Source organism: Medicago sativa, chromosome 1, assembly GCF_051527215.1.
Source record: "Medicago sativa cultivar Bolivia chromosome 1, Bolivia_mono, whole genome shotgun sequence".
Classification (NCBI taxonomy): Eukaryota; Viridiplantae; Streptophyta; class Magnoliopsida; order Fabales; family Fabaceae; genus Medicago; species Medicago sativa.
In genome coordinates, this window is record NC_140749.1 from 70,020,759 (window position 1) to 70,081,706 (window position 60,948).

Sequence of the window (60,948 nt, forward strand, 5' to 3'; positions counted from 1 at the left end):
TATAAAACAACCACACAGGTTTTAACCTAAATAACAACATTTTTTTTTTGAAAGAACCTGTATAACAACATTGATATGCATATAGTTGATACCAATTACTTCAATAACCAACAATCATTTATTCATATCAAATAATTACTATTAAGTATTCATAAGTATCACCCCATAACCGATAATCAATGAGAGTATAAAGATAAATAGATAAATGGAAAATAAAAACTGATTTTAAGTGTGAAAAACCACAATGGACTATAAAAAAGTAACAAAAAAAAAAAACTAAAAGAACCACAAATGACAAAGAAAGATGTTGAGAAAGTGAATAGGAAGGAATGTGGAAGAATAAGAGTTAATACAAATTTCTGATAAGAATGTACATGGTGAAGGAGAAGAGTCGGGATTCCTCACCTGAATGGTGAAATGATTGCCTATCTATTTGTCCCGTTTCACCTAATTCGTGCTTGTTCTTAGTGAAGAATCGTACAAACAGTTTTTAAGGCACAACATATAAGTTTTCTCGGTATTGAAAAAGGAAAATGTTATTTCTCTAGAAAAATAAATGAGTTTGAATGGCAGAGTTAATAAACATTGGGGAAATGAAATCTTTGTTAGGATATTTTAAAAATGATATATTGGCAAATATGTAACCCATCAATATCCAGGTTGACATAATCTGATGTGAATAGAAGGATTACGGTTGCATTGAAACAGTTTTTAAGGCACAGCATATAAGTTTTCGACATTAAATGATACATGCAGCATGAATCATTTACTAACTGGTGTAAATAAAAAACAAAAGTATTTACTGATTCAACATAAATCATGAATCAATCTAAAGAGTGTACTAACCATAAATTAATTTCCATAATCATTATCACCAACATATTGACGTCGAGAATATGCAAAAGAGTATTTGATAAACTTCCGGTCATTTACAAAACTACAATGTTGAATTATTGGAAAACTTGACATTTGCAAGCTCCTAATATTCTATTGTAATTTTATTTAAAATTCACTCAATATTGCATGACATGACATTCTGTCAACATCGCTTTTGGCTGCAAAACTAAGGACACAGATCCTCTTCTATGAAAAATTCATTGGAGAGTGCATAAACTCATACTTGTCAATGCCTAGTGCAAGACTTTACAAATTTGATTATTACTACTTATCAATTAAAGCTTCAAGTAAGTTGGTTAAATTTGATTATTTCCTCTACCTCATCGTCTTCATTGCTACTTTTAAATTGATGATTGGATTCAAATGGTTTCACCCTGTGTTGGTTTGATGAACAATTGATTGATTCACTTGTTAATGTAGTCTTGCACTTTTTGAGACAACATTGCAAATTCACCTCCACACCGCACGTAACAACGGTTAATGAATCAATGTTTTGCGGCCTAGAGTAGCAAATATTGGAAGCTTTCAATCCAATGGTATTATCAATTTTAATTACATTGCTGATTTATATGAAACCCATTTTGTATAGTGTTGCTTGTTTAAATTTGAAATGTGCTATGATTCCTTGTTTGCATTTTGATTACAAACTTAATATTTGAAGAAAATCAAATTGTTCAGAAGACAATTATTCCTTTCACAAGAACCACTATGAATCAACAACTCCTTAAAATATTGTTCTTCTATAATAACACTTATTGAACATGAATTGAAATACATACTACACTTGACAAAATACCTTAGTAATATACCAAATGCAAGAAGTTTTTAGACATATTATAATTGAAATAAACTCATTCTTCCGTCACCTGCAGAATTTCAAACAACAAATATATTAATAATAAGGTATGATTTTATCAATAATATATAGCCTACTTTGAATGAAACTGCGCAATATGGGAAATATTTTCAGATTAGCAAATTAAACGCATTCATAAAATCAATTATACCTCAACCTAGCTTCAGTGGTTCATTAAATAATGCTATAGTATGCCAATTTAAATAACAAGTTATAGATTCACAACCTCTCACGAAGCGAAAAAAAAAAAAAACGGAAGCTAAGGTATCTATATGAAACAATGATACAAAAATTGAAAGTGTAAAAGACCAAATACAATGAAAATTTGTGGAGGGACCATAAACCTAAAGAATATTTTAGAGGACTAAAATCAAATATTGGTATATTTAGGGGGACTATTTACTTATTTAATCCAAAACAAAATAAAGGAATTTATTTCCAATTCTTCAAAAAAAAAAAAAAAGGAATTTATTTCCAAGAATACACATGCAGATCACCTTCAATAGTTAATGGTAGCTACACTCTAAAATAAATAAGAAGTCCAATACTCCATGAAAGGCAAGTGTACTAAAATGAGTTGATACTTCCTTAGCAATTGAATTTTTTTTATTTAAAAAAAGTAAGATATTATCATGCATGTTACCTGAAGTGATCTGAAGAATTATATTGATTTCACATCAGTGAGGGAAAGGTCAACCTTGACCTTCACCCATGGAAAATCTGAAGAAGCCTGAAAAGAGGAATCATTCATGGTGAAAGAAATTAATTTCGGTGTGGATATCACATAATTGTAAGTTGGGTAAGAAATATCCATAATGGTTTTGTGAGTGTAGCATTTGTTAAATGGTTTTGTGAGTGCTGGGATATGAAAATAAAAATCTTCAATGAAAAGATTGTTTAATTTTTTACAGGCTGAAATGGGTTCAACATGACCATTATCATCGGTTTGAATTCCAGAGACTTAGGTAGTCTATTTCTTCTTCGAGGATCAACAGTTGAACCATAAATATGAAGAGAGGTCAGTGAATGAGAAATAAAGACACAATCAAGCAAACCAAGATTGGGTAGTACTGTTACTTTCAATTTGTTGAGACCCTGAGAAACTGCATGTGTTATTAGATCAATGAATATCTTGTGTTAAAACTTAAAAGAAACAACGATGGTCGAATTCAAGAGTATGTAAGGGATACTTCCCCTTACTACGAGATGACACAATCCCAGATACACATGCAGCAGAAAACCTTGTCTTCTTCAATTCAAATGAAATTAGTTTAAGATTAGGGAGGTGTTTCCGAAGATTTTTCCATCGTTTTGTTAAGAAGCTAGTCTTAACAACGTCTTTTATCATCATAAATGACATTATATAAAGTATAATTGTGTTTCGCAATTCACTAAGTTCGCCTCTCTTCATCTTTAGTCTCTCGCTCCTTAATGTTTGCGACACTTTATCAGATTCTCTTCTAGTAAGACCAAATTAAGCGCAAAAAAAATAGAAAATATATGATGCAAGATACTTGTGTTGCTCACTACATATCATTAAGGTTTGTTTTCACCATTAAGGTTTGTTTTCACAATGAGGTGTCTCACAACAAACGATCAAGTAAAGCTCCAAGAGGCATCTTTGCAAACACTATGTGTCCAATCCCTACTATACAGTGAAAACAATCAAGCCTTACGTGAGTTAAAAAATAAATTTGAGCATAAGCATCATATATTAAGTCAAAAACTATAAAGTTTAGCATCAAATTTTCATGAGATCTTAAGGCAAATACAATTTTCCAGAACCGTGTTTATCTCCCATTGTCTAACCAAACACAAACCAACATATTTCATAGTTAAAAAAGTCATCTCATTTCACATAAAATAAGTGTGAATTACATGGTCAATTCATAATCTATAAATCATATAATAACTAAGGTAACACAAAAAGATTATTATTGAACAAAACAAGCTGAGAAACAAGAGAAAATACATTGTGAAATGTTGAACAAAATAGTGAATCAAATTCTTCTAAGATGTTTGGTTTGTTTAGAAGATTGATTATCTGCCTAATTTCAGGCCAGATTCAGGATGAGTTCCTTATTAGAAAGCAAATTTGAGAGATGAAAGTGATACCCTTAAACGAAATAGAAGATTGGTTATCTGCCTAATTTCAGGCCAGATTCCGACTGGTTCTTTGTCAACAAGCAAATTTGATGATGTAAGATAAAGCATTGGAATGCGGAAAACTGAACAAGTGAAAAAGTAAGGATATTTAAAATTTGATTTAAATAAGTTTTTCGTCCCTAAAAAATTGTCAAATTTCATGTTCGTCCTCATCAAAATTAACATTGTTCCATCCCAAGAAAATAATGCATATTTTTTAGAATAGTATTCATATTTAATATTTTTATAACAAAAAAATATTCAAAAGAAAATAAAAAGTAAAAGAAAAATTATTATTACTTTATCTTTAAGGAATTAATAATAATTTTTAGTCTTTGACGCTGCCATTTACATATATTAATAATTGGAAGAAGTGTTCAGGTAATGATATTATTCAATAATTTTGTTTAAGGAGATGTTATTAGTACTTATTCGTCTAAAAGTTTGTCTATAAATATATGCTCTTTTTCAAATTATTAGATATATTTATTGTTTATTTATGGGATGGAAACAAACACTCTTATTCAATAATTTTACTAGATATATTTAGGTACTGGTGGTGTTGTTTGCAACCACGATGGAGATTGGATAGCTGGTTTTTCTCACTATGAAGCTAGAGATGATGCGTTATTAGCTGAGTTACGTGTTATCTAGATAGGTCTTGATTTTTGTAGTCTAAAAGGTTATGTCAACATTATTTGTGAGAGTGATTGTTTGGAAGCAGTTAACCTGATTATTGATGTCGTGATCATACCTTGCACACTTATGCTACCGACATCCTTCATATTAGAGATGCTTTACATGGAAATGGTAATATGGTGCATGTTCTTAGGGAACAAAATATAGTTTGTATGATTAGTGAATCAAAATACATTGTGAAATGTTGAACAAAATAGTGAATCAAATTCTTCTAAGATGTTTGGTTTGTTTATCTGCCTAAACAAAATAGAAGATTGATTATCTGCCTAATTTCAGGCCAGATTCAGGATGAGTTCCTTATTAGAAAGCAAATTTGAGAGATGAAAGTGATACCCTTAAACGAAATAGAAGATTGGTTATCTGTCTAATTTCAGGCCAGATTCTGACTGGTTCTTTGTCAACAAGCAAATTTGATGATGTAAGATAAAGCATTGGAATGCGGAAAACTGAACAAGTGAAAAAGTAAGGATATTTAAAATTTGATTTAAATAAGTTTTTCGTCCCTAAAAAATTGTCAAATTTCATGTTCGTCCTCATCAAAATTAACATTGTTCCATCCCAAGAAAATAATGCATATTTTTTAGAATAGTATTCATATCTATCTTATATTTAATATTTTTATAACAAAAAAATATTCAAAAGAAAATAAAAAGTAAAAGAAAAATTATTATTACTTTTCTTTTAAGGAATTAATAATAATTTTTAGTCTTTGACGCTGCCATTTACATATATTAATAATTGGAAGAAGTGTTCAGGTAATGATATTATTCAATAATTTTGTTTAAGGAGATGTTATTAGTACTTATTTGTCTAAAAGTTTGTCTATAAATATATGCTCTTTTTCAAATTATTAGATATATTTATTGTTTATTTATGGGATGGAAACAACGCTCTTATTCAATAATTTTACTAGATATATTTAGGTACCTGTGGTGTTGTTCGCAACCACGATGGAGATTGGATAGCTGGTTTTTCTCACTATGAAGCAGCTAGAGATGATGTGTTGTTAGTTGAGTTATGTGTTATCCAGATAGGTCTTGATTTTTGTAGTCTAAAAGGTTATGTCAACATTATTTGTGAGAGTGATTGTTTGGAAGCAGTTAACCTGATTATTGATGTCGTGATCATACCTTGCACACTTATGCTACCGACATCCTTCATATTAGAGATGTTTTACATGGAAATGGTAATACAACATTGGTGCATGTTCTTAGCGAACAAAATATATGTGCAGATTTAATGGCTAGCAAGGTGCTCTGCTCGCAGGAACTGCCCTCCGCCTGGCATGGAATCTCTCATTCTGAGAGATAAGCTTGGATCTTAGTTTTGCCTCTCCATCTTTTTTCTTTTTCTTTTTGCCTCGTTACTTTGTAACACTACCAAAAAAAAAAAATTATTGTTATTCTCAATTCCATATCCATTTATTGATTCACGGGTGTTCAATTTCTTTTGCCTTCAATTGATTATTGTCCATTACATCCATTCCTTTAATTGTCAATTGGGTGATTGTTGGCTTGTTATTTTTGTTCGGTGCTGAGCATCCTTGAATCCTAGTGATTAATTTTCGTGGTTGTTCATACGACGATTGCCTTTGGTTGGAATTGATTGCGTGGCTTAACTACTCAGTGAGATTGTTTTGAAGCCATTGGTTCTTTCTTCTGGTTCGATTGCTCAAATCAGTCTGGTTAGCCTCGCCATGTTTGATTAGAAGGCTGAACTTGTGACTCCGGTTCCCCTCTACCAACCATGCAGGCATTGATTTCATCTTCTACGGTGACTGTTTCTTCAAAATTATTCGCGCAGGCAACGCTTTCTCCTTATGCAGTGGCTGCTACCTTTGCAGCGTGTAAGGTTAACCTTCGGGGCAGACTAGTATTGAACGAAGGGGATAAATCATACTCTTCAAGGATATCGTTGTAAAGCTGCAGAATTTATGGAAGACTAATGGGCAGTGGCGTATGCTATCCCTAGGACAGGGGTATAAGTTCTCATTTGCTTCTTATGATGACTTGCGTATAGTAAGGGCAACAGGTACGCTAAATTTGAAGCCGGTGTGCTGCATTTATTTGAATGGACTAAGGATTTTAACACTCATACACGACGGCCGACACATACGCAGGTTTGGATTCGATTGTGGGAGTTTCCGTAGGAATATTGGATGTAGAGAACTTTGTTTAAATTCGCAAGGGCTGTCGGGACACCGTTATTAATTGATAATGTTACTAAAAACAGGTTGTTTGGACACTATGCCAGGGTATTGGTGGATTTAGATCTTTCCAAAAACATTTTTTATGAAGTTATGGTGGAACATGAAGGTTTCCCATTCCCGGTGGAGATTGAATATGAGGGGCTGCCGTATTTTTGCACTTGGTCATAATGTAACATCTTGTCGTTGGTTACATCCTAAACAAGAAGACAAACACGAGCATCCAGTTGACAAAGGGAAGAAGCCGGTAAATTTGCAGAAATGGTACATGCAAGGGTGGAAGTCACGGGTTAATCCAGAAGGCATTGGATCATCTAAGGCGTTTGAAGTTGTGGCTCCCCAGAATCAACATGAGTCACACGTAGAAAAGGCTCTCAAGATTGCCGCCATTCAGCAAGAGAGTGTCGAGGTACATAGCACTTAGCTTGAGCAGCCAGTAGTGAAGGTGCAGGTTGTTCATGCCGATAATTTAGATGCACGGATAGAGAGTCAGCTTGTTCAAACAGTCCCACATCATATGGACAAGTCTGGGACTACCTTTCATATGTCGTTGCATAATGTTTCCGATGAAATAGTGAAGCCACAATCTCCAGTACATGATGTTCAACTGATACTCACGTTGGCTTCTGATTTTATGCCCGATATTCAGAAGATAATGGCTGGTCTTGACATCCTGGTGGATCTGGTAGTGAGGTCTCATTCTCAATTGGCCTTAGTTCGCCCTAGTGGTATTGAGAGTCACACTGTTTTAGAACCGGTTGTCTCTACAGTTGTTGTCCATGAGCAGCTCACGGTGCATACTCAGATTTTAGATGGTCAGGTTGTTCATCTGGTTGACGGTAACACTGATACAACCATGATACCTGAGGACAACAACATGGTCACGCAAAGGGAAAGCTTAGAACAACACAACAATGTTAATATTCATCATGATATGGAATTGTGGAAGAGAATACGGGAGTACGATCAAAGATCAGTTTAAGAGCCATTCACAGCGGTCTTAACCAAAAAGCAGAAACAAAAGTTGAAGCAACAACAGGTTTTGGGAAACCCGCCGTATCGAACCCGCTCAAGGGGTAACTCCTCTCCAAATACTCAATGAATGAATATTTTCTATTGAAATGTTCGAGGTCATTTCTTTCGCTGATATATAGGTGGTTCAGGTCTCAGTTTGGTTGACTAAGTTACCGCCAGATCTTCACTTTGATTTCTTTCGTGATCGGTGTGGTCTGCCTGATTACATATTCCCTTAGTTGTTGTTCTTTTTTATTCCTTTTATTTACGTCTTCTGAGGGTTTTGGTCTAGTCTCCCCTCTTTTTGTATATACTTTTATCTCTTTTTTTAATTAATTTTTTAGAGTTTGGCGGCATAGGATGGATGTTTCTCAGGGTGTCAACTTTGTTGGGATGTCAATGTTTCCTCTTGATGCTTGTTCTTTCTCCTTGCTTATCGAAAAAAATAAACTCATAATTTATTCCACTTAGTGTAACAAGTAAAATTTACTACATGTGTCAAAAAAAAAGTAAAATTTATTCCACTTAGTGTAACAAGTAAAATTTACTACATGTGTCAAAAAAAAAAGTAAAATTTACTACATGCATATAAAAAATGTATTTTAAGTACATTTATACATAAAATGGACACATTACTACTCGACTAATTTTTCATAATAAAAGTGAAAAAGCAAAGGGTACTTATATATAGGAACAGATGGAGTATATTTTAAACATGTAATTTTTTTTGTTCTCATATGCTACCTCCATTGAAGAAATTTCAATTCTGGCATTATCAGACATAAACATGGGCATAACTCTTGACTGAGATTGAGAAATTAGTATATTATTCCAATATACCCAAACCTCTGATGACATGTACATAAACTTTTATTTCTACTTTTTATTTTCTGATAGAAGAAATCGCATGAGTCGTTGGAAACTCATGCATTTAAGTGGAGGAGTCAGGGTTCAAACCTTGATTACGGCACTTGCCCTAATAATTTCGATATTTTACCAGTTGAACTAGGACTTGTGTACTTATTTCTATTTTTATTAGACTTAAAAAATGATTCAATATTATCATAAAATTTATTAAAAATGTGACTATTAATTTTAATGTTGATAGATATAATTTTTAAACAAATAATATAGATGTAATATTTTTTGTAAAAAAAAAGATATAATACTTTTGGTTTGAATTGGGTAAAACCATAATGAATAACAAAACTCTCATTCAAGAGATTTAATATTGCTAATTTATTCTCAGAACTAGATTCAAACATAAGATCTTTGATTAAGCTGGAATAAATCTTTTATAATACTTTAAAATATAATATTTATCAATAAAAATCAATCTAGGGATATAATTATTCAAGAGATTTTTTTTTTAGGTAAGATTGTAAGCCCAAAAACAAAAGAAAACTAAAAACTAAAAGCTTTGGAAAAAAATTCACCAAAAATAAGCCCATGTAAGGAAAACAACAACAAACCAAAAGAGTCGAAATCATGAATTATATAAAAAGTTCTTTTTAGAGATACATTAAGAAATTCATAAAATAAAGGTAAAGGCAAAAAAGTAAAGAGATAAAAAAAGTGAAATAAGCTTTTACTTTGGAGTGTGTAATAGTGAACAAGCGGAAAACTGAATAACCGAGTGAAATAAGCTTTTATTTTGACAATTTTATTTTTTATTAGAATTTTTTATTGAAATAACATCAATCAAAATCACAACATTAAGTTTAAGACAACAACAATTTCATAAACTGAGTGCAACAATCTTGTCCTCAATTTCCTTCATCTTTTTCTCAATTAGCTTATCATAATCTCTTAAATCTGTAACAGTCAAATCATCAGGCAACTCTTGGTTTTGCAAGTGCCTAACCATATGAATGTCCAGCTCATTCTCATTATTCTGTTGTCTTTGCTTTTCTAGTTGTTCCCTGGTTTTAGTAATCTGCTGCAAAAGAAAACTTTCTTGGTTCACATTATTTTTCTTGTGTTTGATATATGCATTTTGATACCTCTCAATCACCTGTATGGCTCCCTCTAGATTTGGCCACACCTCTGTTATAGAATCAAACGGATTGGAAATTATAGCACAGGCTGGAATACCACAAAGAATAGAGAGCTCTCTCACCTTCTTAATGATACCCTTCTTTCTCTTGTTGTAGCTAGCCTTTCTTGCCGAATCATTGGAGATAAAAGCAAGTTTCACCTTCTTCCTAGTCATGGAAAAACTATAAGGAATCAGTTTTTTTTTCTTGCTTTGTTATGCAAATGCCTTCTGGCTTTTATAATGGTCAAATTTATAAAAAAAAATCAATATTTTTTTCTATAATATTTAATAATTATTATTAAAGATATAAATAAATTGTGAATAAAAAATAGATTATGGTCAAATTTATTAATTGTGAATGAAAAATAATAAAAAATAGATTCTGGTCAAAGTTATCAATAAATACAATAAGAAATAAAATTTTATATAATATTTAATAATTATTATTAAAGATATCAATAAACTGTGAATAAAAAAATAGATTATGGTCAAATTTATTAATTGTGAATAAAAAAATAGAGTCTGGTCAAATTTATCAATAAATACAATAACAAATAAAAAAAATCATGATTAATTAAGGTCAAGATTGATTATTATGGTCAATAGTTTATAAAAACATTATTAGTCAAATATATTATTTCCATATAATCTTTTCACACTTTTAAAATATATTATTTCCATATAAAGTTTTTAGATTAATATACATATTTATCTTTTATATAATAATTTATAATATATTTTAATCTTCGAAGCTTCCATTTATTATATTATTTTTTTGTGGTGGCCGAGGTAGCTTCCATTTATTATATTATTTTTTTGTGGTGGCCGAGGTTTGAACCCCGAACCTTACATATATTATGCATTGTCCATACCAACTGAGCTAATTAAGCTCGCGAGGACATATTATATGTTGTTTATAAATTACTTGTGCATATCAATATTTAATATTTAATAATAATTATTTTTGTAGGGAAAATTTTAAAATTTAATAATTTAAGTAGGTTGACATAGATAATATTTGTCGAGCGATGCGTGATATTATCGAGTAATAACTACAATATGTATAACTAATCATAAGAATGCATCTGAAATAGGTTGACGAAGTTTAATCCAACATACTCATATCTCTATTAACTCTTGTATCATTTACATTTTTTTAGTTTTATACTCCCTCCGTCCCTTAATGTAACCACCCATTTGATTTTATTTTTGTCCCTAAATGTAACCCCCTTTTCAAACTAGATGCATTTATTACTTTTTTCCTAAACATGCCCCTAATTAATACTACTAACTTGTCTTGAAATATGAATAGTCAAATTTAATACACATATAAACAAAGGACAATTTGGTAATATTAATACACAAAACAGACACATTAATTACACTGACAACTTTTCTTAAGAAATGTGAAAAATACAAAGGGGGGTTACATTAAGGGACGGAGGGAGTAGCTTATGAAACCAAACACCTTACAATTTTATCACTTAGAACAATATTAATTGTTGAACGGCAATTTCGCACTAGTACTTGTGGAGACGATACAAAAGTACTTACTTTTTATAAAACATCACTATGCTTCATACTTTTTCAACTGAGAATTCGTATCAGTAATCTTGAAAATTGATCCGTATAGAAATAGTGGGATTGACAACCGGAATTTATTCTTTTGTTCCATGCAGTTCTAATTGCTTGTTTCTTAATTATAGTTAATGAAATTAAGTATGAAACTTGATACTTTATAAATCTTCGTTTAGGTAACACTATAATTTTAACTAGGTTAACTTACCGCACATGTTGTCACTAGGATTAATAAGGATTTCTAAATTTAGTTTCTTAAATCATAAGTAGACACCACATAACTAATGATTTACTATGTTAATTCCAACGAAGACGTGGGGGTGGGGGGTGGGGGGGTGTTCAAGGATTCCCATATGGTCTCGCATTGGACAGGGCAAATAAACTTTGCAACCCTTTCTTAATCCCTTTTAATTTGACTCTCTAAAATAATTTTTGCTAATTGCTAATTTGAACAACAATCCTTGTGGAGAACGATAAACTTACTATTTTATTACTTGTTACACTTTGGTGCACTTGCCAATTTCGACCATCAATATCTAAAAAAATTAAAGACATCTAAATATCTATGAATTATAATTCTCTGTGTATATTTTAAAAGTTTATATATGATTTTTTTTATTTTATTTTCAACACTATCAAATATATTTTCTCAATGTATGTGATCAAATTTTATCTTGACATAGTGAATCAAAATCTCGAGAAGAAAGGCAATGTTTATAAGATCAACTTATCTGATTTGGCAGATCAGAAGGTAGTTTGTCTTTTATTAGTAAGTGATGAAAAATGGCTATGGCACAAGCATTTAGGACATATTAGTTAAAACGTGTCAAAGGCCTACCATAAGTGAAATATCACTCAAATGCTCTTAATGGAGGTAGCTTTTCTTTTATTAGTAAGTGATGAAAAATGGCTATGGCACAAGCGTTTAAGACATACTAGTTAAAACGTGTCAAAGGACTACTAGAAGTGAAATATCACTCAAATGCTCTTAATGGAGCATGTCAAAAAGGGAAGATTGCTTCAACTTATTTTAAAACAAAGAACAATGTCTTTAACTCCAGACCCTTAGAACTTCTTCACATTGATCTATTTGGACCAGTGACTACTGCATCCATCAGTGAGATGAAATATGGATTAGTCATAGTTGATGACTATAGAAGATGGACTTGGGTCAAGTTACTTAGAAATAAAGATAAAGCATATGATGTGTTTAGCAATTTTTGCACTTAAGTACAAAATCAAAAGGAATTGAAAATTCTTAAAGTAAGAAGTGATCATGGTGGAGAATTTGAAAATGAGTTGTTTTATCTTGGTTTTCGGGTGTCAAACATTGATTACGTTTAAACCTTTTTAACCGTTGATATCTCATTTTTTCTTGGGAAGGGAAAAATAAGCAAAACCCTTGAGAATCGAGGTCCGGGAGTTGTTTTCGCTACGGGAAGGTGTTAGGCACCCATAACGACTATAGTATCCTATAGGAACCGTCTTTACTTTCTACGCGCGCGCTTTATTTTTAAATGCTATTTTGAAAATGATATTTACACCTAAGAGTTTACTAAGTGAAGCATTGGAGGGGGAAGAATGTGTTTGAATTTTTATTTTATTTGAATTGAAGGAATTTTGTTCCTTGCCTGCGTACCCGTTTAAGGGATCAAATCCACCGTAGTTCTCTTCCAAAAAGATTTTTGTTTTTGTTGGTTGATTTTTGAAGAATGAGAGAGAGAGGCCTCAAGGGCATAAGATTGTGAAATTGTGAGGTTTGATTAGTGATTTTGGAAAGAAGTCAAGTATGATTCATTTTCATTGAAATTTGATTAAGAAAATAAAAGGGAAAATACAATGGGATTTTGATCCCAAGGTTTATTTAGAAAATGATTTGAGTGGTATTATTCAAGTTTATTTGGAAAATGATTTTTTCTAAGTATAAACCCTAGGCATTTATCTAAACATTCAACCCTAAACATACATCTAAACATGCATATCCTAGCCATACATCTAAAGTGAGGTGTGTGCATGTGTCGGTGCTTGTGTCGGTGTACATCATTAGAGTCCATTGTCCTTTACATCATTGGCCTAGATACATTCTATGGTCTTGCAAGAATTTAAAAGCATAGGAAAGATATTACAAAATTCCTAAGTTTTACATTCTAATTTTTTGGTAAAATTTAAAGTGCAAGAAATAGGATGAAGGAGGGGATGAAGTATGGAATGCTTATGATGCTCATGGAACAAGAAGTAGAAATGTTAGTAGAAAAAGGCATGAAAATAATGAGATTATAAGCAAAGAAAATGGTATAGAAAGGAAGTGAAAATTAGAAGTAAAAATAGCACAAGAAGGACCTAAAATGCTAGTAATACTAGAACCAAGATCATGACCTATGATTGTTCAAGTCATGCTTGTTTTCAAATAGCCTTAGGTACTGTAGCAACATGAACAATTATAGGTCAAGATCACACTAAAAATGGTATGAAAACACATAGATATCATCCACACATTTATTCATATATTTACAAAATGAAATGTAACTTGTAATGCAAGAAAACAAAGGATATTAACACAAACAGTGACCTAAGCATGTCACCATGTAAAAAATGCATCACAAAATCATATGTCAACAATCAACTTCATGTATCAAATTGCTAAGATTCAAACATACCAAAGAGAATACAAATTGCACAAAAGTAACAAAATATTCACAAGAAATTCACATGTATTTTCATCTATTTTTTAACACATGGAAATATCATGAAAACAACAAGGAAAATATCAAAATTACGTAGAAAAAATAACTAGAGATTTAATGAAAAATTTTAATATGCAAGAGGCGCAGGAAGCAACATTTGCGTGGAAAATAGCAAGAAAAAAGGACAGAAATTAGGCCCAGTAACAAGAGACAGCCCAGGCCTAAACACGCATGGGTCTGGATCATCCAAATGCCTCAGAGGCGTTGGATCGATCCAGACCTAGATCTGAAGGTCAAGAACGAAAGGAAACGAACCAGAAATAAACCGGACCGGTTCAACGCCTTTATATAAGGTGTGAGACCGGTCCAGTCTCATTTCTAACACACCTCTCTCTCTCCTCTCTCGTTCTCTCTTCTCTCTAGCTTCGCTGGTTGTCTTCTCCGGCGGGTTTGACCACCGCCGATGAAGTTTCCGGCGACGGAACCCTAATTCTACCCAGAAATTCGAATCAAACACATCCAGATGTTCGTAATTCTATCCTAAGCATGAATCTGCAACTTGATTTCATAAAAGAAGCCTAGAACGACGTAGATCGGGTCTGTAACCTTTCGGTTTTGAAAAATATTTTGAGTTTTCATAATCTTTTGAAAGAACATGTTCGATCTACTCCGATCTACACCGTTTGAGGACTTAGAACACACATGCAAGGTATAAGCAACATGAATTTGAAACGGCAAGGCGAAGTATTCGAAGAGTTTGATATTTTACCTCGTTGAAGCTTTGAACAAAGGATGAGGAATTTCGTCAGAAGATCCTTGCGAAGTGCTTCGTCTCTTGCTTTCCTAGAAATCTTCGATCTGGAAACCCTAACCGTTACGCTTTGTTTTGCAGGTTCAGAGACTTCTTCATTTTCGAGCTTCTGGTTCAATGTACGATCTGAAACCCTAGGGTTTTGGATTGATGTGAACTGGATCTTGATTTCAGAGGCTCATGTGGTTTTCTGGATTCGGTTTTGATTTCTGTTTGATTCTTCTTCTTCTCTTCTTCAAACTCCCTTGTGATCGTGTTGAATTCGTCGTAATTTGACGAATTCACACTTGAATTGCAAGGAAATACGTTCGATGATGATGATTACCGAAGTAATCTCTGAGAACTCTTGCTAAATTTGAACTGATTTTGTTAATTTGAACACATTTTGGTTTCGATTTTCTGGAATCTTGTATTGATTTTGTGTATTTGATGATGGATTTATTGATTTGTGTTGGTTTTTACGAATCTGGAAGTGGTTAGGGTTTGTTAGATGATGAAGTTCTTCGTGAACTTCATCATGTTCTTGATGAAAAGTGGTTTTTGATTCGTTTTTTCTGGAAAATGGAAATGGGAATGTGTTTGTGATGAGCTGGCGTTGAATGAATGGTGATCCTTCTGCATTGAATGATGTGGCCTCTATTTATAGGCCAGGTATGATACTCTGGACCAATGTGGGAATGCCACGTGTTCTGGACTAATGACTTGGACAATGACTTGGACAAAAGGACCAATCTGCAATTTCTAAAACTAAAAGGACCAACCTGTAAATTTTAAAAAACTATTCTACAATTATTTAAAAAAACTTAAAAAATAAAATTTCGAAATAAACAACAAAAAAAAAGGACTTAAAAATAAAATTTGAAACTAGAAAAAGGACTTGAATGCAATTTTTGGAAGTTTTGAGGACTTTTAAGAAAAAGAGAAAATTAAAAATAAAATTGGACTAAAAATTGGTAAATTTGACTAAACGTAAAGTGAAACGATTAAAAATGACAAAACGGACTAAAACGAACCAACTACTTAAATGAGGTACTTTAAAGTAACCTCTCTCTGTCGAAATATCGTGTGAAAAGACCAAAATGCCCCTAGGGACTAAAACGACTCAAAATGACTCAGATGCAATTTTAAAATGGATCTTTAACAGGAAATTAAAGCAAGATCTTATACAAGCAAAATTAAAAGACTCAGAGACAATTTTTTGGAAATTAAACAGAGTTTTAACACATGAAAAGACTAAAATGCCCCTAGGGGCTAAACTGACTCAAAATGACTTCAAATGCAATTTTTAAAATGGATTTTGACATGGAATTGAAATAAAAACTTATTCAAACAATTGAAAAGACTCAAGCAATTTTTTAAAGGACTAAAATGAGCTTGGACACAGGAAATGACTAAAACACCCTTTTATATGAATTTTGCAAGTAATATTGAAATAAAATGCAGAGAAAGATGTAATTGATCAGAGACAGTTCAAATGACTTGAAATGCAAGAAAAGAGGAATGGAGCTAGTGTTTTTAGGTCCAAAATTAGGGTATAACATGAGTCATTTGAATTTTTTTGCAAAAAACATTGAATTCTCCATGAATTCTCGTCTCCTTGAAATCCACGGTAAAATGAAGTTAGAGAAAGGATATTATCAATAAGAAATGTCTAGAACCATGATTCATGAAACTGGTATGGCTAAGTACTTCTGGACAGAAGTTGTAAACACAACATGTTATGTTTAGAAAAGAACCTATATTGAACAAAACACCATATGAACTCTTCAAAGGAAGAAGACCAAGCATATCTTACTTTCACCAGTTTGGATGTACATGTTACATCTTGAACAACAGAGTCTATCTAAAGAAATTTGATGCCAAATATCATAAGGGTATCATCTTAGAATACTTTGAACACTCAAAGGTATACAGGGTGTATAATTCTGAAATTAACGTAGTTGAAGAATCAATACACATCAAATTGGATGACAAAGAGTCTAACATTTAAATGTCAAAGCTAGTTAAACGGTTCACAGAAATTCAGATCACTTAAGATGCTTCAGCACCTGAACAAGCTTTTGAAGCTTGAAAACGTGTGAGTTCCTCTGATGGTCCAAAAGTTGGTGTACCCTATGAAGCACATTCAGATGAAGAAGATTTTGAAGTTCATGATGGTTCAAAAGAAGCAACACAATCCAAAAGAACATTCAAGTACAAGTTTTCACATCTAGAAGAGATAATCATTGGAAATAAAGACAGTCATCTGAAGACAATATAAGCATTCAAAAATGAACACTCCGTGTTGGGACTACTCTCACTGATTGAGCCAACTTTTGTTGATGAAGCATTATTAGATGATGGATGGATTGTGGCAATGCAAGAAGAACAAAATTAGTTTTAGAGAAATGATGCCTTAGAGTTAGTTGCTAAGCCACCTCAGAAGAACATCATTGGAACCAAATGAGTTTTCAAAAACAAGTTAATTCAATGAGAAAGGTGAAGTGGTAAGAAATAAATCTAGACATATAGCTCAAGGCTACAGTCAGCAGGAAGCTATAGATTACACTAAAACTTTTGTACCTGTTGCAAGATTAAATGGTATGAAAAGAACAATTATATATACTAATATGTGTTCAAGTTTGCAGGACCATGGACTTAAATTCGAATTATAAAATCAATTTTTGGTTCTAAGAGATCAAGATTCTGAACATATAAGAGCATCTAAAGAAATTGAGAAGTTGGAGACTTGGAACAAGATCTGAAGAAAGGTCAGCCAGAAGTCAACTTTTGGATCAGAAGAGGAAGCTTTTAGAAGCATTTGAAGAAGTGTAATCTTTGAGGACTTCAAGCATCTAAAGACACGACAACATCAAAAGTCTTTGACAAGTTTGTCGTCTTTTGATAATTGTCATGTTATAAATACTTCCATTCATATTTAAAGGAGAAATCAAATCAGTCGGTCAATGAAATGTTAAAGTGAGCATATTATTCGATAATGCATTACAACACTAACCTCAAAGATGGAAAAAACTTATTATTATTTTTACTAAAACAAATTATTTTGTAAAGGAATGGGGAGGGGATACCCGAAACCTATGAGATTCAATTTATCATCCGATTGAATATGACTAGGCTAATGTGCAAGTATATGAGAGTCAATGATGGTAATAGGGAAGGTCAAACCCGTCCCCACCACTCCCCATTGCCATGTCTATATAGAATGAATAATAATTGATTTGAAATACCAAAACAAAGCCCCTTAAAAACACAAATTTACAAACCTAAAAGTAAGATCGAAATCATTGAAGAAACATTGAAGAAAAAAAAAAGTATCACTCCATAACTGATAATCAATGAGAGTATAAAGATAAATACTTAATTGAAAAAAGGTTTCCAATCAAAATATTCAGGCTTAAATGGAATTTTGATCCCCCTATTTTATAAAACTTTAACTTTTAATCTCCTATTTTTAAAACCGAATTTTTTATCCTCCTATTTTAATCCCTGAGATTTTTTTGGTTCCCCGCCATTTTTTATGACGTGGCATGACAATAATAAAATTGACTCCATGTCATTAACCAACATCCATATCATTTATTTTCATTTAAAAATAGGATTAAATATTATTAAAATTAAATAAGAATCTAAAATTAGATAAAAACAAAAAAGCAATGGTTGTACAAATGGTTTCGTCTGCATCTTTATCTTCTCGAGCAATGGTTGCATCTTTCGACAACCAACATAAATTTTTTTTAAAAAAATAAGAAAAGATAGTATTAAACAGAAGCAATTCATTCAAAAGAACATACGATGAACTATCAAAAAAAAAACCTAAGAGAACCACAAAGAACAAAGAAAACTTCTGATATGAATGTACATGGGAAGGAGAAGAGTCGAGATATACACATTTCTATCCTTATTCTCAGTGAAGAACCGTACAAACAGCTTAATAAGATATATAAGGTTTTAAATGCGGTCAGGGTCGCGGTGTGAATTAATCACAACATTACATATGTTTGTATGGGAGAAGAAGATAGAATAAAAGGTATCAAAGCAGTTGAAGATGCAACCGATAACACATGTATGACCATGCTAAAAAAAGGCTTCATTCATACAGTAAACGGTCTTTATCATCGATTTAGATATAAAAAAAAAAATCATGATTGGTAATTGTGCGACGTAGTTACTTCAACAAATTCATTTTCGGCTGAAATTGAATTTACTATATGGCAATAGCCCGAGACTAATCATTCAAAAGAAAAATGTATAAAGCGACAAGTTGAATCACGAAAGGTTCACGACTGTTTAAAATATTGTTGCATTTATTGTTGCTGACATCATGTTTGGTAAGTGGGAGAACTTTTATTTTTTTGTTATCAAAGAAATTTGCAATTCACGAGGCCTTCGCTGGATATTTCTTGGGATATATAGCAATCCCCCATTCAAAATAGTGAGATCCACTCAAGAAACTAGCTTATTTCAACAAGTGTTCTTCCAATCTTACAGTGGTCAAGGGTCGAGCTCATAACCACATGTTTAAGGAAGTCAATTGTTTATCAATTTCGTGGCACTGTGTTGGCATGTCCTATATATCTCACTTTATTAATCAGTACAAAACCACATGAAATCCTGGGTGAAGTGCTTTTCTCCAAGTATTCTATTGTCATTTTATTTAAAATTCACTCAACAACACATGAAATGATTCCTAACAAAACACATGACATTCGGGTGAGACTAGGACACAAGTGCAAGACTTGATATTCAGGAGGTGCAAAGTGCATAGTTTATAATAACTGTAATTTTTTAAGTGCACATCAGGGGTGTGCAAGTGCACACATTAAGCTCAATGTGGGTTTGCCCCTGACTCTACACTTCGCACACAACGGTTAAGGAAGCAATGTTTCACGGCCTAGAGTAGCAAACGTTGGAAACTTTCAATCCAATGGTGTTAAACCATCAATCAAGATATTTCTTAAAATTTCTGTGCCACGCATACATGTTTTATGAATCTTACACTTATGCTATTGATTTATATTAAAACCATTTTGTATGGTATTGCTTGTTTAAATTTGAAATGTGCCTTGTGTGCATTTTGGTTATAGACTTAATATTTGAAGAAAATCAAATTTGTTCTCTTGCAGAAAATTATTCCTTTCACAAGAAACCACTATGAAACAACAACAGCACCTTAAAATATTGTTCTGATGTAATCACTGGCGGAGCTACATACAAACTAGGGGATTCAAGTGAACCCCTCAGATTTTAAATTTACACCCACTATTCCATCAATTCTGTATCTTGAATCCCCTCAAAGTCTTGCTTTGCACCCTATATTGAACCAATCATGTAAAGTTTCTCTCTCTCTCACACCATATTGTATCAGCCACACGCGTATCAGCTTTTAAAATGTTAAGACTGACTAGCTTTGTTATTTTTCGTTGTTAGTTTTATTTTGTTGTTTAATTTTAATTTTCTCCCAAACGCAAAAGCATGAAGTCCCATGTCTAGATCAACCCATGTTCAGAATTGTTTTGAGAATGTTATGCCACTGAAACAAACTTTTATTTATTTATTTATATATTAATCATGATTATTTTTACAACTATCATTTCATTTCATTTTATCTTTTATGAACAAACAACTATTTTGATTTCTGAGTATGTGAGACATTATCACTATTTTTTAAATATATTGAAATTGCAAACACACTCTAATACTTCTTTTATTAATAATTTTATAGACTAAGTTAACCAATAAAAAACACTTTCGAGCACAACATTAATTATTTAAAAATGTATTCGAGAACCAAAATGATTAATAATAAAATACTTGTGGAATTTATTTAAAATTAGTTAGTATTTTGATTAAAATTATATGTATAGATGTTTATGACGTTTACACTCTTATTTTTTCAATGACACTAGCAATATATCATTATTACAAGAGAATTTATTTAGGGGTATAATTGGAATAAAAAATCTCGCCCAAAATCTCTCATTCCCCTTATATATTATTGTTATCGATAATATTGTTCTATTATAGTGAGGTTGTTTCTATATTTTAATGGTATATTAACTAATTTTTTAATTAATAATTTAAGTAGTATTATAAAAAGGATAAAATAGTAAATAAAATAATTTAAATGGAAGGTAAAATTAAGAAGGAAAAAGGCAGTCACAAATGTATTTTCTTTATATATAGTATAGATTAATTAAAGTTCAAAAGTTTGAACCTCCTAACTCAGGGGTCCTGGCAACGCCATTGGATCTAATAACATTTATTGAACATGAATTGAAATATACACACTACACTTGACAGAATACATCAATATAATATTATATCAAATGCAGGAAGTTTTTAGACATATTATCATTGAAATAAACCATTCTTCCGTCACCTACAAAATTTCAAACAACAAATGTATTAATAATAAGGTAAAATCATTAATAATGCATAATATATAACCAAACTGCAATATGGAAGATGTTTTCAAATTAGCAAATTAAACACATTCATATAATCAATTATACCACAACTAGCTCGATATATGGTTCATAAAATAATGCTATAGTATGCCAATTTAAATCACAAATCATAGATTCACTATAAGAAATAATGATACAAAAATTGAAAGTGAAAAAGACCAAATACAATATCCATCAAGATTGTGCGCTAAATAATGCATGTATCTAAAGGGGGGAAAATTTAGGATCTCGAGGAGTTAATGTTAAAACATCTACTCCCTCCGTTTCAAAATGAGTGTCGCTTTAGCCAAAAAAATTTGTTTCAAAATGAATGTCACTTTCAGTTCTCAATGCAATAATAACTTTTTCTTTTCAATTGTACCCTCCAATTAATACTCAGCACACTACTTCCAAAGTATTACTTTTAAAACTAACCACTAGTTAATAAGGATAATTTGGTAAAATAACCATTCTCTTTCTTTTAATCATTGTATTTCTTAATATGTGTGTAAACACCTAAAACAACACTCATTTTGAAACGGAGGGAATAGTAACAAAATGATGCATTAAAATGCTAGCAGGGCGAATATTTTACTTACTAGGTGATATCTTATCTCTTGAAGCAAAAACGGAGAAAAGAAAAACAATCTAAAGGAATTTATATCCAAGAATTCAGCATGCAGGTCACCTTCATTAGTAATAGTAATAATATTTTTTGTACTAAAATGAGTTGATACTTCCTAGTTATGCTCAAAAGTATTCTAGCACTTGAATTTTTTTTAGTTTAACAAAAAAGAAAGAAATATATTATCATGCATATTACCTGAAGGGTGGGATGAACAACCTTCACCCATGGATTATCCGAAGCCTTAAAAGGGGAATCATTCATAGTGAAAGAAATTAACTTCGGCGTGGATATAACATAATTGTAAGTCGGGTAAGAAATATCCACGATGGTTAAATTGGTGAATGTAGCATTGGTTATATGAAGGATTCCTTCCACCTTAGAAGTTAGAGAGATGTGATAATAAGAATAAAAATCTTCAATGAAAAGATTGTTTAATTTTTTTATAGCTTGAAAAGGGTTCAGCATGACCATTAAGGTCAGATTGTTTAATTTGCATCACTGAATCATACATGGTTCTAAATAATACGAGAGAAATTACAGTCACGGACATAATGAAGAAAAGTTTCATCTTCAAGACCACAGCCAGAGCAAAGGGCCGGTGAAGCCATATTCCGATTGTTGAGCAATAAGAGTGGGGACAGAATTTTGGCTAGGGACAAATTTTTAGTCAAATGAGTGCTAATATATATATAAGGGCAGAGGGAGTAAATGATGTCTTTTTAGCTCAGTTGGTAGGGACAATGTACAGTATAATATATGCAAGATTGGGGGTTCGAACCTCAGACACCACAAAAAAAAAAGAGTAAATGATATAAAATTTCATCAAAAAAGATAATTGATGGTCATCATTATTAAACATTATTTATTGATATGCATATATAATAATAAAATAATCCCCGTGAACTTAGCTCAGTTGGTAGGGGTATTGCATATTTTATGCAGGAGCCGGGTTCAAACCCCGAACAATCCACTTCTCCACATTAAAATGTGTGAGTTATAGCCACTAGACTACTTGACAAAAAAAATTATTAAATATAATACTAAGCAGTGTTTTCACATTTAGTGTTCGACCGTACCTTGACCAATAATGCTACCTCTCTCGACGTAGAAAACCCGTGTGAAACTAAATAAATTACTGTGTATATTAAAGAAAAATTTAATTTTATTAAAGTAAATTTTGAAATTTGAAAATCATTTGAAAAATAAATGTTATGGTAATCTCTATAATTGTGAGAATATTTGTCATTTCAAATTTCAATGGTAAATATTTAATTAAAAAAATATAATTAAAATTTGAATTTATATGAAAAGTTACAAACTAAACATAGTTTCTTAATTAGTGAGAGAAACTCCAACTTCTTTCTTAGTTTTCTTTCTCTTTCACTCATCGAAGAGGGGTGGTTCTAGGTCATTTTTTGACCTAGAATCACCCATCTGCATCTTTTTTCCCCTTTCTTTCGATTTAAATAAGTGATTTCCACACACACACACACACACACACACACACACACACACACACACATATATATATATATATATATATATATATATATATATATATATATATCAAGTGTTTTCTTTTATATTTTTTTTTCGTCGTCTAAGTGCGGCATTGTGTTGTTCATCGTCTTGTCCGGCGTTGTTTGATTTCGCATCTTGTTGTGGTGTTCCTTTGGTTTATATTGAAAGATCAACTTCAGTCAATCACATATTCACCTTGAACTTGAAAAAGGTGAATTCTAGCCACTAGGCTACTTGACCAAAAATACTATTAACTTAGGTGATGTGAGTTTGTTCGCAGATTCACCCTTTACATTTTCTTGAAAGATCAACTTCAGTCAATCACATATTCACCTTGAAAAAGGTGAATTCTAGCCACTAGGCTACTTGTTGATTCTGATGTATTCTATCAATTTGAAATCGTTTTGTTTTTGTCCAAAAAAAAATATAGAAGTTAAAATTATATAATATTTTCTTTCATACTCATTTCACCATAATATGATAAATCGATTTTAATCCTATTTAAAAATCTGCATTTAACTTAAATAGAATTACATCTAAAAACAATGACCATAATAATTTGAAGTTGAAATATGCTATTTTTCTATTGTTTAGTTTTTTTTTTATCAAGCTAGAATAACATTAAAAAGTCGGGAGCTGCCTGAACCACATTCACAATTAATCCATGGGAAATTCTAGTATAAGATAAACCTAAACTATCTCTATCTCCATACAACTAGTAAAAAGAAAATAATATCTTTGAATATTTCTATCGTATAGTATTTATTTAAATGTGACCATATCCTACTTTTTATTATAATATTTTTTTTCAAAAAAAATTATTATATATTCAATATATAGTAAAATAATTCTGAATATTATTTTTTCCTATTTAAAAATCCAAATTTAACTTATAGAGAATTTCATTTTAAAAATGTTGACCATAATAATCTAAAGTTGAAATTTTTATTTTTTTTTCTTATTCTATCTTGTATTATATAATAATCAATTTGACCAAATTTTTTAATTAAATTCAATTTGACTACAATATACTTTCACAATTAACCTCCTAAAAGTTATTTGTGCATTCCAATGTTTTATCTTACATCATCAAATTTGCTTGCTTACAAAGAACCCATCCTGAATCTAGCCTGAAATTGGGCAGAAAATCAATCTTCTATTTCGTTTACGGGCATCACTTTCATCTCAAACAAACCAGACATCTTAGAAGAATTTGATTCACTTTTTTGTTCAATGTCTCACAAGGTATTTTCTCTTGTTTCTCTGCTGGTTTTGTTCAATAATAATCCTTTTTGTGTTGCCTTAGTTGTTCTATGATTTCTGGTTTATGAATTGAACATGTAATACACACTTATTTTAAATTTTTCACCCAAATGTTGAACTCATCCAAAAAATGAAGTTGAAATTGCATGTGAAATGAGATGACTTTTTTTTTTAATGTTAAATATAATAGTTTGTGTTTGGTTAAACAAGGGGAGATAAACATGGTTCTAGAAAAATAAAATTGACTTTGATATATTTGAGTAAAATTATATTTGCGTTTAGATTTGATGAAAATTTAATTGATGCTCAACTTTATAGTTTTTGACTTAAAATATTATGTTTATGCTCAAATTTACTTTTCAACTCACTTTTAACACTTTTGTAAAGGCTTGTTTGTTTTCACTGTATAATAGCGATTGGACATATAGTCTTTGCCAAGATGCCTCTTGAAGCTTTGCTTGATTGTTTCGTGTGAGACACGCCATTTGAAGACAAACCATGCATACTCATGACCCCCAAAAATTGTCTACTAACAATGTTTGGAAAATATCAATACTGGTTGTTTCCACTTATATGTGTCATTTGTTACTATACTACTTTTAACAATTATTCATATTCATTGTATTTGTTATTGATCTTGTTGTTTTTCAATTCAAATTTCTTTGTTATGTTTGGATAATAAGCAAAGTTAAGGGCATATCTTCTATTGTGATTATCCTTTTCATCATTATAAGTGGAATATACATTCAATTTACTGTTAATCCAAAAGTGAAATTTATTCAGTTATGCTTTTACACCTTTTTCTTTAGATTTTTTTGTCGCAATTTGTTAAATACTAGCCGACAATGTTGTTTGGTTGAACAAAATATTAGAGCACAAGAGTGAAGAGAAGAATGAAGAGAGTGCAGTTACTTGAGCTGCAAGTAACTTGTGATACAAGTTACTTGAGCTGCAAGTAACTTCCTTAGCTTGGCTTGATAAGCTGATAGTTTAGCTGATATGCAGTTAGTTTTAGCTGATAAGCCTTGAATCTTATCACATTGTGTATAAATACTACTTGTATTCTCTTTTCACAATCAATGAGAATGAACCATTTTATCATTTGTTGCATTTCATAACATGGTATCTAGAGCCTTTTCTCTCATTTCCATGGAGAAAGTTAGTTACAAAGTTTGTTACGGTTCTGATTCTCATCTTCTTCATTGAGATTCGCCATTGTTGTTGCAGAAATTTCTTGCGATTGTTGATTGATTCTTCGCAGAATTTCTTGCTTGTTTGCGAATCATCTTCGTTTTTCTTGCATCATATCTGCATTTTCGTTCTTCTTCTTTGTTTTCCACAATGGTTCGTAACAATCAACCTGATACAGAGTCTGTGTTCTACGTTCATCCGAGTGAAGGACCAAACTCTGTTCTTGTTACTCCTCCATTAGATGGCTCCAATTACCTCGCATGGAGTCGTTCTATGATTCGTGCTTTTGGCGCGAAGAATAAATTGAAGTTTATTGATGGTTCTATGGAGATTCCAGATGATGATGATTTGAATCGTGCTGCATGGGAACGATGCAATCATCTTATTCAATCTTGGATCATAAATTCAGTTTCACCGCAAATTGCGCAAACTCTTGTGTTTCATGAAAACGCCATTGATGCATGGCAAGATCTCAAGGAAAGGTTTGCTAAAGCTGATAGAATTCGTATTGCAACTTTGAGATCTAAAATCAACAATTTGAAACAAGGTTCCAAAACTGTTTTGGATTATTTCACTGAAATGAAAACTCTATGGGAAGAGTTGAATTCACACAGGCCTATGCCTCATTGCACATGCCCTCATCCCTGTAGATGTGCAGCAATGAGAGAAGCAAGAAATTTTAGACTTGAGGATCAAGTCATTCAGTTTTTGACTGGGTTAAATGATCAATTTAATGTGGTAAAAACTCAAGTTCTTATGCTGGATCCACTCCCTTCCATTAACAAAGTGTATTCACTAGTGATTCAAGAGGAAAGTAATAATCATTCACTCTCTGTTCCTCCTGATGAATCTCTTTCCCTTGTGAATGCTACTGAATCCTCACATGGTAGAGGCAGAGGAAGGGGAAGGGGATATTCTTCTGGATTCAGGCCACCCAGACAATGTAGTTTCTGTGGCAAACATAATCATACTGTTGATTATTGTTATCAAAAGCATGGCCATCCCAATTTTCAGAAGCAAGGATCTTCTGTCAATGTCTCTAGTAGTAATGATGAAATTGAGACACAACCAGGAAGTAGTAGTGAGGCTCCTTCAAACCCTGGTAACAATATTTCTCAGGAGAAGTATGATCAGCTTCTCAGTTTGTTACAACAAGTGAATTTGCTCCCTGCAGTTTCCACATCCAGTACCAATCATATTCATACTCCTTCAAGCTCACAACCTTTTACTGGTTCAGGTATATCTTCCATTTTCACTTGTTCCCTTCAATCTAAATCAGATTTATGGCTTTTAGATTCTGGTGCCAATGAACATATTGTTTCTTCAATTCACTGGTTTACTTCCTATCACAAAATTACCCCTAAACCTGTTAATTTACCCAATGGATCTTCTGTTTTAGTTGACATTGCTGGCACCATTCATTTCACTCCTACATTTTACATTGACAATGTCTTGTTTTCACCATTATTCACTCTTAATTTGATCTCTATCTTCAAACTTTGTGATTCTCTGAAGTGTTATATCACTTTTCATGATAATAAGTGTTTCTTACAGGACCTTCAATCCCAGAGGATGATTGGTTTGGGTGAGCAGTTTGAAGGTCTCTATAGATTGAACTTAGATTTTTTTAGTTCTTCTTTGAATAAATCTTTGTCTGTTAATAATGTTTCTACCAATAATCATACCTCTATTCCTTTGTCTGCTATTTGGCATTTCAAACTTGGCCATGTCTCTTACAAAAGATTAGCTCACATGTCCCAGCTTTATCCTTCTTTGCATTTTGATTCCAAAGCCACCTGTCATATATGTCATTTTGCTAGGCAAAAGAAGTTGCCATTTTCTCTTAGTTCATCTGTTGCATCTCAGAAGTTTGAACTCTTGCACTTTGATATTTGGGGTCCTCTAGCTGTGCCCTCTATTCATAATCACAAGTACTTTCTTACTATACTTGATGATTACAGTAGGTTTGTTTGGATTGTCCTCCTTAAATCTAAATCTGATGTGTCCCAACATGTCAAAAACTTCATTACTCTTGTTGAAAACCAGTTTCACATAACACCTAAAACTGTCAGGACTGATAATGGGCCTGAGTTTCTTAACCCTTCATTTTATGCTTCTAAGGGTATTGTTCATCATAGATCATGTGTTGAAACTCCCCAACAAAATGGGAGAGTAGAGAGGAAACATCAACATTTGTTGAATGTAGGCAGGGCCCTTTTATACCAATCTAAACTGCCTGCATCATATTGGTCATATGCCCTTTTACATGCTACCTTCATCATTAATAGAGTCACCTCTCCCCACCTTCACAATAAATCACCTTATCAATTGCTTCACAACAAAATCCCTGACATTGATAGCTTCAAAGTCTTTGGATGTTTGTGTTATTCCACATCCCTTCAAGCACATAGAACAAAATTGTCTGCTAGAGCCAGAAAATCAGTTTTTCTTGGCTACACTATTGGTTTTAAAGGCTTTGTTTTACTTGATGTTCACAGTAGAGAAATTCATATTTCAAGACATGTAAGTTTCCATGATCACATCCTTCCTTATCCAGCCAATCCCTCTTCTATCACTACTAATTGGGATTATTTCCCTTCAATTCCTTGTTCTGCAAGTCAACCACCTTCTGCTCCTTCTATCACACCACCAGCTTCCTTCATAGACCCTGAACCTATAGTTACTAATAACACACCATCTCCATCACCATCTCCCCAACCTGTTCTGAGAAAATCATCCAGACATGTCAATCCTCCTTCCCATTTACAAGACTATGTCTGCAATCAGTCACATGTATCTTCAACTGTTTCTTATCCTATTTCTGATTATGTTTCTTATAATAATCTCTCACCTTCTCATTGTGCTTTTGCTTTGTCCATTGCTTCCCACACTGAGCCAACCACATATGCTGAAGCTAGTAAATTCACTTGTTGGAAGCAAGCTATGCAAGCTGAGATTTCTGCTCTTGAAAATACTGGTACCTGGAAACTGGTTGACTTACCACCCAATGTGAAGCCTATAGGGTGCAAATGGATCTATAAAATTAAACATCATGCTGATGGATCCATTGAGAGATATAAGGCAAGACTTGTTGCCAAAGGTTATACTCAGGTTGAGGGTTTGGACTATTTTGATACATACTCACCTGCTGCCAAGCTTACTACTGTAAGAACTGTGATTGCTTTGTCCTCTATCAATCATTGGCACATTCATCAACTGGATGTTAACAATGCTTTCTTACATGGAGATTTGCAGGAGGATGTTTACATGCTTGTTCCTCCAGGTATCACCACCTCCAAACCTAATCAAGTATGTAAACTGCTGAAATCATTGTATGGTCTCAAACAGGCAAGCAGGAAGTGGTATGAGAAATTGACATCTTTACTCATTCAACATCAATACATTCAATCCAATGATGACCATTCTTTGTTCATTAAGAAGACTGACACTTCTTTCACTGCTTTATTGGTCTATGTGGATGATGTTATTATCACTGGTGATTCACTTGATGAATTCACATTCATCAAAAACATCCTCAACACTTCCTTCAAGATTAAAGATCTTGGCCAATTGAAATACTTTCTTGGCTTAGAAGTTGCTCATTCTTCACAAGGCATCTTTCTTTGTCAAAGAAAATATTGTTTGGACCTCCTCACTGATACAGGTCACCTTGCCTCTAAACCTGTTTCCACACCCTCTGATCCTTCATGTAAGCTTCATACAGATAATAGTGCACCTTACACTGATGTGCCCTCATACAGAAGGTTGATAGGCAGATTGATTTACTTAACCAATACAAGACCAGATATTACATTTGCGACTCAACAACTTAGTCAATTTCTGACTTCTCCTACTGAGAAACACTACTCTGCAGCTACTAGAGTTTTAAAATACTTGAAGAAATGTCCTGGTCAGGGGTTGTTCTTTCCCAGACAATCTTCATTGTTCATTTCTGGCTTCTCAGATGCAGACTGGGCAGGTTGCCTGGACTCTAGAAGATCTATTTCAGGCCAGTGTTTCTTTCTTGGTCACTCTCTCATATCTTGGAGAACCAAGAAACAATTGACTGTATCTAGATCCTCCTCAGAGGCTGAATATAGGGCACTTGGTGCAGCAACTTGTGAGCTTCAGTGGTTACTTTATCTGCTCCATGATCTTCATGTTTCAACAGTCAAGTTGCCTGTCCTCTATTGTGATAACCAGAGTGCTTTGCACATTGCAGCCAACCCTGTGTTCCATGAGAGGACTAAACATCTAGAGATTGACTGTCATTTGGTTAGAGACAAAGTTCAAGCAGGAATCATGAAACTACTTCCTGTTTCCTCCAAAGATCAATTAGCAGATTTCTTTACAAAACCATTGCTTCCTCAGCCTTTCAACATTCTTTTATCCAAGATGGGCATGCTCAACATCTACCATCCTCCAGCTTGTGGGGGGATATTAGAGCACAAGAATGAAGAGAAGAATGAAGAGAGTGCAGTTACTTGAGCTGCAAGTAACTTGTGATACAAGTAACTTGTGATACAAGTTACTTGAGCTGCAAGTAACTTCCTTAGCTTGGCCTGATAAGCTGATAGTTTAGCTGATATGCAGTTAGTTTTAGCTGATAAGCCTTGAATCTTATCACATTGTGTATAAATACTACTTGTATTCTCTTTTCACAATCAATGAGAATGAACCATTTTATCATTTGTTGCATTTCATAACACAAAATGTTTGCAGCAGGAACTGGATTGTTAGCAAGGTACTTGTTTTAGGTTAATATGACATGGTTTCTTGTGTTGCCTTGATATCTCATTTGATGTAACTTGATTTTGATTTGTCTTGGTCATTGTAGCATGTAGCATTGCAAGAGAAGTTTACTAGAATGTCCAAAGAGGACTCTGTGGATTATACAGCGTCTACGTTGTGGTCACATTGGAAATGAGACGATGATCATGTCCATATCTCTCTAGAGGTACCATTTTGTATCGCTTACTTTTTAAATGATAAGCGACTGGGCGTCATAGTATTGTATTTTTACCAGAATTCTTTTTAGCATTTCATAGAAGATTTTGTTTGGGGAAAAACAATTGTTATATATATATATATATATATATATATATATATATATATATATATATGGGTTATGCTAGAAGACACCTTTTGTGAAGGTGTCTTTTATCAAGTTACTCTATGAGCATTTGCGAAAAGACACCAACTTACTTTTATGAAGGTTTCTTTTAGCAAAGTTATAACTAAAAAGTGAAAATCACACCTTAAGGTGTGACTTGATAAAAGACACCACCAAAGGGTGGCTTGTATCATAACCCTATATATATATATATATATATAATCACAACATCTGATTTCTTTGACTATTACCTTCTTCATTATTGGATAACGATCGGAGGTGAAATCATCGTGACTTTCTTTTTAGTTAATGGATAAGGATCTGAGGTGAAATCATTGTGATGTTGTGTCCATTTGTCTATGCTTGAAATTTAAGATTTTTCCCACTCTTTTTCAGTGTTGTACTCCTACAACTTTTTTCGATTTGCATTTGTATTAGTGGTTTTAAGAGACGATGCCCCTTAATTTTGCTTTTTTGGTGGAACTGTTAGCATTTTGCTTACAGAAATGGCAATTTGGCCTAATTTGTAATGCATTGTCCTAATTGGTATCTGTTCATACACTTCCCGGCTAATGATTAATATTTGGTTTAGTACAATTAATTTATTCCATAATCCAGAAATATTAAGAAAAATGTAATGTACGACCATGATTCGATTGTTGACTATTGCACGTGAGAAAATGGGAACACGTGACTTTAAAGAAGCGGGAGGCGCCTTTTTATTTGTAGTCTTTCCCCTTTCCCTTTCGTCTCCTTGTCACAAACCTAGGTTGAAAAATATTTCAAACAAAATCGAAAGCGTAAGAGACTGTTCACTGTTTTATTTCGAAGGAAAATCTGTTGATTATATGGCACCTAAGAGAAAAGAAATCCCACCTAATGCATACGAAATTTCATCTAAGAGAGAAGAAAGTCCACCTGAGGGAAAAGAAATTCCGACAGGATGCGATGTTAAGCCAGACATTCAGATGGACAGATCTATAAAAACGATACTCAAAATCTACTTTAGATATTATGTTTATGTTTTGGTGACATTATCAATTTCTAGTAATGTCATTCAAGATTTTGAAATTATTGATATTGATCATGTCTCGAATTATCTTTTACATGTTTCCTGAATGACATTACTAGAAATTGATAATGTCACCAAAACATAAACAGAAAATCTAAAGTAGATTTTGAGTACCGTTTTTATAGATCCGTCCATCTGAATGTATGGCTTAACAACCCATCCTGTCGGAATTTCTTTTCCCTCAGGTGGACTTTCTTCTCCCTAAGATGAACTTTCGTCTCCATTAGGTGGAATTTCTTTTCTCATAGGTGCCATATAATCAACAAATTTTCTTTTGTTTGAAATATTTTTCAACCTAGGTTTGTGATAAGGAGATGAAAGGGAAAGGGGAAAAACTGCAAATAAAAAGGCGCATCCCGCTCCTCCAAAGTCATGTGTTCCCATTTTCTCACGTGCAATAGTCAACAATCCAATCATGGTCGTATGTTACATTTTCCTTAACATTTCTAGATTACGGAATTAATTCATTTTACTAAACCAAATATTAATCATTAAAGTTTATGAACGGATACCAAAAAGGATAATGCATTACAAAAATAGGCCATATTGCCATTTCTGTAAGCAAAATGCTAACAGTAGATTATGGTCAAATTTATTAATAAATACAATAATATAAGTAAAATTATTGTCAATAGTTTTAAAATTTAATTTTATATAAGTAAATTTATACTTGTTATCATTTTTATTATTTAGTATCATCAATAGATATTTTATGATCTTATGGTGGAACTTCTATGGAGTAAAAGATTGTGTAATTTCAACTACTATAATATTTAATTAATTTGTAAAGTATCCAATAAATTTAAGTCAATATTCCCCTAAAAAAAGTCAATCCTAATTATATTTATAGAATTTAGTTTTTACATTGAAATTAAAATCTTTTCACAATATAAAAATTATAAAAACATTATTAGTCTAATAATTTTAAAATTTAAAATATCAATTTTTTTTTTTTTGTGTTGGTCGGGGTTTGAACCCCGGACCTTGCATATATTATGCTGCCAAGGACATTTAAAATATCAATCTAATAAAAATATCGTTTTTTATTATACATTATAATTTCATTAATTATTTACTTATTTCCCTTTTTTTACAAGTATTTACATATTTCATTTCTCATGGTTTCTCTACCGTTCCTTGAAAGCCAACATTATTCAAAGTACAATTGAACAATAATCGTCGGCACCTCTTTCTACATGGACTCGCAGCTTAATATTTCATGTTGTGGGAGACTAGTCTATTCCGCTACCCAAAATCCGAATTGGTATGGTATTTCAGATTTGATTATATATAATCCCAACGTTAAATATGAAAACAAATATCCCCTAAAAAAATGAAAACAAACCTTTTTTGTTAATGTAAATGAATCACATTTTAGTCATGGAAAAACGATAAGAAATTTTTTTTTAAAATATATTATTGCCATATAACTTTTTTTAGAATAATATACATATTTATCTTTTATTTAATAATTTATAAAATATTTTAGTCTTCGAAGCTTCCATTTATTATATGTTATTTATAAATTACTTGTGCATATCAATATTTAATATTTAATAATGATGACCCTTTATTATTTTTGTAGGGAAAATTTTTATAATTTAATAATTTAAGTATATACATATTTTTTTTTCGCCCTTCATTTAGGCAACCATATTCGAGCATTGACAAACATTAATTGTAGACCCAACTCTCAACCAAAATTCAAACATTAGTATATCACATTGTAGTAGAATAACTAATTCCAATATATCCAGCCCACGTTGGCAAGTACATAAATTTTTATTCATAATATGTTTTAGGTTTCAATATAATAAATCAATATTATAAATAAAAAAAAGTGTTGATTATTATTTTCGATGTTGAGTTAACTTTATTTCATTGATACAATAATTTTTTGGGAGTTAAAAGGTTCACTTGGTTGTTGGGTGGGAGAGTAAAGGTGTTCGTGGGGTTTGATTCAGGAGGAGTCGTACTCCCTCCGCCAACGACAACCAACTACAAGACTATCAGAAATCGGAAGCAAAACATCTACCGGTGGAATCCACTGCAGGAGGATTTTCCCTCTCTATAACACCTATGAGGGAACATCAATATGAAACATTGCAGGGGTACTCACAATTGGTCCAAAGTGGAAGCCAATAAAGACAAGACATGTTTTAGGATTTGATGATGATAAAATGGTATAGGCATGTGCAATGACGGATCTACAAATTTTCGTCCATGGGGAAAGATTTTATATGGTAGTTTTTTTTAATATAAAAACACAAATGTATGAATGATACAAATAATAACATAATTATTACAATGCAATAATTTAGACTAAGAAATTTATGTTATTTTATATTGGATGACGAAGCATAATATGATACTTTTGCTATGTTTTTAGTGCTTTTCTTTGCATTTGAAGACAAATAAGATGAGAGTTAGAGGAGTTGTCAATGGTTTGAGGAACATATTATATTGTTTTCACTCGAATCGTTGTAATTCACTTTTATCCTAAATCATGCAACTTCACAGATGTTTTGAGTGTTTTGTAGTGAGAAATCATGTAAATCAAGACATCACATGAAGGATCAAGGATATGAAGATTGAAGACCAATGGTTCTTAGAAGGTTTTTGAAGACAATACAAAGTGAAGAAAATTCACTTTAAGTTCTTAGGAGTTTCTAGACGGAAGAACAATCGAAAACGGGACAAAAATGCAAGAATCTGTACACAAGAGCTGCCTCCTGTGCACAGGTCATGCACCTCTGCGCATGAGGCAGTGTTGCGCCTCCTATGCCCCTGTCATGTGTTTTATGCGGGCAAAAACTGCGTGTTGCTTGTTTTTCAAGCTAGATCGGTGGAAAAGCCAAGTTTTCTTCTCTTAGGGCATGTTTGGATTGAGATAATTTGAGCTTATGAAAAAGAGCTTATGCAAATAATTAAGCTTTTATGTTAATTCATAAAATCTTACTAACGAAAATTGTATATTCATAAGTTGTTTTTTCATAAACTACATTAACAAACTTATAAATAATACATTAATGCTTCTTTATTTGCATAAGCTGCTTTGCATAAGCTCTAAAATATGCCAATCCAAACAGACCCTTAAACCATAAGTAATCATATGTTATAAATAGAGACTCTCGCACACATTCTTATTCATTCAGAAAACTAACAGTTCAAGGCAAGGGTCAAGCATCAGAGTTTCAAGGAAGAGGATCTTCATCCTCCTCTTGTTCTCTCTAGGGTATGTTTTCCTATTCTTTTGGTATGATGTCTATTGTCATGTGCAACTAAACCTCTTTAATTAGGGTTCTAAGATGGACCCCTTCTTATTTGTTGGATTCAATTAATAAAGCTTATATTCAGTTATGCTTTTCTTGTGTCCGATTTAATTCGTTCTTGCTTGTGTGATAAGTGCCAGAAATTTGTTAAATTACATGTATAATTAAGGAACTTATTTACTTGTTTTGCAAGTTATCTCATGTAAAAGCTCCAAATTAATAGATAAATAGCATTTTCTGATTTTTATACCTAATGCATACCAATTATGTAGGTAAATTCACTTGCCATGAAATTTAAGAGCAATAAGGAAATAGTAATGTTTCAAGCTTCTCGTTAAGCGAGTTCAAAGCGAGGTCAAATCGAGGCAAGTCAGAGAGCAGAGGAAATCAGAATTCGAAGGTGTGGTTAAGCGATCTAAGGCGTGTATAATTCTGAAACTAACACAGTTGAAGATTCAATACACATCAAATTTGATAACAAAGAGCCCGACAATAAAATGTCAAAGCTAGTTGAAAAGTTTGGAGAAATTCAAATCACTGAAGATGCATCAACACCTGAACATGCTTTTGAAGCTTCAAAACGTGTGAGTGCCTCGGATGGTCCTAAAGTTGGTGTACCCTATGAAACACATTCAGATGAAGTAGATTCTGAAGAAGTTCGTGATGGTTCAAAAGAAGCAACCCAGTTCAAAACAACATTCAAGTACAAGTTTTCACATCCAAAAGAGCTAATCATTGGAAATAAAGACAGTCCTCTAAAGATAAGATAAGCCTTTAGAAATGAACACTCCATGTTGGGATTGCTCTCACTGATTGAGCCAACTTCTATTGATGAAGCATTATTAGATGATGGATGGATTGTGGCAATGCATGAAGAACTAAATCAATTTTACAAAAATGATGTCTCAAACTTAGTTGCTAAGCCACCTCAGAAGAACATCATTGGAACCAGACGGGTTTTCAAAAACAAGTTCAATGAGCAAGGTGAAGTGCTAAGGAATAAAACTAGACATGTATATCAAGGCTACAATCAACATGAAGGTATATATTGCACTAAAACTTTTGCACATGTTGCAAGATTAAAAGGTATGAAAAGAACAATTGGATATACTAATATTTGTTCAACTGTGAAGGACCATGGAATTAAATTCGAATTATATAATCAAGTTTTGGTTCTAAAAGATCAAGACTCTGAATATATAAGAGCATTTGAAGAAATTGAGAAGCTGAAGACTTGGAAAAAAATCTGAAGAAAGGTCAACTATAAGTCAACTTTTGGATCAGAATAGGAAGTTCTTTCAGAAGCATCTGAAGAAGTGTAGCATCTGAGGACTTCAACCATCTAAAGACACGACAACATCAAAAGTCTCTGACTAGTTTGTCGTATTTTGAGGAAGGGTCGCTTTCAACCTCTAATAGTACAATTTATCTTCTTCTACATCACGTGCAGAGACAAATTCAAGGAAAAAGAGAATGAAACAGATAATTTCAATTGAAGCAAAATAATTTTGACTGTCGTTTCAATGACATTAACCATATCAAGAAACATTCCAACGTCTCTGAATTCAAGCTTCTCAAGGACTTGACCTAGTGAATCCAAACACTTGACCTTGAGCATTTCTTTTTATGGACACAAACACATGTGACAAGATTTCGCAAACCTCCAAACCCTTCCTTAACTCAACGTGCTGCAATTTCTTAGGAAAATTGGTAATATAAAAGAAGCCACTAAAGTATGTAGTGGCTGATTGTGAATGTTTCCTGACCGAGGGTAACTTCTCTGACGTTGATCACCACATGACAATCAAAATTGTTGTTGACGCCCACCAGGTGATCGCGACCTCCCCCTTCTCACCCGTGAACGACCATGTTCCTCTCAACCAAAACTTGCACCATCACAACGCTTGTCCCCATACCTAAACCTGAAACCTCATCAAAAACCTCTGAACCTTGAAACCATCGTTGACCATTATTTGAAGCTAAACCTAACCCTAATCCTCCATGTTGACTGAAACCCCTTGACCTGACAAGTCCTTGATCAACCAGCTGGCTCACTTTCCAATGTCTTGAGCTCCCTAGAGTCCAATCTCCTTGTTCCCCGTGTATGTGCTACACCCCCCCCCCCCCCGACCCACTTCCCATTTAACCTCTCAATTGGTGAAAAAAATACCGACGTAGTTGCCTTAGATGGAGTATAGGGCTGCCACCTCTCTCTCTCGACCCTTTATTTGCATGTATTATGTTACATATATGTATATAATTAAAATATATTATTCTCTAATAAAAGGTATTTGTAGAAGGTTTGATTAAAATAGTAGAAAGGTAATTTAGTTTTAAAAAATTCTCCTATATTTTATAAATTTAACATATATTTAACTAAAATATTTCTCATCTTCGTGTCTCCCCTTCCCTTTTCTCCATTAACATTTCTTTTATCCCTCCTTGTTGAACCAAATAAACCCTAAGATTTGTAGTTTGTTCAAAAAAGAAAAGATTAATAAAGTAAATGATTCTTATAAATATCTAGAATTTCATTTTTAATCCTTACAAAATAAAAAATAATCCGTTTTAGTGTTCGCAACATTTTTCTTTAGTATTTTTAGAGACAAAAAATACGGAAGAATTTTTTTATAAAGACTAAAAATACTTATAGAAAATTTTACAAAGATTAAATATAGCGACAAAAAATTTACAAGAGACTAAAAAATATTGTCTTTTGGTTCTATTAAGTTGGTTTTTTCACCTTCCAAAAGTAAATTCAAACTAGATCAAATATATGTCACCATAAATATAATCAATAAGAAAATGATCGTTATTTTATTTTTATTTTATATACAGACAAACCAAAATACATCGAGTTAATAAATAATTTTTTAAATGTTTTGACACAGATATCGATGTACGAATAATTTTTATTAATATTTAAAAATTGTAATCAAAATTATACATAAAAAACATAATAAAATATACACAGATTAGCGTGGTAAAAAAGCATATGTGTGCGTCTATCCGCTAGTATTTATATTAACAACTAGGTCGCCGACCCGTGCTATCGCACGGGTCAATATGAACTCAATAAATTAGAAATTTAGGAGCTCAACATCATATGAAAGACGATAAATTAAAACAATGTGAAATACTATAGCTATATTATCTAGGATAAGTATGGTTTATAATTAATGTTTTGCAATGATCATGCTTGTAGATAATGATAAACTAAACATATTTAAGAGTCACTTGGTGTTAAAAGAATTAGTATTAAATCCAATGATGCCTTAAAGCATTGACTTGTTGGCATTCATTATTCTTCGGGTTCTTTCTTTCACAATATAACTTTGGAACAAAATCATGTATAAATCAAGGATCAATACATTACATGTTGAGTACGTATAATAACCTCATAAAATAAGCGTAAAACTGCAAAAATAATTATAATGATTGTAGATCTCACCCACCTTAATGAAAGCCATCTAAGAACATAACCGGCCCATGTGTGCTCTTTCATTTCTACAGGGTATAAATGTTGTGAAGTCAACAATATAGACATATATATTTAATTAGAATGTAGCCCCAATTGAAGAAATATTGACAGATGGGATGATAGCTGAGCACCAGGGGCGGAGCTAGGTAGCTTTGAGGGTGTGCACCTGCACACCCTGAATTTCTCAAACTTGCATCAGTTTTTCTACTATCATTGCTACTTGCACACCCTGGTATTTTTGTTTTGCACCTGCTGTCTGAGTGATGCACGCAGCTCTGTATTAATTGGTGTGGTGCATACTGAATACTGACGCGCACATCTAATACAAATATTTTGACTTTCAAAGTGTTACTATTATTTTATTTATTTAATTGTTTGGAAGATAAAGTGTTACTATTATTTTATTTATTTAATTATTTGGAAGATTTTTATCAATTAAAAGCCAAAAAAAATAACACGAGTATAGAATTCATGTTATAGGGCTTCGGCCTGCATCTACAATTATCATCCATTCATGTTATAGGGCTGCATTTATAATTAATTATCCACTGCACCAATCAAATATATTTGTTATATCTTCGCAAATAAGTTTTTTTTTTTCGAGAAAATCATTGCAAATAAGTTAGATTGTGTATATTTTTTTTTTTTAAAAAAGTTAGATAATGTATATTATTCAAAACAAAAATTTTTGTGCAATGTCTCATCGATGCATACTAATTAAATACCGAGAGAAATAAGTAGGTCAATACATATAGGGGTTTGCTAGGATACACCCACTAGTTTTTATTAAGGTGTGTTTTAGCAAAGATATAACTAAAAAGTTGTTAAATACACCTTAAGGTGAATGTTGCTAAAACACACCTTCTAAAAAATAAGTGGGTGTATGTTAGCAACTCCTATAGGCATTTGCTAGGATACACCCACTTATTTTTTAGAAGGTGTGTTTTAGCAAGTTATAACTAAAAAGTAGTTAAATACACCTTAAGGTGTAGCTTGCTAAAACACTCCCACATAAAAACTAGTGGGTGTGTTCTAGCAAATCCCATATATATATATATATATATATATATATATATATATATATATATATATATATATTAAAATTTATAACATTAATAAGTTAAAAAATTTGCACCCCCTACTTCAGGGTCCTGGATACGCCACTGCTGAGCACATGTTCTAATGACCACCAAGATTAGAACAAATTGCTTGCTACAAACCTGAGTATGACCATTTTAGTCCAAAAATATCATATTACCTGCAGTCATAGCTCTCCTAAAATCAATACATTAATATGCACATCGGATTCTCTTATATGCCACATACAGAATTCAAAGAATTGGGTTCAGCTACTATGACAATCATATGCTGTAAATGGAAATTTATAGAATGATAATATAATCATCACATGTTCTAATGACCACCAAGATTAGAACAAATTGCTTGCTACAAACCTGAGTATGACCATTTTAGTCCAAAAATATCATATTACCTGCAGTCATAGCTCTCCTAAAATCAATACATTAATATGCACATCGGATTCTCTTATATGCCACATACAGAATTCAAAGAATTGGGTTCAGCTACTATGACAATCATATGCTGTAAATGGAAATTTATAGAATGATAATATAATCATCACAGGCCTATCTTATGTGAGAACTGAAAACAAATGTATAGATCTTGTTTTATGAGGTCTAAGGTGTTCTCAGGTTTAAATGTGCCATCCCTAAATCAATGAAATTTGGGTTGTGCAACTAAAGAATATCTTTCAGTCGATTTATTTATGTATTTGTCAAGTAATCTTTAGCAACAATCTTCCAGTCAACTAAATGTTTGTGAGTGGCAATTATTTTCCACACATGGAAGACTGAAATCACATGTTCGAAGTGCGCCAGATACACAAACTATGTGCATTGATAGATGCAGAAAATTTATACCAGATGATATAGAGAATCACAATTAAAACCAAATACATATATTAATAAGATGAAACATACAGACACGGACACAACGCAGCTGGGTGCGTATACAAAATCAGCCAAACAATGCACTTCCAATGCATATCCCACATAGAAGACTGAAAGATATAATTATGTAAAATGACGACAATATAAAAAAGGGTACATGAAAGCAGGGCATGGCTCAAACAATACATAAAAGAGCACATGCAAATAAAAGCAGTAAATACACCACATAGTTCACATTCACACTACAAACAAAGGACACAGACAGAAAGGCATTAAAAACCCAAACAAAAAAAACATTCCATGATTTTTCAGCACTTAATTCAGAACACCAACGCAGACTGGTTAATTGATCTTTGAAGCTGAACTTTAGAGGCAGGTCATTTTTGGCTCTTTTGTTGCGGACGCTTAGCCTGTCTCAACTTGAGTAGAATCAAGACCTTCAACGTTCCCTACTGCCCGTTTTCCTAGTGATTTGCTTGTCGGGCTTTCACCCAACTCGAAACTCTCGTCTTTGCTGTTTGAATCTCTGCCCTCAATGACCTCCGTCGTGACTGCACCCACGCACATCGCCTGGTCTCCCTCATTCACTTCCTGGAAAATATACACCAGAAAATGCAATTCAAATAAAATACGAAGATACTTTTACAAACGTGATTTCGCAAAGAAAGGATAACTCTTACATTAAGACCGTGTAATGTTAGGAAACGATTGATGGTATCATCATCAAGAGTTAATTTCTTCACAGTAAAACTCTGCCAGTTGCGGAACAAATTTGTGTCACTAACTTCCACCTTAAATAGAGCACGTTTGTCGACGAAGAACAAAAGGAAAGGGAAGAACAAAAGGCTATCTTTTTGAAGAAAAAATATAGAAAAGAGTAATCTAAAAGTTCATGGAAAATGGGCAAACAAACATGGTATAAGAAAACAATCTCCAATCATGATAATTTTCCAATATGATAATGAAAAGACAAAATTTTTTTGAGAGAATGAGTCATGAAGTAGAACTTGAAAAATGAAGAGAAACTTTGAAAGCGGTCACCGATTAATAATTGTGACAATTTTCCAATATGATAATGAAAAGACAAAAAATTTGAAAGAGTAGAAAACAACTCTCGGAAGTTGGAATGAATTAAATGCCACCGATTTTTTAATTATTTTTTTAAAGGAAAAATTCGAAATTCAAATTGGCATGAATTTAGGAGGGAAATATTTTTAGGGTTAACCTGATTAACATTTAATGCAGCAAAATTAGAGGCAAATTTGTAGGGTTTAGTTGTTGCAACCCGTAACAACTTTTAAGAATAAGGGATTTTTATTTTTATTTTTGAAGGAATATAATAACAATTATTTAATTAACCCAAAAAGAAAATATGTAAAGATATCTAAAATACTTCACTTGAAACGAAACACTCATTCTGTAACCAAAAAAAAAAAAAAACACTCATATTCGCTTTTATTATCGATTCAACCGTGGAACAAAGTACAATCTGCTTCCTTCGTTGAAACGAAACACTCAGATTCGCTTTTAGATTATCGATCCACAATTATCTTCAACTCAATTGGTAATTTTCTTCTTACTTGTTTAATTCCAATACCTTTGTTCTTTCACGCTTTCTAGATTATTATTATTAATTCGAATTTCACATTCCCTGTTTTAAGGGCTTGTTTGGATTTAAAAATAACTTATTCAGCGCTTATCATATAAGTGTTTATATTTTCATTTAAGTTATCAGTTGTTTTCATTCGCTCATATGGACATGCCATAAGCTGTTTTCATAAGCTATCTCAAATAGTTTCACAAGTGTTTATGTCAATAGATACGTTCAAATAAGTCAATCCAAACAAGCCTCAAGTATGTTGTGTAATGTATTAATTGAATTTTTTTATTGCTTTTGATCGGAGAGGTTGGAGCCAACGAGGCGGAGCGAGTGATAGGTTGAAGATGAAGAGAGACAGGCTTAATGACTTGCCCAATGAAATTCTGCTTCATATATTGTCATTTCTTATGATAGAAGATATTGTTAAGACTAGCATTTTGTCGAAACGGTGGAAGAATCTCTGGAAATACCTCCCTGATCTTAAATTGCATACCTCAGAATTCAGCAACCCGTATCTTTTCTCGGAATGTGTGTCTGGGGTCGTGTCATCTCGTAGTATGGGAAATCATCCCTTACGTACTCTTGACTTCGATCGCCATGGTTGTTTTCAACATAAGATATTTACTAAACTTGTAAAACATGCTATGTCTAATGGTCTTCAGAAACTCAACATAGTTGTTCCGTCTAATATTGGTTTGCCATGTTCTATTTTTTCTTGTCATTCTTTGACCTCGATTTATATTTCCGTTTCGATGTATGATGTCCAAAAAAGAACTAGACTCCCTAGGCGTCTCGACCTACCAGCTTTGAAAAGTATGCATCTCGACTTTGTTGGGATTCAAGCTGATGACAATGGTCATGCTGAACCCTTCTCGACCTGTACTGAGTTAACTGATCTTTACATTGATGAGTGTGTCTTAGTTTATCCCAGCTCTGTCCCCCAAGAGGTGGAAGGAATCCTTAATATAACCAATGCCACACTTTCCAATTTGACCATCAAGAATACCTTAACTCACACAAAACTGAGACCTGAACCTACTTTCAAATATGTGATATCCACACCAAAATTAACTTCTTTTACTGTAAATGATTCTCCTTTTCGGGCATCGTCTTTACCGGAGAGGATGAAGGTTGAGCTTTGTTTTTCTCAGTGACGTAAAATCAATACAATCGCCTCCAAATCTCTTCAGGTAACATGATAATAAGAGTGCTTCCTTTCTCTCATCATGCAATGGAATGTTTTGTATGTGTTTATGTTTATCATTCTCAGCTATTTAAGACACTAATGATACATTCTTAGCAATGTGAGCAAGGCCGAAACTATCTTCTTTGTAACTATTCCAAATTATTTTATCAACCTAGAGGTAGTTACTGCTATAAATTGATGAACGCGATTTGTATGATAAATTTTTAAATGGTAATTCCAGTAATTGATTTAGTACTTGTCTCTGTTTCCCGGTTCCCACTTTTATCTTTTTAAGTTGCACGTGGACAAGCCATGAACACTTTGTTTATATTCCTTTTAGAACATATGTTTAGTAGGATGTGACAGAGTTAAAAATGTGAGACAGTGCCACCATGAACAATCATTTTTCTTTAAACATTGTTAATTTAAGTGTCAAGCTGGAACACAATTATTTGATATTGAAGTATTGATGATGAAAAAAAAAGAAGTTATAACTGTATCTATTTCCTCTGATAGTAATCGAGGGTAAAAAAGTTTGCTTCCAGCGAGAGACTACTTAGTAGTTAGTCACAGAAAATTCATCCTGCAAGCATTTTATTGCATTATTTTGCTGATAGGTGTTCCGGCAGACTACGATAGACTCGAATAGACTCACGAGTCTGACGCGAGATTCAAGTTGAATATAATATTTGAAAGAAAGTCCAAAAACACGTTCGGCCTTACCATTTCACTCAAAAAAAAACCTAAAAGGAAGTTAGAAGACCTCTCTTGTCTCTTCCTTATCGTTTTAGACATTAGAAAACTGAGAAGAACACACCTTTCTCGTTGATTCACATTCGCATCACATATTTCTTGCCGTCTCTCTGTCCTTCAATGATTATTTTTCATTGTTCTTTCATGCATGCTCTGTTTTTGTTTCATCTTGTTGTTCTGTTCATGTACACGTTGTTTTTCATGTGTGCTCTATTTTTGTTTCATTGTTGTTGTTTTTTAGCTTTATGTATCAGGAAGGAACTAGAACCCTCTCTACATACTTTGAAACTTTTATTGCTTTATTATGAGGTTTTTTTGGTAACAACTTTATTATGAAATTTGAAATTGGAATTTTTATGTTAATTAGTGTTTTATTATGTATGTATGACATTTACAGGTTTTTGAAAATCATTTTTTACTTTTTATAGACTCTTACGATACGGACCCTCCATGAGTCTGACTACCTTGTTTTCCTGTATTAACTCTGCTAGATCATTATTAATTTTTTCCCCTTTCGTTGACCCTTGATTGACTTGATATTGTATGGATTACATGGGTTATTTTGGTCACAGGGATGATAAATAGATATATACTGTACTTTGTATTTTCCTTTTATCAATTTCAATTTCAATTTTGGTTACATCATTTTCCCAAGAGACTCGTTTGGATTCGGAGGAGGTTTTGAATCGATGACTTGTGCTATAAGGGACATACTCTGAAGTATTAAATGAACCAGCAAACTAGTAGTGTGCTATAATCAGTTTCCAGAATATATTTAACTTGTTGATTGGACAATTTTTTCCATGTATGAAGTCTGGTAGTTTCATTCAGGGTCAGCTATTATGTGTTTTTATGATAAAATCATATCTCATTATTCATATATTGTGTCAAATTCTGCAGGTGACAAAAAGGTGGTTTTCATTCAATGAAATGTCCTAAAGTGGAACGGTGCATCTGATCTAACTGAGGTCTGTTGATCAAGAGTATAGTGATTAGTATGTATCTCTGTAACTCTGTTAATGTTAAGTGAGTGTCTTCGATTAAAAGAATACAGTGTTGTAGGAGTTGCGGTTGATTAATGTTGTTCTTGTAAAAGTAGTATGGACAGCTTCATTTTCTTTTAAAATTTGGTCAATTTTCTGTAACAAATGTACACCTTGGTCAACAATAAGGGAATAGGATTCACCGGAGAATCTTGGCCTATCGATCATTTGATAACATAAAAATTCTATTCATGTTGCATAAATCAAATTTATAGCTTGATTATGACAATTTTATCTCAGAAACTCGTCAGAATTAAATACTTATGAAAAAAATTTCCTCTGATGTTCAGATTGTTGAGTTAAACTGAGAGAGGAACTTTAACATGGGTAAACCATAGAATTTCTTTAGCTCTAAAACCTCATTTTGCTTTGCTTTCTTTCGAAATTTCCAAGAACAATTATATCTCTACTATTACTTACAAGTTACTGGGAATATTGCATCTTGTGTCGTGGTTGTTTATGAAAAAAATTTAGACGAGTTGGAACTTAGCGGCTCATCATGGTCATGAAAAGTCTCAAAGTTACACATATTTCTTTATGAAGTTCATAGTTAATTATTCGTGTTATGAATTCTTTTTTATAACTTGTGACAAGAAAATTCCTCATAATTTGTCTATGTATTTTTAATACATTTCAAAGTTACACACGTTTTCTGAAAATGTATATAATTTGAAGGTAGTTAGCTACTAGCATCATATTAAGATACAAGTTTGAACAAATATGTGACTTGAACATAATAGAATCTTTTTTGAGTAGTTTATTGGCTAATATCACAAGTGTGAATAAAGTAGGGAGTTGTGGGTACGGATTCATCGCCTGCAAACGTATGTCCACCATTCCACCAACTAAGCTATGTTCATGGGACATATTTGAACATAATAGAGAATCATTAACGATAAAACCAAAACAAAACATGTAATTTAAGGGTTGTTGTAATTATCCGCCCCGATAATTTTATCTATATCACTAGTTTTGTAATGTGATTGGGGTTCGAACACCGATTCTTCCATTTGTGTGTATGTGAATTTTCAATAACTATTGTAATTTTGTTTATCAAAAAACGGATGTTTATAAAATATATATACCTATATGTCTCGATCTTTGAAACGAGTTAAAAAAATGACATTTTAAAGACTAAACTCTCCAACCTAGTAGATGACCTGCAATTATCCATAAGTCTACCTTCTTAACTTCAAGAAATAATAATATACTACTAACTTTGTCTCAATATATGTAAGACCCCTTGTAAAAAAAAAAAAAATGTTGTCCTTTTTTGTGGGGCTTTTAGTATATTCTCTTTATTCATGATAACTTTTATTTGAAGCATACCGAATACTAAATCAAGGAACCTCTTTATTCTGTATAGAGATGGGGGTAGGACTTATGCTAAATAGGTCAATGGTTGATGATGATTCATGATAACTTTTATTTGAAGCATACCGAATACTAAATCAAGGAACCTCTTTATTCTGTATAGAGATGGGGGTAGGACTTATGCTAAATAGGTCAATGGTTGATGATGAGGGTGTGGAGTACTCCATATGAGATGTGTTCATCTGTACTCTTCTCCATTGGAGTTTTCAAGCTTTCTTTTTAAGTGCTAGTTACTTTTCTGTACTTCCATTTCCTTCAATAGAAGACTATTTGTACTATTTTCTCAGTAAAATTAATAGTACAACTCCTTATTTCTCACAATTTGTGTAAGTCGTGTTGATTAAAATTGTGAGTCACAGTAAATGCATACCAATTTCAACTTCGTTGTTTGTGAAAATAGAGATTATAACGAGCTAAGTACATGAAACAAAATAACAAAAAAATAAATTAGAAAACTAGAAGAAGAAAAAAAAAGTGAATAATTAAAGTGATTTATTCCTTTCAAAAAGAAAATTAAAGTGATTTATTCTTTGCAACATTTATAATGTTTAGAAATTTTGGATTAAGCAAAATTATTCATTTTGTGAGAAATTTGTACTCCACTGCAATTTCTAAACAACATATGATTCATTACAACTTTTACAAGTCATTGCAACATTTATTCTTTGCTAACAACTTTTTTTTTTTTTTGGTCTAGTATTCTTTGCTAACAACTTACTATTAACTTTATAGCACATTGATGCTTTGGTGTGTTAAAATTGTAGAAAATAGTCTTTATGTTCTTAGTATGATTCATTATTAAAAAAATTCATTTGGGCTACAATCACATCTCATAGTCACCCCTAACAAAATAGCATACTCCTTCCAGAAACTCAATGTACTTCACAAACCAAGATATATGAAATTGTCAGCAGTAACAATAAATTAGAATACACGGCATTCACTTCGTAACGACGACAAAGTAATCACTCTTGTCATCATACTAAGATCCTTCCCAAAACTTTTCCTCGCATCTGCAGGTTCTTAATGAAAGTAAAAAAAAAAAAATACTGAACCTGAGAATTGAGATTCAAATTCCCATATTATTTTTTACTTTAATTGTTTTTCCTTCTTTCAACTTTCACCTCCTGTCGAACAAGGAACTGGAAGCTAAGAATTGCAGCCTACAGTAATGGACCAAATATCAAGGACCTGCATTGAGTAATGAGATTAGATCTCTTATTTATAAGAATATGAACTGGACCAAGTCCCAGTTAGTCTGGACCAAACTAAAAGAAATGGGAGAGCTTCCAAAAAATTGATACGCAGAAACTAATTTTAACTTGCACGATAAGTTATTGTTTAAAAAAACTCAACTTTATTGCAAACCTTTTTTAATATTTCGTTCTCCATAATTTATTCTTCAAGTTTATCTAGACAGAAACTAATTTACCAACAGTTAAACACAATTTTTCGGACTAGATTATGCAAGGTTGACATGAACAAGATGATACTCGGCCAAAATGCAAGATAAAATGGACCAGCACCGATACCCAATATTTATAAACATGCAATGTAAGCAAGGGTAAGGCTGCGTACAATACACCAAATGGTGGGACCCCTTCCCGGACCCTGCGTATGCAGGAGCTTTAGTGCACCGGGTTGCCCTTTAATGTAAGCAAGGGATTAAGTGAGATATTTGGGGCATTCATGAAGGAAAAGAACCAAGTGCAAGGCCTAAAATACTATATCATTTCATGCTTAGCATTGACTAGTTGGTCTTCACCACTTAATTAAATATGTGGAACATAAGATAATTTGGCTAATAACATTTTTATATTTTTAAGCTTTACCACTTCAGACTGACTTCGATTCTTTTCAGAATATAAATAAATAACTCATGCTAAATAAGAGTCTTATTTAATCTCATTTAAATATTTTTTAATATAACTGCAACTACCCTTCAAAAAAACTTGTTTCATCAAAATAAATGGGCTATTGGAATGATACCTTTCTCATCTAGACTACTTGTTTGGGTTGTAAGAAGGGATGTATGACTCCAGAATTAGTTGTGCTGGAGAAGGTGCTCTAATCTCAACAATCAAGTATGTGTAACTCCACTCACCGTCAGCTCCTTTGAACATCTCAGCGAATACTTTTCCATGTCCATGGGGGCCCCGGATAAAGAAATTAACCTGTAACCCAAATGAACATATTTGTGAGCAAATCAAATTAAAAATGCCACAGCTGCTAAACATCAAGTATCTCCCACCATAAAGAAGATTTAAAAATTTGAATATCCGAGAAATAATACAAATAATGTATCTATCCAATTAAGCTCTCCAAGAACCACACCTCGTCTCTCCTTTCCTTTTTCATAGTTATCTCCTCCCTCCTTTCTGAAAGGTCTTCTAAACCCAGGGATGATGGGTCTATTCAAAATATTTATCCTAAAATATGTATGTTTCTGCAAACAAATTTGATTACATGTTAATAAATTTACCTCGACATGTTCAACACCCTCCTCATCGGTCCAAACCCTGTTGGGAATTCTTTGACGAGCAGCGCGATTTCTACTCTCCTGACCATAACCTGTAATTGGGGATCCAATCCTCCCTCTGACCTGGAAATCCAATACATTTCACATCAAGACATTGAATTTGTAGAGAATCAGCTACTGCTCATTACCAAAAATTAACATACAATTTACAAATCATTGTTTTATTTGGTGCTTTGGTGCGTGCAATTTTTTGGTAGAACAAAAAGGACATGAACTCTCTCCTCTTTCATTTATTGTTCAGGGTAAAAAACTTCGGTATATTTAATTTACAGAAGTCCATCACCCAACTCCAATCACCTACTCAATGACATAACGCCTATACCTAGCTTACTGCATATTGAAAGGATCTTTAACGACTGGCTCAATACCCAACTCCAACCACCTACTCAATGACATAGCACCTATACCGAGCTGACTGCATATTGAAGTGATCTTTTACTACTACTGGATCAAAAGGAAGAAATCCTGGTGATTTTATATTATATATTATCATTTTTCATTGAGGTATATGCTACTTTTACACTGATAACGGAACATTAAGCATTTCCTTATTATCAAAATTCAAACATAGGAATTTGACATAAAAACTGTTAAGATTTGTTTGAACACCATTTCATCACCCAATTTTAGTTGTCTTTGTATATCTTCTTCCTACAAATGGTGAGCTGCAGAATGCCCAGCTTCATTTCATATCCAACCAACACAAACTGAAGGATATTGGAATGAATACTTCAAATATTTAAGTTCCTCTAAATGGAGATGCTTTATTTTGGTTTTCTGATTCAGGAAAATGAATGTAAGAAAAGCATCACTCACCTGACCATCATCTTGAATTCTTTTGAGAGCCTTGTTATAAATCTTGTACCTATCATCAGCTTATAACAATCAGAACAAAATAAATGGCAAGAGAAAAAAAACAACAAATTGTGAAACTTTCTAGATTTAGTGCTACATAGCAAAAGAAAATCAGAATTGAGCTAGACTCTGGAGTGGTTTTGGGGTAAGACAAGCCAATAAGGATCCACCCAAAACTCAACAATCAATAAGCATGGCAACTCATTCATTCAAAAGCTCTTGCCATGTAGCATTTTTCTTTCAGATAAATAATATGACCAAGGATATTAAACTCTTTACTCTTTGGGTTGAAATATAAGCTCCTTGAAAACAGAATATCCAGCAGCAGCCGCAACTCCAAGCCCTGCAAGAATGACCAGACTGTAGGACGCCCCCTCCACAAATGTTACCGGCTTCTCGGGAATATTATATGTTGGAGCATCATCGAATGGATCCTCAACATTTTTTAACTCTTTTTTTGTCTACAAAACAAATACAAAGAAAAATTATTATTAAGTCACTTAATTCAATTGCTAATAACACCAAATAAAATGCCGTGTAAAACACAGCCATTCTATGGCCACAGGACAGCGACGAAAAATTCATATTTTCTAGTATTGATTGGGCTACTCCTTTAAGAAATGACAACGCCAAAAACACTATTGTAGCATGGAGCCTCACCAAAACATGGGTAGAGAATAGATCAGAGTTTCCTATTTCCGCTTCGTGAGGCGTACACGCATACAAGGCTAAAGAGAATCACTAACGTGAGCAAAATTTCACAATGAAATTCACGTATAGGTTACCAAGTGGGAAATTTTCGATTTGCATCCAAGTCATAAATGGTGTAAGCGTAAGGTCAACCATATGTGATAACTTTGTATGAGTTAGCAAGATGTCTATGGTTCAATCCTTGCTACTAACATTTCTACATACAACAACAACAACAACAACAACAACCAAACCTTATCCCACTAAGTGGGGTCAGCTAAAGCACACAAACATTTCTACATCCCTCTAAAAAAAAAAACTACTCCCCCGGCCTTCATTATTTAAGCAAAAAAACACTTATTTTCACACTTAGCACGAATTATAGTTCGGTGCATTTAATTTTCTAACATTTTCCTATTACACACATACATACATGTGTCACTACGCGCACGCACACGCTAACCCCAATTGGTAATTAGAGTGTTTATACATGTGTGTGTCCGCGCACGCGCAAACTCCAATTGGTAATTAGAGTGTTTTTTATCAAATAAACATTTACAATGAAAATCACCAACTTCATTAAAAATTATGGTGGAATATACTTTTAACCTAACAACTTTAAAATTCCACACTTAACCCAAGTCACGTCAGGTGTGAGCAGAACGTCTAACCATTTGTGTCAAACACACTTAGCACATTTGATAATTGAAGTTTTTTTTAAGTCAACATAAACCTAAACCTAAACATTATTCCTTAATTAAAATCAATAAATGAGTAATGCATACATTAGGGTTAATCGCAAAAATTAAACAGTATTAGCGTGAAAGTGGAACCTTTTCAGTGTTTTTCCCTTGCTCAGACGATGCATTTGAAGACATAAACCTTGTCAAAGAGGTTGATCCATAGTTTTCTGCAATTCCAACACCTAGAAAAAAAAAACATAAAAATTAAAAGTTGAAATCGATAAAGTGAAGTGAAATTGAAGGGTTTTGGAACAAACCTAGGAAGGAAGAAGGGGGAGGGAGAATTGGGGCATTGGAACGAGGGAGAGAACGTGGTTGCGATGATGAAGAAAGTGCATTGCGGGTGCACGATGCGAGTGCACGGTAGGACAAGATTCTGCGAATGCGAAACATGGTTTGGTTTTGATTCTATGCGGCGAAGTGAAGACTGAAGAGGGTTTGTTTGCAAACACTTCACTTCAAAACGGCGCCGGTTTCTTATGGTTATCCTTTACTTGCTTCTAAATCCTTGATTCAATTTTAATTATTAAGTTGAGTAAATCGGCATTTTTGAAAGGTTAAAGCTAGGTAATTTTGTTTCTTCAAAATAAAGATAAAAATTTTATACACGTTAGTGACTTCGCGCTCGTCTTTATAGATGAATAAAATATCATACGTTTTAATCCCTGTAAAACAAATTAACATTTTAAAAACAAAAAATGTTGATGGAAAATTTGATAGGATTTGCAATTTTTTTAGAACTAAAAACAAAATTTTGGATAATTATAGATATCATGTACTTAATTAACCATAGAAATGGGCTAAATGCAATTTTAGCCCTTCTATCATAACAAAATTTGTGATCAAAATCCGTTATTTTTTATTCAACAATGATAAATAAAACCCTTTATTTTTCTACACTCATTCAATACCTTATTTTATTTATCTCTCTTCTTCTATCACATTTCTCACATCTTTCTTTTTCTCTTTTTTTTTTTTTTTTTGTCTTTGTTTTAAGATGTATACACCATCAAGGGTGTACAACAAAAAAAATATTTCTTTTAAGTTTTGCACTTTTTGGGAATACAAATATTTAGTCTCATCCAAGAATATTATTCATTTTTTAGGATAAGGATCATCTCTTTCACTTTTCTCTCATTTTCTCTCATAATTCTCTATCTCTCTCTTGAACTCTCTCTTCATTAAAAATTTATATAATCAAGAGAGATAATCTTAGGAGAGAGAATCAGAGAAAAACGAAAGAGATGATTCAATTTGCATTTTTTTATGACATGTGAACTAATATGGTGACATAACATTCATGCTTAATCAAAAGCCATGTCATATAAATAGAGAAAAGGAATTTTAGTAATTAACTTAAGACAAAATAAGATGTGAATAAATTAACTAAACATAGTTGAAATTTATCGTAAATAAAACAAGTAATAAAAAATTTACTAAATTATTTTTTCATATTTCTCATTTAAAAATATGGGTCACAACATATTTAAAGATAAATGATATTTGTACAACTATTTTGTGATACATTTTACGGCAACTCTTTCTCTTTCATATTTTCATTGTGTTTTTACTTTCTCTTTCTATTATTTGAGTTTTCTTGTCAAAACCTAAATTTATTTGTATATCTTTAATTGTGCCATAAAGTATCCCAAAAATGTTTGTTCAAATAACATATCTCATACTTTAAAAATAGGGTCGTATCCTAATGCCATATGTTTAGGATTTCATAAATACCAAGTATTTATTGAAAAAAGTAAAATTAAAATTTTGATAAATAAATCAACACAATTTTTAATACGTAATTTCTATCTTTGATATCTTAGCATTTCTCTTTGAAATATCCTCAAAATTTACAACGGTGTTAGAATAAGATACCAAACATTTCATAAGTGTGAGCTTTATTTTACTTTTAGACGTGTACATTTAGTTTGGACATATTTAAATATTATTTTAGTAAAATTTATTTTACTTTAAGAATTCATTCTAGCTTGAAGTAAGAATTCAAAGTTTTTGCATCTATAAATAATTTTTACCCTTTAATTTATTGTTCAACCAACTCTATATATAAATCTATCAAAATAAATCACTTTAAATTAAATTCACTTTTATTTAGAATCAATTTGATGAATCAATTCATTAAAAATTAAATTTTGTCACTCGCTCACCAATTGTGGGTTCTCCTCATGCTTCAAGATGGCTCTGCAGGATGGGTTTAGATACAGACTTAGTGATGGAAGCTCCTTATTCTGGTAGCTATCCAATGATACTCTTTGCACAAAGTGGTTTATATGGCAATCTAAGATAGTCAAACCAGAATTAAAGACATTTAGTTCAATGACTCTTGGCACTTGACTTGTTATGCATTCTCTTATACACTGATGTGCATGAGATTATCATCAATTCTAATTTCATTTTGAACAATGGTACGACATACTGCTTCATTTGGCAAGACAACTTAGATGGTACGTTGGGATATAAGTAGTTGTCACAAAGGAAGATGATTGATTCAAGTACTCAGTCTTAAAGTTTTATCTGGAAACTTCATACGCATAAAATGATTAAAAAATTTATCTGGTCTATAGACTATGGTGAAATTGGAGGGCTAGAAACATCGTCTGTGTGGGTAATGAATTAATGCATTTATTTCAAGTGATATATGAGGTGAAGAGACCCCCTGCTCTTATTTCTACTTGTTTCCCTAGTCTGATTCTGGCCTCTAAGTCACCTGGATGGGTATCTCTAACAATACTTTTACTGTGTTCATGGAAATCTATGATGGACTAAAGACTGCTAGGAATCTTGGTTGGTTACAATCTCATTCATTGTTACCATAATTCTCAAACTGTTCTTGATCTGATATCCAAGCATTACAATTCATTCCATTGTTATGTTACAGTCATACTCCCTCCGGTCACTATTATAAGCAAAACTTCACTTTTTAGATACATTGAATAATTAATGTATCTAGTCTATAGCAAAGACTAGATACATTGATTATTGAATGTACCTAGAAAGTGGAGTTTTGCTTATAATAGTGACCGGAGGGAGTAGCATTTATCAGGATTTACTGATCATGTTGGATTGTGAAGTTATTTTCTCTCATTCTCTAAGGGAAGGGAAAGCTTATCATTTGGGAGTCTCCTACCGAGCAGTTAAATAGCATCATCATGATAGGTTTATTCAACAAAAAAAAAAAATCATATAAGTATGAATATGTTGGTTCATGATGATTAAGGAGGAGTCAGAAGATCATTACACTGGTTTAAAATGAGCGCAAGTGATCTGGTAGACATTAACCATTACATCCAAGTGATCTAGTTGACATGTATTTCGATTATTTAAAATGAGCGCAATTCTCATGTTTTTTGCAACAAAGAAATGTCTCATGAACATTTACATGATCCCGTCAAACTTTTCTCTTGATGGTGGCTAAAAGTCCAGAAACCTAATTCCTTTTTTGATTTTATAATGTCATTTTTTTGACTTTCCTCTCATTTTGCCACCTTATATTTAAAATGAGCGTAATTCTTTTGCAACAAAGAAATGTCTCATGAACATTACTTGATCCCGTCAAACTTTTCTCTTGATGGTGGCTAAAAGTCCAAAAACCTAAGTCCTTTTTTGATTTTATAATGTCATTTTTTTTACTTTCCTCTCATTATGCACACCTTATATTTAAAATCAGCACTGATATATAGTGCGAATATTGGCTCTTGAAAAATCACGAATGAGTATGTGTTTAATATGTATTGGTGTAAAGTCCAGTATTAGTGGAATTCAGGAGGTTGTGGTGGTATGTTTTTTTTGTTGCAACAAGGCAATTTCATCGTGAATGTCCTGCTATACAATTATTCGGGAAGTTAAGCATTTCCTATTTAAAATAAGCGCAATTCTCATATTTTTTAGCAACAAATAAATGTCTCATGAACATTTACTTGATCTCGCCAAACTTTTCTCTAGATGGTGGCTAAAAGTTCAGAATTATTATTGGTATTTAACATATGTTTCTTAGAAAATAAAAAATAAAAAGACAAGAGGAATCCAACTAAAGATAACTACACTAGTCATAGAGTTGTTCCCTTAAACTCAATGTCGTGTTCAGGAGGGTGGAGGAAGGAGGAATATATTAATGATTTTGTTGGTATCATTTGGCCCCATGTTTTACAGTGGTTCGAAATTTGTATTGTGTTGCCTTATGATATTCGTATGTATGTTTTACAATTTGGTTGTTCACATCTATTACGAAAAGGACATTCGTCATTACATCCAAGTGATCTGGTTGACATGTATTTCGATTATTTAAAATGAGCGCAATTTTCGTGTTTTTTGCAACAAAGAAATGTCTTATGAACATTTACATGATCCCGTCAAACTTTTCTCTTGATGGTGACTTAAAGTATAAAAACCTAATTCCTTTTTTGATTTTATAATGTCATTCTTTCGACTTTCACCTTATAGTTGTCAAACATAGAATACATATTTTTTCAATAACTTTTGTAGAAGGGGAATTAAATCAAAAGGAAAGTCGAAAGAATGACATTATAAAAACGAAAAAGGAATTAGGTTTCTGGACTTTTAGCCACTATCAAGAAAAAAGTTTGACAGAATCAAGTAAATGTTCATGAGACATTTCTTTGTTGGAAAAAAACACGAGAATTGCACTCATTTTAAATAATCGAAATACATGTCAACCAGATCACTTGAATGTAATGGCGAATGTCCTTTTCGAAATAAATGCAACCAACCAAATTGTAAAACATGCATACGAATATTATAAGGTAACACAATACAAATTTTGAACCACCGTAAAACATGGGGCTAAATGATACCAAAAAAATACATTACAAGAAAAAATCATTAATATATTCCTCCTTCATCCACCCTCATGAACACGACAAGGGAACAACTCTATGACCAGTGTAGTTATCTTTGGTTGGTTTCCTCTTATCTTTTTAATATTTTTAAAAAATATCTTAAATATCAATAATAATTCATAAGAGTTTGTGATCATTGACACTTGTTGTCAAACATAGAATACTATTTTTTTTCGATAACTTTCCTAGAAGGAGAATTAAATCAATCCAATTGTTGAATCATTTTACATTATGCTGACTATCGTGTACACAAAATTGTAAACTATTTAGAAATTCATTGGCGTGTTAGATTATTAAAAGATATTTACATATTTTTTAAAGCAAAATTGGAAGTGTAAATGGATCACTGTGATTTTTTTCTGGTATTCCAATAATGTTGACACTCCAATGAAACTAGTAATCATCTTTGACACCTCCGAAAATATTCAATATGGGAACACCATATTGAACTAAAAATAACCAGACGAATAAAGTTGGACGCATGTGCTAGATATAGTGCATGTTTGCTATAAATTAAAAAAACTTGATTTTTACTTTATGTTTCTAAAAAAAGTTTTTTATGAAAACTTACTCAAAATTGGTAAAAGTTATTTCGAACTCACTTATTATAAATTAAACAGTAATTTTGATATTCAATAACTTAGATACTCATTGCTAAAGATTTAACATAATAAAAATCACATTTTTTTCTTCTTCAAAAAGATAGATCTCATAAATGATTCAGAACTATCTTTTAAGGGAAAATCTATGATTAATTTAATAAATTTTATATAACTGATTTAAGTTAAATTAAGGGTGAATCGATGTTATTTATTTAGAACTATTCAAACTTGAAATCCGATACGTGTTCCATGCCATGATAATTACAGAAGAAAATAGGATATGCATGAAAGCCAAAAAAAACATGAAAATGAATGATGGTGCATTTAAGGGAGTATTGGAGAACAAACAATTGTGCATTGGACTCTACATAACCAAATTCAATATGTGACGATGTACCAGACAATGACCAAACATCAGCACCCGGAACAGCTAGTAAACCTCTGCATAAGCTTTTAAGGATATGGCAGATAGTGAAATAACATCATGAGAAAAAGTTATACTCCTTCAATAATTTCACGGATGCCGACAAAATATATTTATCCAAATGTAAATTGTATAACTTACCATATTTTATACTTTGCTGGGAAATGCCTACATAATTTTCCTCCTCTGTGAACTCAAAATAAGCACTAACGGAAACGTGAAATTATAAGCGTAATGACACAAAGAGAATTTTAGCGTGGAAAACCTTCTCAATGTGAGAAAGGAAAAAAACCACGGGATCATTGGGCCTCTTAAAACTTCCACTATAATGATAATGGGAATACAACAACTTCAGCCTTAGGTGGATCTCACTATAATATATCTCTCAATTTGTAAGGAACACTATCACAAATTGGCTCACTATTTCTCTCACAAGAAAACCCTATGAGAATGACTTTTCTCTTGAGCAAGGCTCTCTTTCTCTCTTGCTTTTTGTTGTTCTTCTCTTGTGGTGTGTTGTGAATGCTTGTTCATGGTCCTATTTATAGGAGAAGCAAGCCAAAGTTGTCTTACATGCATGAAGACACTTGTCATTTGCATTTCATGCAAAACACCAAGTGTCCCTTGCAATGCATGCACCACACCAAGTGTCCTTTGCATGCACCACAACATGTGTCACTCATACACTATACCATGTGTACACCATGCATCTTGCTACTTGTCATCACATGCAACCTTCCATTTTGTCAAATGTATGTTAGACATGTGGCAATGGCTGGACCCCACACACTTGTCAATTATTGAGTGAGCATCAATTCACAGCAAGTTGTTAAATTTAACATACTAGTATGGGAATCCGTGTCAAGCACGGGCTAGAATTTTGTCAAATTTGATGAAGAGAATATTGTATCGTATCAAGTGTGAGTTAAAGCCCAACATTGAATATAAGAGTTCAGGTTGAAAAACAAATAGAATACTGCTCTTCTCCCAACACATTGTGCTCGTGCCCAACTGAAATACCAAAAATACCCCTGTGTGAGTTAACTCACGCAGTTGTTAAAATCTGCCCATCTTAACATGCGTTGCGCAACTTAACTCACGCTGCGTGTTGTTTTAAAGACAGGCATAATCTCATTTCGTCATTTCTAATCTAAAATCTCCAAAATCTCTCTCAAATCAGCAAAATCCAAAATTCCTTCAAGTTCAAATCAAACAACACTCAATTAACAAATGAGTTTTCATAATCAAACACCATTAAGCTTTTATGTTTATATGTTAGATTTTTTATCTTAAATTAGAAATTTTTGAGATTTAGGGTTTGTTTAAATTTAGTTTTTTTGGCAAGAAATCATACAATGTTTACATGAAAATGACTTGTGTTGCTTAAATGTTTAGATGTTTGCATGTTTATGTTGTAGTTATGAGTTATATGGTTATGTATAATTTGCACTCCAAGTGTTTGATGAAATGTTTGAATGAGTTTTTCATTGATTGTTTTTAATTTCTTATTGTGTAGATTTGAAACAATGACCGATATGTTCGACGTTCAAGCACAATTCAACGGTGGAGAACCTCAGAGGTTGAAGGTTCGGTACCTTGGTGTCACGTTAAGAGGTATCAAGGATCAACTGAATGAATTCAACCAATAAGTCAACCCCGGAGACATAAGGAGGGTGGAATACGTTCGGTATAAACGTTCAACGCTCAACGATAACGTGAGGGGCATGATTTGGGAGCATAGCATGTTCCAGTGGATCGATATGCGTGTAACGTTGCTGAGATCAACTGAAGATATTCTCAAGAGTTTGATTCCGCCAGAAGATCGTGATTAGGTAAGGAATGCACATTCCAACTACAACAATTGTCTTACCTCTGAAATGGGGTAATTCAAACTTGTTAAACGACAGTTCCCAAACATTCTCCCGGAAGTTCTATTGTTCCTTTCAAAAGATTAAATTCTTGTTAGTTTGGTTTAGATGAAGGTATTCAAGTGTCAAGGAATGCACCTCATTCTTTTGACACTTGAAATACCATCATCTAAACCAAACTAACAAGAATTTAATTTTTTGAATAGAACAATAGAACTTCCGAGTGAATGCTTGAGAGTTGCCGGTTAGCAAGTTTGAATTTACCCTATTTCAGAGGTAAGACAATTGTTGTAGTTAGAAGGATCTACCCGAATGTAATGTAATGTAATGATAGGACATATTTAGGAACTTTATGTAACGTAATGTAACTTTTATTCGAATTTATTTAATACGCAATTTTTTTTCGAATTCACGCTGAGTTTAATTAGTCTTTATTCGAATTTATTTAATAAGCAGTTTTTATTCAAATTCACGCTGAGTTTAATTAGCTTTTATTCGAATTTATTTAATACGCAATTTTTATTTGAATTCACGCTGAGTTTAATTAGCTTTTATTCAAAAAAATTTAATACGCAATTTTTATTCGAATTCACGCTGAGTTTAATTAGCTTTTATTCGAATTCACGCTGATTTTAATTAGTCTTTATTCGAATTTTTTTATTCTATATAAATAAAAAGAATGGAACAAAAATAATACATAAATAAGAAGAAAAGAAATTGAACAAAAATAATCATAAAATAAATGTGAATATAAATAAAAAGAATGGAACAAAATTAATACATAAAACATCTCATTTTATTAATATCATTGATACAATTACAATAATTGATACATTTTATTCTAATTTACTAAATCTACTTCTTTGAGGTAAAAAGAGACCAATCATGGGGTAAAAAGAGACCGATCTTTGTGGGGTAAAAAGACATCAACCCTTGGGGTAAGTCTAAATCAGGTTCTTTTTATACCCCAAGAAGATTCTTTTTACCCACGGTAAAAAGTTTTAGGGGTAAAAAGAAGCAGATTTAGTTTTACTCCAACGGTTGACCTCTTTTTATCCCAGGTCGATCGGCCTATTCTTACCCCTCGATTGGCCTATTTTTACCCCTTGATTGGCCTCTTTTTACTACAAAAAAAAGACAAAAAAAAACAGGAAAAGAAGGAAAAAAATAAGGTGAGAGAGAGAGTGAGAATGAGAGATGGTGTGAGGAAATGAGGAAGTTTGGAGGGGTATTTATAGGTTGGAATGGTAACATAGGTTATAAATATAATAAATGTAGTCAAAAAAACGTGTAAAACTTGTAAAAAAAAACGTGTAGAATGAAGGTTGAAAAGCTGACCACCGTCCAAAAAACGTGTGTTCTTGAGATCAGATCACCGGCCAACCTGCGTGAGTTAACTTGCGCACAGGCCAGTGGTGCGTGACTTAAGTCACGCTGAGATATAAGGTGCGTTAGTTAAGTCACGCAGCGTGACTTAACTCACGCAGGGGTATATCTGAAAATTCAGTTGGG

General features: G+C 32.6%; 3 protein-coding genes and 1 pseudogene across 4 annotated transcripts; 2 read left to right on the forward strand and 2 right to left on the reverse strand.

The window, feature by feature from the left end:
- Positions 1-6,939: 6,939 nt before the first annotated feature.
- On the forward strand, positions 6,940-7,785 carry LOC146956878 (uncharacterized). The gene is made up of 2 exons (XM_085749800.1): positions 6,940-7,212; positions 7,255-7,785. The coding sequence occupies exons 1-2, from the start codon at positions 6,940-6,942 to the stop codon at positions 7,783-7,785; spliced, it is 804 nt and encodes a 267-aa protein (XP_085605926.1).
- Positions 7,786-9,435: 1,650 nt separating this feature from the next.
- On the reverse strand, positions 9,436-10,044 carry LOC146956879 (agamous-like MADS-box protein AGL80 pseudogene; annotated as a pseudogene).
- Positions 10,045-42,317: 32,273 nt separating this feature from the next.
- LOC146956880 (putative F-box/FBD/LRR-repeat protein At5g22670) lies at positions 42,318-45,696 on the forward strand. Of its 2 annotated transcripts, XM_085732251.1 has the most exons (3): positions 42,325-42,449; positions 42,792-43,675; positions 45,325-45,696. In XM_085732251.1, the coding sequence occupies exon 2, from the start codon at positions 42,830-42,832 to the stop codon at positions 43,637-43,639; it is 810 nt and encodes a 269-aa protein (XP_085588377.1). In that variant the 5' UTR covers positions 42,325-42,449; positions 42,792-42,829; the 3' UTR covers positions 43,640-43,675; positions 45,325-45,696. The 2 variants fall into 2 exon arrangements, with proteins under 2 accessions (XP_085588382.1, XP_085588377.1); XM_085732256.1 differs by lacking the exon at positions 45,325-45,696 and having other exon boundaries at positions 42,318-42,449; positions 42,790-43,681.
- Positions 45,697-47,677: 1,981 nt separating this feature from the next.
- Positions 47,678-53,346, reverse strand: SD3 (import inner membrane translocase subunit). Its single transcript, XM_085732264.1, has 7 exons — positions 51,926-53,346; positions 51,759-51,850; positions 50,515-50,696; positions 50,197-50,245; positions 49,324-49,443; positions 48,831-49,015; positions 47,678-48,032 (listed from the first exon to the last, which is right to left on the reverse strand). The coding sequence occupies exons 1-6, from the start codon at positions 52,059-52,061 to the stop codon at positions 48,845-48,847; spliced, it is 750 nt and encodes a 249-aa protein (XP_085588390.1). The 5' UTR covers positions 52,062-53,346; the 3' UTR covers positions 47,678-48,032; positions 48,831-48,844.
- Between the last annotated feature and the right edge of the window lie 7,602 nt (positions 53,347-60,948).

Bases quoted from the DNA above. Each gene is read 5' to 3' on its own strand.
- LOC146956878 (XM_085749800.1), top strand. From the start codon at position 6,940: ATGAGGGGCTGCCGTATTTTTGCACTTGGTCATAATGTAACATCTTGT. The intron at 7,213-7,254 runs GTACATAGCACT...GTGAAGGTGCAG, and splicing joins TTCAGCAAGAGAGTGTCGAG to GTTGTTCATGCCGATAATTT.
- LOC146956880 (XM_085732256.1), top strand. From the start codon at position 42,830: ATGAAGAGAGACAGGCTTAATGACTTGCCCAATGAAATTCTGCTTCAT.
- SD3 (XM_085732264.1), bottom strand. From the start codon at position 52,061: ATGTTTCGCATTCGCAGAATCTTGTCCTACCGTGCACTCGCATCGTGC. The intron at 50,697-51,758 runs GTTCCACTTTCA...TTTGTTTTGTAG, and splicing joins AAGGGAAAAACACTGAAAAG to ACAAAAAAAGAGTTAAAAAA. The intron at 49,016-49,323 runs GTAAATTTATTA...TTTGGGTTACAG, and splicing joins AGGGTGTTGAACATGTCGAG to GTTAATTTCTTTATCCGGGG.